The 72,089-nt window shown below is 39.5% G+C and overlaps 3 protein-coding genes and 1 long non-coding RNA gene across 8 annotated transcripts in view; 2 read left to right on the top strand and 2 right to left on the bottom strand.

The window, feature by feature from the left end:
- Positions 1-4,350, top strand: part of eva1ba (eva-1 homolog Ba (C. elegans)) — a 14,470-nt gene extending 10,120 nt beyond the window's left edge. The window contains exons 2-5 of the mRNA XM_036005909.1: positions 1,448-1,496; positions 1,543-1,612; positions 3,046-3,140; positions 3,255-4,350. Of these exons, the coding sequence (XP_035861802.1) occupies positions 3,074-3,140; positions 3,255-3,679 (492 nt within the window). The 5' untranslated portion in view covers positions 1,448-1,496; positions 1,543-1,612; positions 3,046-3,073 and the 3' untranslated portion in view covers positions 3,680-4,350. The remainder of the gene's footprint in view (positions 1-1,447; positions 1,497-1,542; positions 1,613-3,045; positions 3,141-3,254) is intronic.
- A 7,936-nt stretch (positions 4,351-12,286) lies between these two features.
- On the bottom strand, positions 12,287-25,295 carry sh3d21 (SH3 domain containing 21). Of its 3 annotated transcripts, none has more exons than XM_031289796.2 (17): positions 25,071-25,295; positions 24,308-24,465; positions 24,129-24,186; positions 23,184-23,293; positions 22,577-22,667; positions 22,421-22,482; positions 22,302-22,341; positions 21,732-21,826; positions 21,249-21,350; positions 20,799-20,850; positions 18,070-18,120; positions 17,861-17,978; positions 16,444-16,609; positions 15,244-15,324; positions 14,860-15,056; positions 12,918-12,981; positions 12,287-12,770 (listed from the first exon to the last, which is right to left on the bottom strand). In XM_031289796.2, exons 1-17 carry the CDS (start codon positions 25,072-25,074, stop codon positions 12,738-12,740), a joined length of 1,482 nt encoding a protein of 493 aa, XP_031145656.2. In that variant the 5' UTR covers positions 25,075-25,295; the 3' UTR covers positions 12,287-12,737. The 3 variants fall into 3 exon arrangements, with proteins under 3 accessions (XP_031145656.2, XP_031145648.2, XP_031145660.2); XM_031289788.2 differs by having other exon boundaries at positions 16,444-16,612; positions 25,071-25,294; XM_031289800.2 differs by lacking the exons at positions 12,287-12,770; positions 12,918-12,981 and adding an exon at positions 14,270-14,333 and having other exon boundaries at positions 14,830-15,056; positions 16,444-16,612.
- A 7,083-nt stretch (positions 25,296-32,378) lies between these two features.
- Positions 32,379-52,393, bottom strand: thrap3a (thyroid hormone receptor associated protein 3a). 3 transcript variants are annotated; one of them, XM_031289813.2, is made up of 11 exons: positions 52,131-52,393; positions 44,972-45,116; positions 40,107-40,991; positions 38,955-39,635; positions 37,857-38,029; positions 37,405-37,516; positions 37,010-37,094; positions 35,445-35,626; positions 35,140-35,320; positions 34,836-34,985; positions 32,379-32,967 (listed from the first exon to the last, which is right to left on the bottom strand). In XM_031289813.2, the coding sequence occupies exons 2-11, from the start codon at positions 45,091-45,093 to the stop codon at positions 32,728-32,730; spliced, it is 2,811 nt and encodes a 936-aa protein (XP_031145673.2). In that variant the 5' UTR covers positions 45,094-45,116; positions 52,131-52,393; the 3' UTR covers positions 32,379-32,727. The 3 variants fall into 3 exon arrangements, with proteins under 3 accessions (XP_031145673.2, XP_035861801.1, XP_035861800.1); XM_036005907.1 differs by lacking the exon at positions 52,131-52,393 and adding an exon at positions 45,206-45,444 and having other exon boundaries at positions 32,728-32,967; XM_036005908.1 differs by lacking the exons at positions 44,972-45,116; positions 52,131-52,393 and adding an exon at positions 43,374-43,620.
- LOC116043257 lies at positions 49,944-50,918 on the top strand. The gene is made up of 2 exons (XR_004103432.2): positions 49,944-50,020; positions 50,639-50,918. It is a non-coding gene; the product is annotated as an uncharacterized LOC116043257 (long non-coding RNA).
- Positions 52,394-72,089: the final 19,696 nt, after the last annotated feature.

Genomic DNA, 72,089 nt, shown 5'->3' with positions numbered 1-72,089 from the left:
TGATACATCAAATTGCAAATGCATGTTATTGTTATTAGGGTCTCATTTTCAAGGCTGTAGGGTAGGGCAACATCTGCAATAGAACAGCAAAGTGGGTCACTTGGAGAAAAATGACTGAAAGTTGAGTCATGGGAGGGCTGGGGAGGAGAAGATCTGTTAATAATTTCCTTCTTGAGGTAAAACAAAAACACAACAAAACAACAGGGCAGGGTAATTAGTGTTTAGATAGGCTTTAAACAGGTCTCCAGTTGTCATTAACCACCAGTAACAGATGCCTGAGTGCTGATGAAGCTCAGGTTTGCTGCATTCCAGTGTGAGAAGAGGCCAGTTACTGTACTGTAGGTGTCCAATCATTAGCTTGAACTTTGGCTTGAGGTACGGCTGTAGTCACTCGAGCCGTTCACTTTATTACCCTTGAGACAAAAACAAAATATATCATTGAAAGCCCATGCTCTCTAGCTCTGCTTAGATAATGATGAATAGATTCCATTAGTAGGGAGGAATTAGGCTCTGCGGGAGCAAGGAGATGAACATGTTCATAATTGAAAAGAAAGGAAGGAAGGAAGGAAGCTCGACAGGAAGACAGCGCGTAGGTCCATACCTATTCGCACTGCAGAAACAAGAGGCCCATCGTCTTGCTCCCGTGGAGACCGAGGGGGTGGCCTGGAAAGCACGTTGCCATAGTGACCGCTCTGTCACTCAGCCCTAAGCGCTGTCTCGGTCAGGCGCTCTGTAGTGTACATAGGATCTGCCAAGAGTCAGCAAGATCAAAATCTGCCCTGGAAAGCACAGGGGCTCTGTTAAACCAACTACGGCTGGCACATGAGCTTTTTCCTAAACAGGGCTACACGTTAGAAAACTTCACAGCGCAGCATTTTTCGCAGCCCTTGTTCCCCACCTGGCATGTAAAGCACTAACCCCAAGCTCATTATAGGCCTTTTACTGAGTAAAGGAAAGTGATTCTGGGACTCATGTTGAAGTCTTACTGAATTTTGAATTCTCTTCACTTTTTGTGTGAAAAGAACATATACATGTAAACTACAATGGCATTGCAGCTATTGTGCATATTTTTTACAATTTTCAAAAAGGGATAAAACTGTTTTTGCATTATAGTAAAATAATAAGCATTATAATCTTCCTAAATGTAGGATTTGTGGCAGATCTGTTGTATTGGATTGCATTAAACTGTATAGTATACCTTATAAAGTGGCCAGGGTTAGGTGTACATTCCTGTGTTTTTTACTCTGTGGCTTAAGACATCAGAGTTGAACCAGTGAAAACTGAAAATGCCTGCCTCTAGGCTCTTGCTGGACCGTGTATCCTGCAATAGGCCTGTCGTTGTTTGCATTGCAGACGCCTCACTGATTTTGGATCTAATGTGCCTTGACGTGTGTGTGTGTATGTGTGTGTGTGTGTGTGTGTGTGTGTGTGTTTGCTCTTTTCTCAGGATGGCCAAATGAACAGTTTAGACTGAGGACCAAAGATCACAGGCCCTGATCCTACGTCAAAGGGGAAAAAGCGAGAGAAGCGTGATCATTTCGCATCCATTCTCCAACTTCTCATTAAAACTATGAGCTGGGACTGAGGACGTGCTTCATAGTTTCATTTTGTGGTAAGTTTTATATGTGTACTCCACTTTTTTGTTTACTTCTGCTTTTACAGAAGAGAATGTTTGCTGTTTTAAAGTTCATTAGTAAACCACATTACATATGGTTTACATGTGTGTGGTTTTATGCTTGAATTTTACTAAAAGCTACATCGTCAAATGAGCACAAATGCTGCATAAATCAATGAGGTATTCACATCATGATACAAATCAGGCACTGGTGCTATCAGTGGGTGCAATTTGGAGGTAAATGCAAACAAAAACATGTGGATTGTGCAATTTGAGGACATCCATATGATTCGTGTGTAGGCTTAGTGACATGTGGTTCGACTTAGAGAAAAGTGTGCACACGTAAGCGTGGGATGGCTTCAGAGTTCATCGTCATTTCACATGAACAGGGATTTTTTTTTTCCACAGCTAGCCACAACACAAAGCACATACTAAAGGGTAATGGAGCTAATATTTAGCTGGAAGGATTAAAGGCACCTCCTTTTATTTTGAATTGGTCTCTCTCCTCTGTTGCCATCAACACTCTTATGTGTCTCATGGTGCAACACCATGATGTCATCGTGGAAAATGTTCACAAAACGGCAAAGCAGAGGAAAAAAGCCAGAGTCAGCAGGAAAGGGCTGCAGGGTGGAGAAGGAGAGGAGCTGAGGAAGGTTGACAGAGGAAATACAGAAAGATCCAGCAGCACAACATAACCCTGGTTCGATATTCCATGCATTTTTTACAGATGAGAAACAGGCTTGTTTCTCCTGAAGAAAAAAAATATACTGAGGAGGTAGCACGAAGGTAACACAGAAGATATACATAATTACTGAAAACAAAAAAGGAGTTTTTGTATCTGGTGCACTGCTCCACAGGTTTTACTTTGACTTGTGAGTGTTAGGAGCCACGGCGGCACACAGGAACGGTTAAAAACACAATGGAGCTCCTAAGACTGACAGGATGTCAGGAGGACGGATAGCTTAAATATCAGGGACACAAAGTCCAAACAATACACGTTTTTTTTCTTTCTCTGAGCCTCACAAATTGATCTGAGAGTCCCATCGGGCAGGAAGGAGTCCTTTGTGGCTACTTGGAAAATTGACTCTTGACCTCCTTTAAAGAGAGCTGTCATAGATCAGAGAGAATGGAAGAGGCAGAGTGCCATGTGCCAAATGTGTTATGATGATCCCAGATGAAGCCTGTACTTTAGGACTACACAGAGGAGCTTTTGTTTGACACTTGGAGGCCTCATCCCACCCACTCGAAGGCATATAAAGAAGTACCGTGGTCAGTGGGTTTGATATTCAGGCGCTGCACAGAATGTGACACTGGAGGAAGGGTGCTTGGAAAACATTTCAAAGACTTTTAGCACCTGGAAGAGTATTAATATGGTGTCTAGTTGCATTATACGCCAAAGTCAGATGTGTCATATGTTTGTTGTTTTTCAGGTGTGAGGAAATCAAAGCCAAGCTCACCATGGATGTGAAGAAAAAAGAAATGGACCTCCTGAGCAACAGCATAGCTGCATATGCACACATCAAAGGTACGTTACACCGCAGCACAATACCTACATCTCCATGTTAGTGATCTCTATCCAAAAAAAAAAAATCAAGTAACATTTTACTCTATCAGACAACCATTTATTTCCTTTCCTTAGCTAACCCAGAGAGCTTCGGCCTTTACTTTGTGCTTGGAGTGTGTTTCGGCCTGGTGCTGACGCTCTGCCTCCTGGTCATCCGCATCTCCTGCAAGCCGCGGACCAACGTCGCCCCCTCCACGCCGGAGAAGAAACACTTAAAGGACATCAGCGAGGAGGACGAGGAGAGTGAGGACGATGACGATGAAGATGGGGATGATGTAGAGGCACCTATCCCTTTGCCCAGCACAGAAATCCCTGTTGGTAATCATACCAGCCAATCAGATGGGACACTGAGTGTGAACGTATTTACTTCAGCTGAGGAGCTGGAACGGGCACAGCGACTGGAGGAGAGGGAGCGCATCATACGTGAGATCTGGAGGAATGGCCAGCCTGATATCCTGGGGTCGGGAACAGGGACTATTGGAAGAGTGCATTACTACTAAGATACACGAGGCTTCAGGGGAAACACTCTGAGCTCTGTGAAGGACAGACAAGGCCGGATGTCCCTGAAGCCTATGAGACTTGTGTTAGATACAAAGCAACATGATGGAAACAGGACAGCAGTGATGTGACACATTGATATGCAAAAATACTCAGCTCTGACACAGCTGAACTATGTGATATTGCACTTCCCATGTAGCAATGCTATGCGACTACATGCAATTTAAACAAAGAGGTGTTTCAAAGACTGATTAATCCATATGGAAAAGATGCAGTATGAATGTGGGAGCTGATGGACACTTGAAGTAATCAAGTCTATTGGTGCTTAATGACAAAAATGCACACAACTTGGTTAATGTATGTAGTACGTGGAAAATGAAAGCATATAAGGACAATGTATGTACTGTATTTTGTAATGAAGATTCATTGTGTGCGGTGAGGACAATTATCCTTTAGACTGGTAAATTTGTGGGGAAAAGAAAACAATCTCAGCAGTACTGTTAAAGGAAATTACATTGTTTGAACAAGCACATATCAATCAATTTGGGGGGTCAGATTACAGAGTATAACATAAAAACAATTCAAATTGGAGTCTTTAATTTCTCCATGCCTGTGTTTTCAGGGATAATTCCACCAAAGGAAATGACAGAATTAAAGTATTATGCTGAAATCATTTGCTGTTGTTTCTCTGTAAGCCAAATACAGAGCTCATTTTCTGTGTACCTTTGGGCCATGGATTTATAAGATAAGAGAGAGAGAGAGAGAGAGAGAGAGAGAGAGAGAGAGAGAGAGAGAGAGAGAGAGAGAGAGAGAGAGAGAGAATTTGCTAACAAGATTGATGGAAAGATCATTTTTTTGTAATTTGTTATTTCTGCTTAATGTCTCTGGTATGTGCCTTAAAAGGTCAGAAATACAGGACAATTATGGGAACGAGGCTCTTATGGAGTCAACATTAGGTTTGAAAGAGTAGATGTTCTGATAACAGAGAGAATGGGATAAGTTAGAATGAAATTGATTTCCTTTCCTCTTTAAATGGAGGCTAGTCTGATTGCTGGTTCAGGTAGACCAGATGAGCTTCTTTTTAACCAAGGGCTATTTTCACAAAATAGGGGACCCCATTATGTAGCCTGTGTCTTGTTTGGAATAATTTGGTAGCCTATTTTAAGCCTAATTTTTTTTTTTTTTTTACACTGTAGTGTAGTGTAGACTGTAGTCTTATGTAAAAGAACACAACAAAACGTATTAGAAATATAAGAGACATGTATAAAACATAATTGCAAGAGCTAGATAGAATGTAGCTAGGCTAACCTATGAACTATTATTTAAAAATTAAAATATTGTTTGTTGAACTTTGAAGTCTTTTGAAAAATGAATGAATCTGAAATCTTCACGGCCCCCTAGCAGAGTGCCACACAGACTCGGTACCGGCGGCTGTAACGTAGCCTACAGTATATATCAAGCACACCCTTGTGCACCGTGGGTCCATTTAACCTGTCACCTGGCTCACTCGTTTGCTGCTACTACATGCTGCTCCGGTAGTATTTCCTAGACAAACTTGTCGTCCAACCATGTATGCTACTTAAAGACGGTTTTGGGGATTAAAAAAAAATCATAAATGCGTCGCTCGTCCCCAGCTGTCCACACACACAACTTGAAGCCTAAGTTTTGCTTCACTTGCATCTCCTCACCGTCACCGAGGTAAGTGCTAGCTGCTAATTCTAACATATTGTAAAGGATGTCAGCAGAGCGAAGCAATGTTGCTTGACAATGTTTTTAGCCACGCTAGCGGCGAGGCAGTTGATCAATCTTTGATCCAGATTGTAATATCTCAACAACTAACGTTATTTCATGGATTGCTATAACATTTTGTGCAGCCATTCATCAAGTCAAGTCAAGTCAGCTTTATTGTCAATTTCTTCACATATACTAGACATGGTCTCCAAATGGTTAATCCTACAGACTTGGGACCACCAAGAGGTTGACATTTTTGTTTTTGAGTAACGAATTGCGATGACATTTGGTGCAGATTTTCAAGGATCCTAGGTAATACATACTTTCTCCTCGACTTTCTTGACTCCTTGACTTTTCATCTATTCTAGCGCCACCAGCAGGTCAAATTCTTCACTTAGCCAGTAAAAAATCTCAACATCTAGCCTACTGGATATGTCGGTACACGATCCGTTCTGCCTGCACGATCCGTTCTGCACATGCGCAAGATAATACTGTTTTACGTATCCATACGACCTGCACGATCTGTTCCACGCTAGCCTATGGCTAGCCTCCACCGGGAAGCTAACGTTAGTTTAGCTAACAGCTAATTCGGCTAACCGCTAGCTGACAGCTAGATTCAGTCTAAAATAACGTTAACTCAAACGTAATGGGAAAAGCAGGCTACAGCTAAATTAAGACTTCACAGTAATAACAATAAAGACAAGTATTGAGTGATTGTATTTTAAATGAGCACAAGTAAAGTAGAACTGACGTAACAGCTGTTATATATGTTAGGTGTTTGTTATATATGTCAACGTTTATTTTCAAGTTTTATTTTGAGGGTCTTTTAAAGTTATTACATGCTGTCTCAGCTAGCAGTTAGCCGAATTAGCTGTTAGCTAAACTAACGTTAGCTTGGCTGTCGACCGGAAGCGTGGAACAGATCGTGCAGTGTCGTAAATCCTCGTACAACCGCGCATGCGCGAACATTTTGCGCATGTGCAGAACGGATCGTGCAGGCAGAACGGATCGTATACCGACAGGATACATTGGCACAGACATTCCTGGTTTCCAGAGGATGCATCCCAAGGACTGAGTGATCCCCTGACTTTTCCTCTAGTGCCACCAGACATTTTTGGTTTTTATTTTAAGTTTTATTTATTTATTTTTTATTTAGTGCCATCATAGATTGACATTTTTGGCTCTAAGTGAAATGTCTGCACATTTATTGGATGAAACATTCATGTTCTCCACAGCATGCATTGCAGTAACTTTAGTGTTTCCCTGATTTTTCCAATTCTTTGATTTACAACCAAATACCTGAAAAACTAATGACATTCCCATCAGCCTCAGCTGTGTTTTGAGTCCAGTGCTACATAGCCAATGTTAGCATACATGCTAAACTAATATAGTATAGTAAATATTGCAAAACATGAGGACATTAGCATTTAGCTCAAAGAACTTAGTAAAAAATTGCTAGCGTTGGTAGGTTTAATAATTGTCTCTTTTGAACCTGCTGTCATTTTTGCATGTCTTGGAGTCTGCTGGCTGATTACTTCTTCTCTTATGCTGTTGCTATTTGTCTGCTGGCTGAATTTGCTCGTATGCTGTTAGTATGCTGGCTGCTAATGCCTTCTCTTATGCTGCTGAAATCTGTTCTCATGCTTTTGATATGTGCTGACTGCCAATTTTTGCTCTTATGCGGTTGATAACTATGTGCAGTGTGTTTGCATTGGTAGTAATTGTGAATGACTAAATTTCTTTCGTGTTGTGGCAAAGTGTTATATGATTTTTTTATAGCGAGCTTAATTGGTTTTGCGGCATGTTTCCTTCTATGTTGTTGTAATTGTTTTGCAGAGTGGCCTCTGGTTTGTATACTGGCTTCTGGTATGTAAACATGACTGCCCATGTACTTAATTATTTCACTGTAATATTGGCTTCATGAGAAACACTTGGCTTTTGTCACACACAACACAGTAATTTTCACATTTTCTTCATATTTGGCTTAGGTAAAGAAGTGTTTCAGTTTTCAGTTTGCTAGATTGTATATTCCCTGACTGGAGGTGTTTTGTTAGGAATGGCCACACAGGAACCAGGTGCTCACTAGATAGTGTATTCCCTTCATTGTCTGTGGTGTCTTACAGGGGAATAGAGCTCAACAGTGACTGCCCACTTTTTAAACACCTCTGGTTTCCGGAACTGTTTTTCCCTGTTCAATTTCTCCATTGACGTTTTTTAAATGCTTATATAAAGAGTTTTAAGACTGGAACCAAGCCAACCAGCTCCGAGATGAATCGTGACCATAAAACATTTGATTCGGCGCAAAATAACATTTTGAAAACAGGCAGAAATGGCAAAGGTACAAGACTGTGTACATAAAATATCCTAGATAAACATCAATGGTAGGGGTTTGGGGGGGGGTGGGATATATATCCATCCATCCATCTTCGTCCGCTTATCCGGTCTCGGGTCGCGGGGGTAGCAGCTCCAGCAGTGGGTGGGATATATAGCCTATATAAAAGATATTTTCTGTGGTAATACTGTATCGATACACAGACGCCAAGTATCGATCTATTATTATGTATGTGTTGGTTTGTCTGCTTGACAATCCCATTTTGAGCAATAAAATTGAAGTGAGATGAACAAACAGAAAAATATATCTTTTTAGATAAAACAGATGTTGACAAACTTGGGAAAAATTTGAAGTTGGAAAAAAGGTAATAAATTGCAATATATTGCTAGCCTGGGTAAACCCTGATGAACTTCCTGCAAATTTGAGATTTGCTCTGCAAGTCAGTCTGGCGAAGAGCCCATTCAAACCCATTTCCAATGTCCCCGAAATCCAGGCACCAATCACAACCGCTGAAGCAGGCTTTCCGACGGCGAGCAGTGAGTAGCTTTTTGTTTACATTCAACATGATGGCTACCGAAGAGCAGCGTCACCCGGATCGTTGGTCTGATTGGTTGGACTATCCAATGCGCCCAGAGGCATTTGAGCGGCGTCCGTTGGTGACGCCCCTTTGGAAATGTACTGTCAATGAACCTTTCCCAGACCCACTCTCAGTTACAGCTGAGAAGGGTCTGGTGTCAACCAGGCTAATATATTGCAGAATATTGTTTAAAATGGCAATAATATCGTATTGTGGACCTCTTGTGATTCCCACCCCTATTCAATGGTAGAAGCTCGATCTAGCCGTTCGTGGGTGTGGTAAACATTTTCATGGTAACAGCGAGTTCCAACAATCAGAGACGTCGCTATCATGTTAGGATCGTGGGTAGTGTAGTATTTCTTCATATGGATTAGCTTCTACAGGAGCAGAAACTTTCGTTTTACAACCTCAGAGCTCGTGGTTAGTCTCCCTTGGATGGTTTAGACATTATGGCTGATAATCAAAATCCTTATGGTGAAAATGAATGGGGTTTTTACTTCAGGAAGTACAGTATCAAAATCAGCTGTAGGATAACTTTATGGGGTCTACTTAACACATCCCTCTAGCCCTCGGACCTGGTGAAATATTAACCTAAAGCTGTCACATCATATAGATACAACTATAAAGATACAATGTGCCTGTTCCCAGCATTAGCACAAAACTTTGTGATGGTTAGCTTGTTACCTGTGACAATATATGCTAAATGTAACGTTTCACTTTCTTAGCGTGTGAGTGACCGACCTATTTGGGTGCGTTTTGAGATGCCTGATGAAGTTCGACGTTGATCCGGCATCATTATCTTGGTGCCACACACCTTGCATGTAGCTGTTGGCTTACTGCCACTGTTTACCAAGTCATTGAAAGCAAAACTAATGACAAAAGGCACAACTCCGGGAGGACTTGGTGTCGCCATCGTCAATGTATTTTTATGTGTGAGTGCGCGCACATAAGGCATAATGCATGCGTTACGTTGCACATTATGGCAAAGGGCAGGGGACATGCAGCTCGTCATACGTTGCCCCAACGTATGCGCCAATAAAAGAAAATAGAAATACATGAATACATTTAGATTTAAAAAGCAATAATTGCATGAAAACATGTTGTCGACGAGTCTCGAAGCTTGAGTCTGAAGTCTTTTGGGTCGAGTCCGAGTCAAGTCTGAAGTCAGCTGTTTGTGCGACTTAAGTGTGACTCGAGTCCGAGTCTCAGACTCGAGTCCCCATCTCTGTGGCCCACACATAGTAGAATCCATATGATAACTGGTTTCAGGCTCTGTATCTAATGTGGTTTTGGGGGGGAGTGTATTCACTTCGAAAACTCTGCTGACTTTGGGGACGAGGTCAAAGCTCAGGTGGCCAAAATCAACTCTGTATTCACATAATAAATGTGTTTCATGTGAGTTGGCTGATGGAATTAATTTTGTTTGGCTGCCAATGAAGACATACAGAACATTGATGAATTGCCTGCACTGGGCTGGGCGAGTGATCACAAGTTAATCTTTAGAGGTTGGGTGATTCACAAGTTGTGAATATAGGAATTCTTGGCATGTCAATAAAGCATACAAAAGGGAAAATATACAAAATACTCGTCAGTGTATGGCGCGTGTCCACATTCTTTCTGCTGGCCATCCTGGAGCCAGAAACTTTAGTCTTACGCCCTTTTGCTGTGAGGCTTGTGTAGAGTTGCTCGGAGGACGTTCTTGGTTTAAGATGAAGGCAGGACAAGAACTTCCACTAGAGTTTTCCTTAAAGTACAGACTGTGCTGGAGGAGCAGACCGGCTTCAAGTTTGCCTTGGGGCCCGCCATGTTTTTAGATGGAGCCCACACTGGAATCTTCTCTGTTGAGGTCTTGGAAAAGCCTCTCATGTGGTCACAAGTTTTCAGAAATCAGTGGCACTGATGGTGTGGACTCTTTTGAAGTATCTGTGTGTAATTATATTTGTATAAACCTCTTGTGAATGGCGTGTACCTCAAAGTCTAATCCAACCTAAAATGTGTTTTACTAGACCCACGATTCAATATTTTAAATAGTATCGTTTTCATTTTACAGGATGTAATCAAGACGCACATGTAATGAGAAGCAAAATATCTTCGCCTTATGCTAATTATAGTATATAATAATTATATTAAATGAAACAATGCATCAGTAAAATGAAGTGAACATCAACATGAGGGGAATCCAGTTTTGGAAAGCCGTAAATCTGAGCCACAACACAGCGTGGGAAAGATTTTTGCAAAGACAAATGGACCGTCTTTTGTGGTTCTCTGGCTGATTCTAGAAACCAGCATCTAACATATGGCTACATTCATGCTATTTAACCACCGCTTTAATTAATCACATTTTATTATAATGGCCAAATTTTTTACTTTTTTGAGTTTAATTACTTTTTATTGTAATTGCAAATACAATATGATTATGATTCTGCTCAGTAAAAGGCTCCATTTGAAAAAAGCATTTTAATATGCAACAGATTCATTGCCATTTCCCATGGGATCATGCATAGGATTTGTTTCTGCATCCGTCCAGCTCCTTTCTTTAACAAAGGCCAACTGTTTTGTGTCAGCGCAGCTTCTCTTTCTCTATTTCTAATTTTAACTTGGAAGTTTTTTCCTTCGTATTTGACCTCTGAGCTCCAAAATGCTTCAGTTCTCAACACTGAGTTTTCAGTACTCCCAGCAGTTCCATCTCACAGTGCACTGAGTCAAATATCCGTACAAGCAGTGTATTATAATTTATAGCAGTGCCTGTAGTGTACACTGCACCCATCATCACTGACATTATTGCATATTTTAGAGGCCCCTCAGTGAAAAAAGTAATATCTTCACTTATGTTTGTAGGGCTTTACATAAAGGTCATTAATTTGTCATATCTTGAAAAAATTCAGCAATATCAACTAACCCTTTGTTTGTTTAGTTTCATTTATTTCACCCCTTGTCCACGAGGGAATGTGCCCTTAATGACCAGTATTCAACACAGTTTGTAAAAATAGTATGTATGTTCCCATGGCAGTTTCAGAAGCACCCGGTCCCTGATGAGCTCCAGATGTCGTCCAGATGTGCTCTACAGTGGGCAACACTAGCAGGCTTAGACAGGAGCACACCACCATCACCACCATTTGGAGCCAAAACCAAATCTATACGCCTTACTCTGAAGATGCCGTGGTCCAAATACGGTCAAGTTAAATAGCTCTCCCTATGGTGGGCGCAAAGAATTTCTCATTAATTCTCTTCCCACGTTTTCTCCATCCATCACGATGAGTCAGTATGTTCAGAGTTTTCAGAGTGAGTCAGTTTTTCTCGGAGTGACACAGGATGCCTTTTCCACTTAACTGCAAAAAAATGCAGCTGACCACAAACTCTGTTTAACTCCTGAAGCGTTTTTAAACAGCATTTTTTAAGATGTTTTTTTTCATGAAAGATTCATTAACATAAAAGATCCATTAATATCAGCCGTCAGCTTAACTTTTAACACTATTACTATATACAAATTTTAATTAAATGTTTTCTCTTTTCTAATGTGAGGTCACTATGGCTTGGTCACTTCCACCAATCCAGCATTCACTGAAAAGTTTAACACTTGTCTTTATGCTGACTAGTCATACAGTGCCCCCCAGTGGACTAATGCAGCATTACATTCTGGTCAAGATAAATATATAAATGATATGCTGAAACAATATGACCCTGTGAGACTTCTAAGATCTCTGGGGAGTGGATGGTGATGGAGAATTGGCTTTTAGTAATTTTGCAGCACAGCGCTGGAACCAACTGCCAGATTGAAAACCGTATTGTTCTCCAGTGCTTTTAACTGAACGCTCTGAAAATAATAATTATATAAAATATATATATAAAAATGTGTGTGTGTGTGTGTGTGTGTGTATATGTGTATATGTGTGTATATATATATATATATATATATATATATATATTTATAATATACTTCAGATATTGGCATTCAAGTAACAATACCCCTTCGGATGACTTGGAATTATATTTTTTTGCAAAAATATCACAATATCATCACAATATTTCCTCCTATGTACAGCTGCATATATTACATATTCTGCTGAGGCATTAATTGTATAAATGTTAAAAGTACAGTAAAACCTATGATCAAAGAAATAAAGTTGAAACAGGACAATGTAAAACATTAACTTTGATTTCCAGCATTCAAATATGTAAAACTTTTAACAGTACATCATTTCAAAGTCTTTTGAAGGATTAAGTTTCTCTGCTCCAGTGCAAGATTATCTTAATCCTATGTCAGCTATAATTTTACGTGTGTGTCTGCAGTGGGAGAGCTTGCTTGTCTTCTCCATCCCCATTTCATCTCAAAAAAATGTTCATCTTGTTTAAATTTGCAGTATGAAAGCCTGCATGGCACAGTGTCAGACGGTCAGCCCAGTCACAGTCTGTGTTGAGATTAATGCTTCATCCTCAAACTGCGGACTTCCTCCTGTATGGAAAAGACATTTTTTTTAAACAATTAATTATACCACAGTCATGATATTGGGAACCACAGCTTCTGTAATATTTTTTTCAGGCAATATGCGGCAAGCATAAAGTACGAATGCATGCAAAACTGAAGGCATGCCTCACTGACCTGCAGTGCCACTCGTTTGTTTCTCTCGTCCCTCAGTTCTTCTTTCACTTCCTGCATGTCTCGGCTGATCAAAAGAGACAGAAACAGAAAAGTTGAGTTTAAATAGGGTCAGATGTACTGTACACTACCAGTCAAGTCAAATTAGTTAGTGAAATAATACAAATTTGAATGTTACTGTTTTAGTGGAGATGTATTTGATCAAACAGAAATGGCCTTGATCCTGTTCACTCTTATTAAGCACCATTAGTGAGAAATACGTCTTTGTAAATGCATCTTTAAAGTGGCTATAATCAAAACGTTTATAATAATAATGTATCAAATGACGATGTGACAATGTAACAATGTGAAAGAAAATGTTCGTAGTGATGACCCTGAAGAGAATTATCAATCTGCAGCTCCTCCTGGCTTTATGGAGCTTTTATAGCGAGTTTCTGCCAAGCAAGTCTGGTGCTGAAAAATGAAGCAAATGTGGAAGTGGCAAAAACTGCAGTTCATCGAGAGGCCACCTAAGGCTGGCTCCAGACAGGACGTCTGGAGGATTGTCTTATGGGTCACGTAGTGTCTCAAAGCTTTATGAAGGCACCAAAACAGAGTAAGGTGGCTAATAAGGTGTTAGTTTCTCTTGATTAGAGTAACTGATTAGACTACAGATAGAAGATTACATGATGCCCAAAAACTCTATAGACAAATAAGAATGATTACAGAGTAGGTTGTGACACTTATTTTAAAAATGTACAACAAAACTAACAGCAGAGTGAAGGAGATTTCAATCAAGCCCAGTTTGTACATATTTACAAATGAAGTCCAATCAGGCAAGATGAGTGAAAGCAACTGTGTGCGTGTGTAGGGGCTTTAAGAGGATGTATATTTTTTTTAAGCAAACCGAACGATGTGCTTTTTCAAAATACATGACCCTATAGTTTCACCCTTGAAGCTACTCTGCTTGTAAACACATGTTGATGGCTCCAAATAGCTTACATAGTTCAGTTGCCAGGAAGTCGTCTACAACTGCACACAGCGTGGCTCATGTGTAGCAACTAGGCCAATGTCATGTTTCATATTAAAGCAAATCAAAGCGATGCACAAGATTTAACACTGTTAAATCCATTTTTTCCCCCCCAGATGGAACACTTATGTTTAGAACACAATACATGTTTGTATTTCTCACTTAGGTTTTGATTAGTCACTTCCTGTGTGTGTGTGTGTGTGTGTGTGTGTGTGTGTGTGTGTGTGCTAGTGTCCACAAACAATACCAGAAATTAATTTGGGATAGAAGGGACTGTCTACAACTTCTCAATAAGGGATGATGACGACGTCCCTCTATGTGAACTGTTATATTTTTACATTTTTAAAAATACGGTAGCTTTAATTGTAACACCTCTCAAATAAACTGAATCAGTTCATCAGGTCTTAAACCAGTCCCTCCAGAAAAACGTGATTATGCGATCGCATTATTCAATGCATAATCAGCCAAAGTCCGCATATTTATGCGGGGGCCGCATTTTTTCAAATACGCCGCACTTTCGCCGCATAAATTGACGATTTCCGCGCAAAATATGCGGGGCTTGCATGATTTCATAATCCCCGTATTTTCGTTACAAAAAAGTCACATATATCTTAGCAGAAAGTTAAAAAATGTTGTGTTTACTTCACACAAGAGCAGCCATTTTCCCCTGTTGCCATGGGAACGTTATGAAGTGATGTAATTACGCGACCTGAACATCATTGAAAAGCTGCAAAACCCGCGATGAAACCGCAGTTTTTGCAAGTTCCCGCAATTTCATTGCATAAAATTGCATAAATATCCCGCATATTCCATCGCATTTTTTAAGAAAACGTGCCGCATAATCAAGGATTTTTGCCCGCAACAATCACAGAAAAACTGCGCATTTTCCTGGAAGGACTGTTAAACATACCCACATCACAAATGAGTAGTACTCACTCATGTCGGGCCTGTAATAGATCCAGAGCCATCTTCAGCTCTTTGATCTCAGCCTGCAGGCTTTCTACAGTTGGTTGTTCTTTTTGGGTCACAGTTCTGTCATCCACAACTACTTTGGGTGGTGCTGGTCGAACCGGAGGCGGCGTCTTGGGTTGATTATCAGGCTTTGCAGGCGATTGTAGGAGACGTTCTGTACCCTGCAATGAATTTAGGTGGCTTTGCATGACATTGTACAGACCAGTGAACCTCATTGCTAGAATATTGCTTCATCAATATAAAAAGAGTGCACAATATCTAATATATGAGTTAAACCCAGACTAGTGAGGTTTATCATCAATACCACGTGTGTGCTGTATTGTAGAGAAAGCAGTCAATGTCACAAACCTTTTGCAGGCCAGATACTTTTTCTGTCTGGAACTTCTTTGGTGATAGTTCTGGTTCTTTCTTGTCAGTGGCACCCTGGGCCTGCAAAGCAGCATTAGCCATCCCTTAATAGCAATCATTGCTAATAGTAATTCCTCATAACCTGCCTTAGGGTTTCTCATTCTCCAACTATACCAACTTAACACCTATGTCTGTCTTTTGAGCAGCCAAGTACAAACCTTAAAAGGATACTTCAGGGAATGAATTCCTTCATTTCCCAGAAGGACTTTTGAAAACCCTGTAGAGATCAGGCCCAAACTTGTTGCTGTCAGTGTAAAATGGTCGACTCATGAAAACTTGGGACAAGTCTATCCCTAGGGCCTTTTCTCTTGCTCAAGTACATCTGAATTATTGAAAATGCAAGTGCAGAAACGGTTATCTCTTCCTTTCTTTAAACCATTGTAAGATAGTGCTGAAAGTTAATTGCAAAATGAGTGAGTCTAGGAAACGAGTAGAGCCTAGAAAAGCCTTTTACCAACATTTAAACACTCATGGCGTAGTTTGAAAAACATTTTTGTCATTGAACTGCATCTGCTGGATATAACTTGTCATGAATCACTACATTTGGACTGCAGAAAAGCATTACACCAACAAAATGGGCCTAGAAATGCAAAGTACCACTAAATGTAATCACTTCTGCTGCACCTGTATCCAACGAATCTAAATCTGAAACCCCAAGAATATAAATGTATTGATTTTGCTATACTAGAGGCAAAAAGGACTATAGCTCACATCTGAAAGTAAATTGAGGCACCTACAATTGGTGCTTAGATTAAGAATATGGTGAAACGTATGTCAATGGAGAGATTAATGTGTATATATACTAAAAAACAACTTGGGGGGGTGTATGAGAAAAAATGTATAAAAAAAAATATCCTTGTTAATAATTGTATTATTGTATTACTGAAAAAACAATAAAAACATAAACATTGTATTCAGTTCGATTTCAAGAAAGACAGTACTTTTACCTAACAAGTGTGCACAAGATAAAGTAGAGAGTTGCCTTAATATGAAGTTGCAAAGGTCCACAGAAAGCACTCTGTGGTTTAGCAGGTTGTCAGCGATTCCGGCCTCAGTTACTATAAGCGTTCATTATGTAACTCTTCACGTTTAGGGCAAAAGTTTTCAAAAGAAAGTGATAAATCACCAAGGTGGACGTACTTGTGCTGCTGTAACCAGGCCTGATGGTGGTCTCCTGTGAGGGGGTTTGGCTCTGTTTGCTGTAGGATGGCACAGCTTTTCAGTCTGCACGTCTATTCCATCAAACTGGTCGGTCTCTTTGTCCTCCGGTTGTTTTGGGGAAACAGGAGCAACATCACCATTTGTTCTACTGAAAATAAGAGTACAATTGAATAAGATTTCAATTTAGATCTTTTGATAGAAGTAAATAAAAAATGTGGAACGTAAGGGAGGAATAAAATCAGAATCTCTCAAAAAATCTCTCTTGGTGAAAGAAAATTGTGGTGCACATTTTTAAAACAAGAAAAAAAAACACTTTAGAATGTGGTTTCCAGTTTCCTACACTTTGATGGGTACTCTCTGTATGTTATTTTGTCCTGGCTGGCACATGTTTCACTTTTACAGCTCATATGGCAGTCATGATGGCAGATTCCCAGAGTCACAACTCAACTTAAGTAACCTTTTATGCATTGGTTAGATCTGATATGAAGTTTATAAATAATCAGCCTTGCCCTTGAGGTAAAGGCCTGGAAGATTGAGCTTTTAGAAAATGAAGAATGATTCTTAAAGAAGCTGGAAAGGTGTCCCTTCCAAACACATTTGCTTGGAAACAATTTTCAGAAAAAGCTTGTTCTCCATTAGCAGCCCCCTCAAAACAGGGCTGTTTTTGTTTTCTCAGTTTTTGTGTGCGTGTGTATTTTGCTCAGGAAACAGGAAATGGGCTGCTCTCGTCTGTTTAGGCCCGATCTGACTCATCCCAGAGTTTCCACTGAGCCGCTAAAGGTCGGGCATCCTGGCATTCTTCTATAAGGACACCATGGCAACTGGTGGCGGCAACCAAAACCTTTCACATCTAAAGGCTCCGCTCCCAGGGCCAGACCAACAAGAAGAAAGTGTTCCTGACATTTCCTAAAGGCCTTTTGCTTAAGAAAGGTTGCAAATAAATCAGTATTCATGTCTCTGAGTTAGAAGACATATTATTTAGAAAGTCTTTAGTAGTTTAGCAGTCATAAAACACAATGCCAGAGAGTCTTTGGCACAGGGCTGGGCAATATATCGATTTTATATCAACATCGATATATATAAGGCTAGATATCCCCTTAAATTTTGGATATCGTGATATGACACAAGTGTCTCCTGGTTTTAAAGGCTGCATTACAGTAAAGTGATGTAATTTTCTGAACTTACCAGACTTACTAGCTGTTTAATTATTTGCCTTTACCCACTTAGTCATTATATCCACAATATTGGTGATTGTTTATCACAAATCTCATTGTGTTAATATTTTGTGAAAGCACCAATAGTCAACCCTACAATATTGCCATCAATGCTTTTGTTAAAAAATATCATAATATTTGATTTTTACCATATCGCCCAGCTCTACTTTGGCATCACTTACTTGGGTAAAACCTTGGTGGGTTTGTCTTTGACTGGAGGCGGGCTGGGCTTGCTGATGGATGGCAGCTTGACCTTGGTTGGAGGATTGCTTCTCATGTCCTTAACCTCTGGTTTATCATCTGGAAAGCAAATTCATCACATTACTTCACAACAGTATTTCTCTATAAAAGGACAGAATAATGTTACAATTAAAGCCACTGCCATGTATACCTTTTGTCTTTGCTGGACCACCTTTCTCCATCGCTGAGGCCTCTGTCTTCACTAAAAAAGCAGTAGTGAATGAACCGTTACCACAGAGTTGCATTTGGTATGTAAATAGCACAGCTACAGATGAAATATGAAAATTCATTCATTTGATTTTTTTTTTCATGAAGCAAAATTCAGCCTAACTTTGAAACAAAAGCTAGCATGTTGTGGTTGGTACCAATGGATTCCTTGTGTCATCTAGTCTCTTATGATATGATAAATATCTTTACACTAGTTTTAAAACTTAGCCCACGCAGTCTCTGAAAGACAGTACATTGGTGGACTGTCAGATTGTTATGAGGTAAACAGAGGGGACAAAAGAAACCACTGAGAGGGCTAAGCCCCCTTAAGACTTCTCGTGTCGCCAGGCCCTTGAAGCAGCGACATTCTACATTGGGTTTTGGTCAGACAAATATTGTCACTTTGAGTCCATCGGCTAGCTGTGTCTAGCAATATGATTATAGAGCAGGTTGTTACAGCTACCTGATTTTCATTGACATTACTCAGAACTGTAACCACTAGTAAAAAGCCAGTGGCTTATTTTATTTGTTAGGATTTTAATTTGTTTACTCCAGAAAGCATTACGGTTTAATGTGGTGCAGAAAAAATGCTACTGGTCAATTCAGTTGAAGTGTAATCTAGTTTATGAGCAGTTGCATGTGAAGGCAAAGCTGTGCACATCAGTGCAGCAGACCAGGTCACAGCTCTATCCAATAGCACTGCAGTAACAGCTCCCAAGGTTCTCAACAAGTTCATCAGGGACATCACTCTGCCTCATCTCATAGAAAAAAATACAGCCCCTGAGAGGACTTTGCCTTGGAGACTGCGAGGATAGATGCTTAAATTATGATGGGTCAGTGAACTGATGGTAATGTGAGAGATTCCCTATTTGCCATGCAAGTCAAGTGCTTATTTCAGACGGAAGATGTTAAGGAGCCGTTACAGCTCTGCTAAATAAATACAAGCACAAATCTAAGACGTAAAACTGTTCTAATGCATAGTCATAAAGAAAGCATAATACTTTGCGTAACACTGAGACTCAGAGATGAACAACAGACAGAATGACAACACAGGAAGCCTACCTTGAGTGTTCAAAGCATTTTGCAACATTCCCTCTCACGCAAACCATCCACACAGCAGTAGTAGCAGTAGTGCTGCTTCTTGTGCTGGTTGTGAAAATCTCTGTGACAGAGCTCTCCTCAGCCCCCCACCCCCTTGTTTCCTCCAAGACTCCTGAACTGTATCACATGACCAGTCTAACCATCCCCCATCTTGCTATAGTCTGAGACTTCCTGTCAAATTCTTGTGAGAAAAAAATGCTGTAATTAGCGTAATGTGGTGGCAGTACAAATCATGAGACTGCTGCACTGATATCCAGTTTGTTCAGGTGACATCTTTGAATAGCCAAGCACTTTGTATGGCTGTTTACACCTGCCAAATGTTTTGACGAGCATGCAATTTTGAATCTCCAACCAAATATAGAGTTCTAAAAGAGGTCTAAATTTGTAAAAGAGACATTTTTGATTTGCAAAATTTGCAACTTGCACCACAGATGGCACTCCTCAGCTGAAACCTGACAAGAAGCCACATCCTGCTCTGTGCGGCTCACAGATTTGACTTCTACATCTTCTTGTTTCAAAGTCTGTTAAGCTTCAGTCACTCTTTTTTAATAACTGAGAATACCAACAATATCAACAATGACAACAACAATTTAGAAACTTTAAAGTAATTTAAACTTTACCAAGGTAAATCTACCACCCAGAAATAACACTACAGACTTTATAACAGCATAAAAGCAGCAATCACACAGCTTCTTTTTTTTAGTCGGGAACATGTTGGCATAACTGTTGACTCACGACCATCTTCTCATTCAGTGAAGAAAAGTACTCAGATCTTTATTCTGTTACAAAAAATAAGTCTTGCATTCAAAATGTCACTTTAGTAAAAGTACATAGGTAATAGGTCAATCAAAGTCTACCAAAAGTAAAAGTACTAATGCCGAATGGCCCATTTCATAATCGTACATATTATATTATTGGATTATAACTACAGATGCATTGATGTAATGTTGCTGCTGGTAGAGGTGAGGCACACTGACTACTTAATATACTTCTTAGTAGCTTAATCTACAATTATAATTTATTTATTAGTTGATGTATGTACAAATAATTAATTTGAATCTGCAAAGTAACTAAAGCTGTTAGATAAAGGTAGTGGAATGAAAAGTACAGTATTGCCTGGGGAGTACAAAGTAGCATAACATGGAAATACTTAAGTGAAGTAAAAGGACCTCAAAATTGTACTGAAGTACAGTTCTTGTGAGATGTACTCGGTAACTTTCCATCACTGAGTAGATGAGCATAAATGAAAATGGAAGATACAGAAGAATGATTCAGCAATGTTGTGACCCATACTGAAAGGGCTTCACGCTGCTTCAGTGGCACAATAACATTTTGGCTGCTTTTATACCACATGCTGGAAATTACACAACCAATACTGCTGCCAATTCCTCCATCTGGTAAAACATCAGCCCATCACAGTCCAAACTGTCAGCACATTAAACACCACTTTAGCCAGGAGTCATGAGTCACAAGAGTAACTCTAAAACATGAAGCCCAGATCCCCACTTGAATGTCAAACAGTGTTTGGTCCTGTGCTGCTGTGTTTGATCAACATACATACTAGTCTCCTACCTGAGGGTTTCTTGTCGATGTTGCGTGCAGGCGGTTGGCTTGTGCTCCTAGACTAGAGGACGAGAAACGGAAAACTCAACAGGTTGGCAAGTACGTTCCCATGTGAATTAAAGTCATTTTTATTTTACACACTCTTTCCACTAAGGGAATTTTCAGTGAGTAATTCCAAAACAGAGGACGGTAAAGACAGTCCTGACTCACTGCACACTGGCTGCAGACTTGCTAAAGTAACACAAATACAGGACCAGCCAGCTGCATATAAAGTGGCATTATGTACATTGCATTTTGAGCCATTTTAAAACATTAAAAGTATAGTAGATAAGAATTACTATAAAGCGTGTCCATGGTTTCATGGTAGCACAATGCCGTTGTCAAATCTTGAATATCTTGAACATGGGGAAGGTCCATTCCAACAAGGATATTCTTGAGATTGTGTTTTAGTCCACTCACTTGCAGGCTGTCCATTGGTGGTATCGCCATGACAAAGTTATCAGGAAAGAAGCCACAGCGTCCGTTTAGCTCTCCCTCCCACCAGCCTTCATCTTCTGTTTCCTTTAGATAGAGATTAATGAGTCACATTAAAAGCTCAAACATAGCAGTGTCCCTTGGGATGCCAAATTGCTGCACAAGGGGTTACCAAACGGTCAAGCAAGACATAGCTGCGTTATCAATTTATCATAGAATTTTATCTCAGATGTTTATTTTTTGGTGATACCATTGGGCAACTGCCAGATTTGTGTCACTAAAACATGCGTCACCTTGTACTTTTCTTTAAAGTGACACAACTCGTTTGACTGGACGAACAATATGATACTGTTCACCTGCAACTACTTTGTAAGAAAAGCAATTGTACCCGAAGGAGTCTGTTATGAGACATCATGGGAAAACACGTTTGAAACAATGCCAGAGAATGACAATAAATTGTGCTCCAACCTTGCTCAGTATCACAACAACTTCTCCTTTTTTCAGATCCAACTCATCCTCCGTTTTGGCCTTGTAGTCAAACATGACTTTGCAACACTCCACCACTAAGGAGACGTAGTATCAGAGATAACATGGTTACTAACCTTGCAGTATCTGAGCATTATAGTACATGTGTGACATGAATAGGAGGTTTTAATAATGGTGACTAATCTTATCAGCCTTGTATGCAACCTTCACATCAATAACTCAAAGAATAGCCGGAAAGAGGTTGTGATAAACTACAGATAAAAGTTTTACACCTTGATCCCTGAGAGATATTCCACTCTGACGTAACCCTCTATAAAGTGATTAATCAAGGCACGTTGACCACACGACTGTTAAGTATTTATACGTGACCCCACCCAGAAACCTTTCAGGTTAAACAAGTGTCTGGGTATAAATAGACGCTGTCAAGTTGCTTTTGAAATGCTGTTCAAAAATAGAAATGCCACCTAAAATTAGGGTATCCCCTTAGTGTTTAGTCAATGATTGTGCAAAAAGTTAAAAATAAATTCTTTAAAGCACTCTGTAATGACTTACCATTTTTTGCTTTGTTCCTCACACTTGCTCTTTGAGATATCTTTATGAGGACAAAAAATATGTTAAGTCAAAGGTAAACAAGTCATGCATTTCAAAAATGTTATTTCTGCGCTACATACTTCCTTGTTGAACACCGCGTCTGTCAGCTTAGGTCTTGACTTGACCTCATTGTGCTTGTTGTCTGTAAAAAGAATATCACAAATAATCAGTTCAGCTGTTGTTGTTTTTTAGATTACTTACTAAAAAAAAAAAAAAAAAGTTTTGGCTTTACAAACCTTTAGGGGAAACAAAGATTTCTTTGACAAAATTTGACGGAAATGCTCCCACTTTGCCATTTTTCACACCCATCCACCATCCATCTTCAATCTGTTGTAGAGATTATATTGAGGAGAGACAGAGTACAACAAGAAAGTGAGAAGACAAAATGGAATGGCTGCACTTACACTTTGGTAAAACCCTTAACAACAGGTATACATTCCAGATATTACTCAGTAATGTTTCAGATCTGATTACTTGATGGCATGAAACGTCCATGTGAACTCTAAGAACTAGTCAGATCAGTTCACTTACATTTCTGTAAAGCTGTAATTTGTATGTACTGGGAAACAGGCTTCATCAGCCTGGCGGCCAAATATAAAAAGATTGTATAATGTGAAGACCCAAACAATCAATATGAAAAACACTCAGCAATTGGCTGAGCAAACATTCAACCAACGCCCAGATTTACATACAATGCTAAGGTTTTGGCTACTGAGCAGCTTCAGCAACCAGCAGGAACATGCCTTGCTTACTGCAACTTAACAGTAGGCTAACACAGCTTGTTTATAGATAACCACTGTAGGGTTATTTGAGTTCAAATGTGAGGGTTTGGTGAAACTTTACCTCTCTGATGATTTCTATCGTCTCCCCAACAACCAGCTTCAGTTCGTCTTCATTCAGGGGGCTGTAGGCAAATGCTACCTCACATTTCCTCATCTGTTTCATCTTCTTTGCTGAAAGACAAAGAATCTATTGGTTAAGCTGATGGAGAAACTAGAGCTCAATAATGGTATGTTTAGCTTGGAGGCCGAGTAGTCAAGTCTCAACAGGACATTGCTAAGACTGCAAAGCACTTTGACGCTTGTAACATGTCTAATCCTTTAAGGACAGTTTGTTATTTGCTCCATTGCCATACAGTATAATTAAGATTTGTGTGGCGAGGATGTGGTAAACGTATGTTTACAGTCGGCTTGCTTGCTGCACTGTCTTGCTGAACGCATGCACCACATTGAACACAATAATAAAAACTTGTGATTTTAGATCATATGATGTTAAAATAGCCAACATGATATGAATAGCACTGTCAAATATTTTCATGTTTTATTTTGAGCCGACTCGAGCTGCAAGCTGAGATAAGGGGTTTATCTTGCAATATGTTCAAGGATAATTCTTCTTGATTGGCATAATGTGCTTAATACTGCAGTGTCAGAAGGCTGTTATCTTGGATCTTTTACACATACAAGTTTAAACAGATTGAATTATTTGCAAATGAAGACTTTCATTCCAAATGGAGATATGGACGATGTTAAGTAATTGATACCATTTCCCAACAAATGAAATTAATGAAAAGTCAACTCCATTGTGGGTATATATATGTTAAATTTAGGAGCTGATCACATAAAATATAGTAAGATAAAATTTAGCAAGTAAAATAATCCCAGAATGCATATATAGTCTTTAAAATTGAAACCCTTCACATGCTGTTTGGACAGTGCAAATAGATACTTTCTGCTTTGTAAGCTGATGACAGTGAAGAAAATGAAGAATGCTGAGAATTTAGCCTTTTACTTTGTCTAATGCTTCGTGGCTCCCTCTGGCTGTCACCCATCAAATAGACTGGCACCTCCTGTTTAAAAAATAAATAAATAAATAAATAAAATAAAAAAAAAGCATATTTTAAGACGTGGATAAGCAAACACACAATCCAGTATCAGCAAAATGCTGTGGGCTGTATAGCATTAACAGACCTTGACAAAGGTAGCAGGGAAGATGCCTCTCCTTCCTCCCAGCTCTCCCTCCAGCCATCCCTCCTCACTGGCCTTGGTAACGTTTTTGACCACATCCCCCATCCTCACTGTGATCTCGTCTCCCATGGTGCCCTCGAAGTCGACCAGCACCAGCACCTCTACAGTGGCACCGTAAATGGGGCAGAAAATTAGAGGCTTTGCACAAAAGGCTGGTGTGCTTGCTTCACAAGTGATGTGTCCTGACATTTTAAAACCAAGACAAACCTCTAAAGTAGTCGAGGCCAGACAAGCTTTGAGCGAATGTAGATTATGGCAGATAAACCATACAGTGTTTTCTGTCACTAATCATTCCTTACAAGTGGAAAAACATGTTTGTAATGTCAGTCTTTACCTGCAGCATTAAGATAATTTAATAATCAACCAATAAGAGAAAAGTCACCCTGCGTTGGTAGGTTTTCTAAATCTCTGGGTTCATAAAAAATAGGATTTATTTTACAGTAAACACAAATACATAGATCCAATCAATGCAAAGTAATGCAATGGTATCATAGTATCACAGCTTTAGTTTTATTTGCATGGCAAATTAAAATACTTAACATTTTTGGGCAGACACAAACAACTCAATCTTTTCATTACTTTGTGCATACTCTTTGTTTTTGTTTTTTTACCATTAAATCTCTAGAATCCCAGCAAACAGACAGCTGAGAGGATTGAAACAAAAAAAGCCACCAGTATATAAGAAAAAGCGATAACACTGACTCACCCATGGTTTCTTTCTGTCTTTCTCCCTCAGATTTAAATATGTAATTTCCTCACAAAGCAGCAAACGCACTTGAGTAGAAGGAGAACCGAAAGAGTGTGGTTGTTTTGTCGGAGAGATATGGCAGCCAAGGCCCTTCTTCCTACTTGTCAAACATTAACATTGAGCAACTTCTCCTAAGGCTTGTCATGGCAAGTCAACAGCAAGAAGTAGGATGGCTCATACAGTTCAGAGAGAGGGGGGAGAGCGAGAGAGAGGAGGAGGAGAGAGGGCGGGAATGGGGAAAAAGAACAGGTAAGACAGGTTTATAGTGCAAGAACAAAGCTCATAAGTCAGGCTGAGACTAGACCGTGAAAAATGAAGGCCATTACAAAAATGTTAGAAGACAAAAGTCTAGATTCAGAAGCAGCACAATCACACTTGAATCTGCTTCACTCTTTCACACATCTTCATACTGTATGGTGTGTAATAGCTACATATTTGAAAGAAATTCAAATACCTTATGTATTGTATGTGTGTTGTGAGGACTTGGTTGGACTTGAGTGTGTGTCTGTAATGTTGTTTTTCTATGCCCCTTGAGGCAAAGTGACTGGCCAGTTACAGAAAGTGGAATCAGGGTTACGCAAGAATGAATTTCACAAACCAAAATAACATGTAGACAAGAAAAGTAACATAATTTTTTATTGGAGGATAAAGATGTACCTTTGCAGAAAATGTTAGGTCACTAGGCTAAGTCATTATTGAAGTACTACCTCATCTTCCCAGTCTAGTCTTCAACATTGTGTGGAATAGGATATTGTATTTTTTTGTCCTGTAAAAGTTTTCTCCTGGACAACATTGAGTGGATATTAAAAAGTACAAATAATGTGTACAAACTACCCCATTTCCAAATAATCAAGAATTAACAGCAACTTGTAAAATAGTTTAAAAAAACATTGTACATTAAATAAAAAAATAAATATTATTATATATAATAAAAACACAATTAAAATTCCATTATCAAATTTGACACGGTCTACTCGAGCAATGGAGGACATGCACAGGTTCTGAGATGATCAGTCTGATGATTGTTTAGTCTATATCCACGACATTCCACTTCCGGGATTCCTCTCGATCTGCTGGAAATTCTGCCAGATGTTGCTCTTTTCAGATGTCCGATACCTTCCAGACCCTCTCCGCAGCACTGCAGAGGAAGGTCTGGCAATGCAAGACTAATGATTGTTTAATCAAAGACTACCTGGAGACTCTGATGACTTTCATAGCTCTGAGTGAATCAGGTCACCTTGGCCTTCTGTTGATCAGAGTGGTTACCATATCAGGATGAATCACCACACCCAGTTTCACCGGTTTGGTCTGGGGTACAAGGCGAAACCGGTTTTGATTTTATGCTAACCGGTTGAACTGACATTTGTCACTATGACATCAGGGCTCTCAAGTGTCACGCATTGAGTGTCACGCACTCCCGCCACATATTGTATTTCTCATGCAGAAAAACTATTTATAATATATTTAATATGCCGCAGCGCCCAAAATTTCTCTGGCGCGCCGCTCTCACTAAGGAACCGGCAGGAATCAAGCGCGTCTCCCCTGGAGTTTTTAGTTGAGCCTGCCACTTATCAGCCAATCAAAAAAAGGGAAATGGGCTACACAATAGCCAATTAGAAAATAGCACTATTGTATCTGGGTAAGATTTAACGCAACAACCAATGAAAAAAAAAAAAGCATAGAGCAGCGTACAGACACTTCCCTAAATGTTCGCTAACGTTCATTCGGAGACCAGCTCTGTGTCTGTCAGAAGGTCTGCGATCTACCGTATCAGCAGAGCAATCACGTAATGCACAACAGACTATGGTGCAGGTAGATTATTTTCTGAAATATAGTGACTATTATAACTTTATTTTTCTCAAAATATCACGAGTCCTCCAAATCTCAGAGAACACGGATATATTTTGAATGTGCACAAAGTTTTGAACATGAGCTGAAATCTTGCTCAAACTTAACAATATTACAGTCCAGGGGTTTATTAATAAATTAAAATGAATTAATGTATCATTGAGGTGAATAATTGTCATATGCACATTTAAGGAGGTTACTTCCTCAACAAAAAATACAAAAGAGAAGGGAAGAGTAAATGATACCTAGGCTACATGTGTGGTGACTCTACAGGAGAATAAATAGATGAAAGCAATACAGAATGCCTGAGAACCTTATTGCAATATATTTCATTATGTTTTTATATTTGGATTATAATCTGTTTCCCTTTACTTAAAGATATTTCCAGCATAAATTGATTCAGAAAAAGGTAGAAATGGGTGCATAGAATGTCACTCTTGCCTGTCTTCAAAACTTGAGAGCCCTGTGACATCTTCTGGCAAATTAAAAAATAGCCGACATTCTGACATTAACAACCTGTGCCAACTTGTATTGCAAGCAGTGTTGGGCAGTAGCATTACTAGTTTAACTACTTCTCAATAGCGTCGCTGTTTTCTGAATCAAATAGTTTTTCAGTAGCGTAGCTCTTTTATTGATCAAGTAGTGCATTACTGTGGTAGCGTCCACACAAGCTACATTTCCCTGAGCATTTGTGAAGCTCAAGTGCATCAGAGCTCTCTGCTACAGTCTGAAAACTGCTGAGGATCACTGACGCCACCACCAAACATGGACGTGTACGTTGTGTACATGGATGGATAAAACAAATAGCTCCAATGTAGTAAACTACTTCAGCCATGTTGCTGTAGCTTAGTTTGCTACATTTATATGGGGACAGCCCATTTCTCCGACGCTCCATTGTTCCGACCTCTCAATAACCCGAAAAATTACAGCCCACTAGTCCGACCTCCCGCTGGTGGCGAAATTACGAATCCCACTATGGCCATGCCAAGACCCGCCCTACGAAGCAGCTCGATTGGTTGGGGTTAGGCATTTAACCTTGAGTGGTTAAGGTTAGGATAGCCGATTGGTCAGGGGATAGGACCTGTACAAATGGGGTTACGTTACCTTGCATAAGCATAGACACCTGGCCAATAAATGCTATTGAAGGGCGGGTCTTGGCGCGGCCATAGTGGGATTCGTAATGTTGGGCTAGTGGGCTGTAGGACCAAAGGGAATTTTTCGGGATATTGAGAAGTCGCAACAATGGAGCGTCGGAGAAATGACATAGCACCCATTTATATAGGGGCTAACGTTAGCTTCAGTGTAGTGAAGCTTCATTTATTGTAGAATAACGGCTAGCATAGCTCACTAAACTTGCCTAACACTAGTAATAAGCAATATGACAGCGTGCTGCGTGATTAACATAATGTTATGTTTGTTTTTAAACAAATAAACTAACGGAGCCACTATTGTGTGACAGCAATTCACTACAGAGCGGCGCTATGAAGGTGATCACATTTCAGTAGCGGTGGAAGGGGGGATTAAACGGTGCACCTTGTGTTTGTTGATGCAAAGTTGATGTGTTTTTTTTGGGGAGACGATATATGGCAGTTAGGCTCTTAAAGCACTAAAACTGTGCCGCCGATATGGAAACATTTCAGATTTCAAGCCAACGAAAGGAGTGAGATGTAAAGGCAGAGTGTAAACGCCAAAACCAAAGAGGTTGTTATAACCTCACTGCAGGGAAAAAAGTCATGGCTTACAGGTTGATTACCGCCACCACCATGTGGACTGGAGTCGCTACACTCTTATAGATCTTTTTCACGGCAGACATGTTGTCATGTCATAGTAGGAAAAGCACTGGTGTAGTCAAGACCATTAATTATGGCTGCATTCCACTTAGGAGAGGCCCTGGTATTGTGCATGCTGACTCACTGAAATAGCTTACTGGGACTCTTGATGGAATTGAGCTATCGTTAAGGTTATCAATTTCAGCTGTGCTTTTCCTACTATGACAAGTCAAAATGTCTGCTGTGAAAAAGGTCCATTATGGGCTCTCGTCAATCGCACTCGGGAGCGGCTGAGACAAGTGCGAAACGTAGTGGTAAAACTCTGTATGCCAGTCCGGTGTTTGGCTTGATTTTTTACACCGGCCCAAGCCTACTCTGAATTACAGCATGATAATAGAGGAACTGTACAGTGTGCTTGATGCAGAATACCCTCGACGAATCCTAGTGTACTCCACGCAGACATTTAGCACGTCTTATTGTTGTGGTTGCACACGCTAATGTCTGAATTATTTGTCCTGTAGTCTCGCATTGCCAGACCTTCCTCCACAGCACTGCGGAGGAGGGTCTGGCAAGTCCACACAGCATTCCGGGATGGGAGAAAAACATGCTCTGGTTTATTGGCATTTCTTTATGACAATCAAAATCGTCTTGGGCGGCGCTAAGCGCCGGACGGAGAAACGGCGCCTCTGCAAAATAGCCTCGGGAAGGAACTTGTTTATGTGGAACATGTGTACGTTCAAAGGTTGTTTTAGTCGTGCAACAGAAAACTCAGATTGGACAGATAGTCTAGCTAGCTGTCTGGATTTACCCTGCAGAGATCCGAGGAGCCGTTAACCATAGTCCTTATAAATCCACGGAGTTTAAAATTCCAACACAAAGAAAGCAGAAGGTGACTGACATCCGGCCGAAAAGAGCAACATCCGGCGGAATTTCCGTGGATATAGACTGTTTGTCCTTAAACACAAGATGGCACTGTCATCAAAAGACTTAACCATGTAGGCCTAGTTGTTGTTGTGCAGCTGTGATGCATGTACGTACAAAGTGAAACGATCGGTGAGCTGCCCCCAGGGTCCAAGTGTTTCTAGGAGAAAACCAGGCTGTTTACAACCACTAGTAAAGCACTGGTCTTTGGTCTCAATATGTTTATTCATTAAAGCAGCCATATTATGCTCATTTTCAGGTTCATAATTGTATTTTAATGTTGTACCAGAATAGGTTTACATGGTTTAATTTTCAAAAAACACCATGTTTTTGTTGTACTGCAGTGCTCTCTCTCACTGCTGCAGATCCTCTTTTCAGCTGGTCTCTGTTTTAGCTACAGAGTGAGACCTCTTTTCTTCTTCTTCTGTACTATCTTGATTGCACTGCACATGCCCAGTAGCTCAGATGTAGATCATGTCAGCTAGCTAGCTCCATAGACAGTAAAAGAAAGGCTGTTTCTACAACTTCGGTCAGTTACAAGGCAGGATTAGCTGGGAGACTTCTAAATGAGGGCGCACATGGAAGTAGTTCTTTTGTAGATTATGGTGAACTTGTGTGGTGTTGTAGCAGTGCTTTGCTATTGAGAACGAGGTAGCATGCTAGCGTTAGCATGCTAGCGTTAGCATTAGCATGCTAACGCTACGAGCTAATGGTTGCGGTTAGCCAGCTTGTTTCGGCTTGTGACATCACAAGCCGTGCCGATTTTGAACAGCTCACCCAGAGACTGAAGGCAGGACACATTCAGAAACTGTATCTCACTCTAAACAGCATGGATGGATTTTTTTCAAAGTTTGTATGTGTGTGGAAGCACCAGAGACACAACATAACACCCCAAATCCCAGAAAAAGTGATTTTTTCATAATATGGGCACTTTAAAGTGTATGTTCAGTTCCTTTCTGGTGTGACTGCTCAAACTGGTGGGAGGCTACATCCAGCTATGGACATGCGAGCAAGCCACAGTTTGCTTTATAATCCTGAATTGCACTTATACCTGTATGGAAATTACAATAAGAAAAAAATGTCAAGGCGAAAAGTAAAGTAATCAGCGTCTCTTTAATTTACAGTCTCTAAGAAAAAAACATTAACACCTATTTAAAAAAATGCAATCTTTCCAAAGCTGTTAACCTTTAAACTATTAAATGTGAATCTCAATCTGTAGCCTGCATTGTACAAATAAGATCAGTAGACCCACAGCAAGGCACAAAAATCGTGTAATTCAATTGTATGGGCAGTTAGCCAAACAGATGTGAGCCTAATCCTAGACTTAAAATCATTGGAGTAATGAACTGAAATAATATTATAGACATACTATAATATAGACATACTGTAATTATTGCTCTTCAAACCGCCCTGTATTTATGTTTCTTTACAAACTACAAACTAAACAAATGCTAAAATGCCTCTTTTATCACAATGTTGACACAGTTGAAGACAATTTACATAATTGATCAAATTGGCTGGAGAAAAGTTTGCAAACAGTAAATTAAAAACACATCAATCTATGGTAATCCCTTCACAGACAAAGTCAGAATCCTGCATAGCCAAGTACAAAACTACAATGAATGTCTTTGGAGAAAAAAACATAATCACTATCAATATTATACATTGATTAGTGGTATCCAAGACCAAGCAAAGAGCTACTGTAACGTTTAGTAATCTTTGCCAGCAAAATGTTTAATGAGCAACATGTTAAATGTGCAGGTGGTTATCGTTATAATAACAGCCTACTGTGCAGCCAGCTAATATTGTAGATCTGTTGGTTGTTGTAAAATGACAGACAGTATAGCATAACTTTTGACCCATACAGTTTGGTCCCATGTCAGATCGGGTCATTTGTAGAGTGCTGAATTGGCTAAACAGTGAAGTTTATTATGTCAACATGAACTACAGTGTACGTATTGCTGTCAAAATAATCCAGACAAGACACCGCTCAAAACCACAAACCTCATTTTCTAAAACCTTTTTAAAGTATTTATCTTGTAACCCACTCACAAAACATTTCTTCATTTGCACGGGTATAAGGCACAAGCTGAGTTGATGTACCATGTGATTTTCTCATGCTACTTAAAAATACAGATGTCATTAAAGGTACACTGTGTAGTGTTTTAAGTATTTTATTAGCTAAAATCAATGTCTTCATTCATAAATATGTCTTCAATGGTGTAAAATTACCTCTGCCAATGATCTGACTTATCCTCGTAAGCAAAGAATTTATCTGTATTTACATTGGACGGGCAAGTCCAAGGAGGCTTGCATGTCGTTTTTGAAAAACTATAATCGCTGAGAGGGACATAAAGCACTAGCCGACATGTCTAGCTAATCCACAACACGTTTTCGTTCAGAGCCAGCGACACGTGACTGAAACCAGCTGAGAAGGAGATCAGTGAGAGGTGCTTGTCACTGCCCCGGCAAATTTGAAAGCTTGCACTGCACTTTAGTTTATAATGGAGGATCATACTTATGCCGAGCCACAGGAGAAGGATCCCTCGTCGCCAAAAAAGCGAAAATTGGAAGCCATGTTGTCATAACTTCTTGGTATATAAAAGTTACCGTAGTATTTGAAAAAGCGAGGCGCTAGAGAGCACTATTCGTTTGAATGCAAAATACAATTTCACCGCTAGATGGGAGAAATTCCTACACAGTGTACCTTTGAGGAGTCTTTTTTTTTTTATTATTATTTTCTTTTTATATCATTCCTGCGAGAAAAGTGTAAATGTTACCATTACCAATGCTGCACATACAATATCCCTTAACCATATAACGCAAAAAAGCATGTAACATAAATCTGAATTCTTATGAGAAACAGCAATTCACCCTTAAACAGTGCTTCTACTAGTTATGAGTTCTATCCTGATGTGGAAAATCATTGTGTCAAGTCAGCGTGAGTATCCTACGCTGAAATTAAAGCATAAAAAAGTCTTGAAACATTTTAATCTGCATTTATGAATCCATTGTGGTGGAGGCCCATCCCAACAACACAGAAGAAAACTAAGATTTTCAGCACACTGCTTCACTGCTCAAGTATTCGTTCTGTCGATTTGTCTTTCTTTATGGTCCGGTTCTATCTCCTCTTCCTGTGCATTATCTTGCTCCCTGTTGATGTGGAACTTGTCATGGGCCCATTTGGGGCTATTGGTGTTGGGGCCCCCAGTGGCTTTGCGGATGATGAATCGTGCCCTTCCACGTGAGAAGCTTCCCCGTCCTCGCCCTCGGTTGTCCAACCACTTGCACTCCGCCTCCCGTTCTCTGTCATCGTGCTAAGAGAAAAAGGATGACAACAATTGTAAAAGTACAAACTTGAGCTAGGGCTGCACTATACATATCTTTTTTTTTTTTTTTTTTTTTAATCATCATAGCAATTTCAACTGGCGCAATAAACGCATCACAAACGACATTTAGAGATTTTTTGTGTTAGTTGAAAGAAAATATCAGTAGAAAACTGCACTTTAAAATGTAACTATCACATTTTACATCAATATTGGGTCCTTTTTTTTATAATTTTTTGGGCTTTTCCGCCTTTATTCGATAGGACAGCTAGGTGAGAAATGGGAGAGAGAGAGAGAGAGAGAGAGGGGGAAGACATGCAAGAAATGGTTACAGGTCGGATTCGAACCCTGGACGTCCGCGTCGAGGCATAAACCTCCAAGTATATGTGCGCCTGCTCTATCCACTGACCCAACCCGGCCACAATATTGGGTCCTTTTTAATGTTCAATTCAATGTTCAATTTGTTCAATAAAAGAATGTTGGGAATGATTTCCTTTAATTTGTTTTAAATTAGGGCTGTCAGCATTAACACGTTAATCGCGATGCGATTAAGGGCCGAGCATAACGCGTTCATTTTTTTTAATCGCATGCCGTCATTTATTAATTTATTTTACACTTCACTGGGCTTTGCGTCGTGCATAACAGGCTACTATTTTGACCCTTTGCAGCACTGTTACTTATCATCAAGCTGCCACTTCCTCGTAACACATCCTGCTGCTGCAGGCTGCAGGCATGATGGAGAAACACAGCAGCAACGAAATTCTGAATGGCACTTTTTATTTTCCAAAACTCCCGGACGGCTCGTAGACAAGTCGAAAGCCATATGCACATTGTGTAAAGCCAAATTAAAATATCACCGAAGCACGTCAAGCTTGAGCTACCACCTACGAGCTAAGCATAGTAGTACAGTTAACGTGATGCTACCCGCTAGCATGCTACCCACTCAGGCAAAGCACTATTTTGGAGAGTGCTACTTGCCGACCTGTGGATGAAACCAAATCCCCAAAAATTACTACAGCTCTTGCGAAACGGGTAGCAACTAACTGCAGACCTGTCAGCATCGTAGAAGACTCGGGTCTTAAAGACGTACTACGGTTGGCATGTTCTGACCTGTCTCATTGCCGTCGAGGGGGACAGCAGCCCCACACACAGCCTGTAAGACACAGAGAAAGCAGCCACAGTGGAACTGCTGCAAAGTGCTGCAAATGCTGTCTCATTAACTGGTGATCACTGGACGTCAGTGAGTAATCAAAATTATTTAGGAGTTACTAAACACTATATTGTATCTAGTAAGGATAGGGATTTTTAGTTTTTTTGTTAGGTACTTGGAGGAATTGTGCAATAATGACAGATTCACACATTTTTCTTTTGTTTACACAGTAAAGAAATAATTACAAATCTTAAAATCAAGTTCATAAATTAACTTTCTTTGCATTCATTGGATTCCCAATTAAGATACACTGGTAAGAATTGCTTTTGATTGTTAATATGTACTTAAAAACTGTTCTGAAATGCAAAATAATAGAATTTTAATCATGTGATAAAATATGCGATTAATCGCGATTAACTATAGAAATTTAGCAATTAATCGCGATTTAAAAAATTAATCGTTTGACAGCCCTATTTTAAATTCAACAAGCGATTTTTTTTGTATTTTAGCAGAATTCTGAAAGTAGCGGAAATGCAGAACTGATCTATATATTTATCGCAAGTAATTACCTTATCGCATATTCAACAACGTTATCGCATATTTTGCTCATATCGTGCATCCCTAACTTGAGCTAAATTTGACTAACGACACCATGTGGTTGATTCAAACAGAGATGGAAGGCATGAAATGGGAAAGAGATTGACCCTACCAAGTAATATTTCCTGCTCTTGGGAGTGTACTCTGGGTCCCAGTCTTCATTTTTTGGCTGTACAGCCACATTTGCCGTGGTGTTGGTACCATGTGAAGAATTTCCCTGATAATTGCCTCTGTTCCAGCTCCTTCCACGAATACGGACTTGCTGTAATTAGACAATAAGACAAGGAAAAATAATTGATTTACAGCAAACTGTTGAAGTCAAATGTACAGTGTTAACTTGACACAGTCATTGTTTCAAACTAGGCTCCTCCATCAATCCAACATGGTTAACCATGGTTAACATGCGTTAAACTTACAAATCCTCCACGTGGCTTTTCTCCTTCAACTGGTCCTAGTGACTCTGTTTGACCCAGTGTGGCCCTGTTAAAGCCTTTATCTTTGGGGTCAGACTTGCTGTGGGGCAAATCTTCTTTTTGGGACTTAGAGGACGAGGAAGATGAGGACGAACTTGAGCGAGAGCGCTTCTTCTTACTTTTCCTAAAAGGAGAAATTGCACATGCAAAATCCTTCATGGCTAACTGTTTATCATGCAGGGCAGATGAACTACAGTATTCAACATATTTGTAGATAATTTGAAACAATACAGGTCAGTTGCACGTACTTTGATGTCTCGCGGCATTTAGAGGACTTTTCCACAGATCTCTCTCTACTAGAATCTGGGGAATCTCCCACATCTTGTCCCCGATCCTGATTGTAACCACTGTCATGGATGGAATATTTTTTACGGCGCTCAATATCCAAACGAAGGTCCATCGGGTCACCTTTCAGTTTTTCCCCGCCGTCCTGAGCAAATCAAAAACAGAACACAACGTCGTGGACAGACTTTGGATTAGCATGTAGATGCTATCAGTCTGCTCACAGCCAAGCTGGTTTGTAAACTAAACAGTGAGGTTGATGGGTAGAGGGGGTAAAACCCAGGTAACAGCCATCTGGCATGAATAAAACCAAGCCATTCTGGAGTGAATTTGCCAGTACACTTAAAGGGCCAAACCAGTAGTTTTGCATGTTTTAGGATTACCTTAAAATCTGAACCATTATCCAAAGCATATGTTTTTAGATAGATTTTTTCTGCCTTCAAAGCACCTATTTAATATGATAAGAAAATCAACTTAAAAGTTTTTTGTATTTTGGGTTAACTTATTGCATGGTCAGCCGCCAGAAGGGCGTGTTTTGAAAACCTCCTTACTGGTTGTTCAAATGCTTGTGGGAAAGTCCAGCATCCAAGGCTTCAAGAATCTGTTGCACTACAGCAACAAACAGCAACAGCATATTTCATGTCATCCATGCTTGTTTGTCTTCCATGTGCAACATGACTTCCAGCAGCCAATTCCCACATTTTGAACATCAGAGCTTCAGAGACCTGGTGCTTTCAGGTATTCAAAGTGTTTTCAAAACGATCCCTGTATGTGCACAGTGATGTATTTGATGTATTCAAACACGTTTACAGTCACTGTAAGTTGATTATCATACTGTACTGACATGAACTGAAACCAATAGCTGCCTGGAAGGTGGGAAACCAATCTAAAAACTTTGATGTATGCTTTGGGAAATGGTTGCTGGGACCCACTATACACACTTTGTAGTTGTTGAGCTACTGTGTGTCTGGCAAAACAACTAATATGGTTCTAACAATGGTGAAGAATAGGAAGATAGGACTGTTCATGCTAATTTTACTCAATGTAATAATGTATTTCAATAGTATTTGCACCTCATGTTTGTAAATGCTTGACCATATGTGTCCATGCACATCTATAAAGACATATTTACTCAAAGTGAAAATAAAAGCACAGGTGCATAAAGTGCTTGCTGTTGGTTATTTCCGTTCCTTATTTTTTAAGAATACTTACGAAGACATTTGCTTAGAGTCCTTTGAACAGCTTTGGCACAGTGGCTTCCATTTGTTAGAACTTATATGATTCATTAGCCTTGGTCAGGCTTGCGGCCACAGTCTAAGCAATTCATTCATTCACCATGTGCGGAGGCGATATATAACAAACAACAAAGTCAAAGTGCCTTATTTTGCATTTGCGTTTCTTAGACTGTGCATCTCTCTTCAAGGAAAGCCACAGGCTTTCAGAGAGTGCAGTCTAAAGGCATCTGTCTTGCTCACTCGTTTGCTGTTGTTTGCTTTTCCAACATATTTGATACTGCAAAATGTTGAGTCACCTTGTAAGTGCCATCTTCTGAGCTTTTCATCGCCTCAAAAAGTTGAGAGTGTTTCTTAAAAGCTCTTGGTGAAACATCAATTCTCCTGTGAGAAAGAAACACATTTTAAGACAAGATGATTAAAGGCACATAGTACAGGAACCACGGTACAGGTGCTAAAACAGCAAACTGTGAGCAACAAAAACAAACTGCGAAGACGACACAAAACGGACAAAGGAAAATAAAAATTGGTGGGAAAATAAAACTGACCTCCACCGAGCATGAGAACAAATAAGCGAAGATAGTCTGTTGATTTTCAGGTAGGAAAGGTGAGAGAAATACCTGAAAGCTGTTAAAAGAGGAGGTGAAGCCACAGCACACTGAAGGTGAGAGGGTCACTCAATAGGCGACTCTACCTGTGTATTTCTGGGCTTTTTCTGGTTTTCATCATTTCCTTCTCTGCAGCTCGTCTTTGGTACATGGTGAATCGCTCGTTTAGAGTCATTTCAGAGGATGGAAAGTGCTGAGCTGCGCAGGGAAACAGTAGAAACAGCTGTCAAAGTAGTTAGAGCTTTAAGTGTCTTGTCACTTTTCCATCCAAATGGGATGCTGCATTGAGTTAAATATCCCCATGTGCATATGAAGTAAAACATCAGTAAGCGCTTGAAGGCCTTGTTTTACAGTCCCCTCAGAAACATGTCTGCAGAGAAATTGCAATTGTGATGACGTTGCTTTACACTGATTTGAAAGGTTACAGTGTTGAGGAACTTTAATGGGGAGATCTTAGTAAACATGTAGTTTGATTTGTCTGTTCCTGGAAAAAAATGAAAAATAAACTATTTCTCCAGCAAGAGAGGTGAGGACTCACCTTTAATGTGGTGAACGATGGTGACAATGTGTTGAGCAAACAGCTCAGAGGGACTCCTCTGTAACGGAGCAGCCTGAACATGTTGAAAGATGGAGCGAAATTCCTGATCCTTTTTTGAGGACTGCACAAGATCCTGAGACAACTGTCGCTCCTCAGCTAAAATATCAGAAGAGCTGAAAATGACAAATAAAAATCTGAAAAAAAGGCTTAAAACAGAAAACATGTTCAATCACATTAAACAAAATATAAACGGGGAAACCATTGCAGGAAATGTTTTTTTTTTTTAAATAAAAATGTGAATAAAAGGCTTAAAACAGAAAACATGTTCTCTATCACATAAAACAAAATTAAAATGAGGAAAGTGCAGAAAGTGCTTTTTTTAATATATAATTTTCTTAAGAAATCAATATATCATCAGTTTACTATTAGCTACTATTGCAAAGTCTCCAGCTGGATGTACAGATGTGACTAAAGGCCCTGACACATCAACCCGATTATCGGCCATCGCACAGTCTCGCGAGGTCAGTGACTCGAGTCTGTTCGATGTGTTCCGTGCCGTCGTCAGCTGGAGGAGCCGTTGGCCTTCATTTGGGCCGATTTGACATGTTGAATCGGAAGGCGGGCAGTGAAGCGCTAACCCGGAAATGACGAGCGGGATGAGCCTGACTAACGCCTCTCAAAATCATCTGACGAAAATCTTTTAAACTGACCTTTGTCGATCTGAAATGAAGACAGATTCAGCAACTACATGGCCTATTTCTCGCTTAAAATGTTTTCAGAAACACGTTTCGGTGAACTATCTTCGTAAAATATGAGATCGTATTCCGAACGAGCCGCCATTATCAAATCCGGGAGCAGCCTGACCCACGTGACGCGTTCGTCCAATTACCTGCCGGTTTTCATTTTTTGGGCAACAATACAGATTAGCGCCGCCTGTTGTTTATGGAGACGTATTGCGTCGCTTCGGTGTGTTCCGAGGCACTTTTTTTTACTCTGGTTTTCTGCTGACAGACTGCCGTCGGGTTGTTGTGTCAGAGCCTTAATGGCTCACTAAAGAAAGACTCAGCATGGGACAAGAACCCATTATATGATGCTCACCTCATCAGGCTATCTCCAAGGAAATCCATTCTGACATTTAATTTTGCTTCCTGTTTTCTGGAGGTCATGAAAGGTGAGTCCTCTCCCCTGAGCTCTTTGTCAGAGTTCCTCCATGGTGGGGGTGTAGGAGATGGGATGGAGGGAGATTTTGCCATCTTCCTGGCTTTACCACCCACGTCTGGGGACAGGTCCTCAAATTTTCCTGCCAACTCCCTCTTGGCGAGGGCAGCAGAAATCGCCGCCGCTTTATCCCGCTTTCGACTGAAATATATGTCCTCTGCCATGGCGTCAACGTCACTGTTAGCTACCTGTGAATGGGCCACATTCTGCCATTTGCCAAAGCATTCATCAAACAGTTCCCGGGCTGAGTGAGATACCTTGATCTTTAGCTTAGAGGACTCGTCCCCATTGCGCCAGTCTTTGTGAAGTGACTTTGAATGAGGCCTGATTATCAACTCCTCCTCTTCCTCCCCGTCCGCAGACAGAAAAGGAGAAGCTTTCAAAAAGCTGTTCAGAGACACCTCACCATCATTGTCCTCTTTGTGCTTTCTTGACGCCGAGTCAGGGATGTTTGCGGATGCTTTGCCATTCGCTTTCCCTTGTTCCATATCCACATCATTTGCTTCTGTGTTCTTGCCATTTCCCCAAGCTTTAGATTTCTTATTTTGCTCCTCCAAAAACCTAAACAATGACAAAGAGATAAAGAGCTGCATCTAACTGGGCATGCAACGTGTGAGACAACTGCAAATATGAAACCAATTGATTGTCTGACCGGATGTCATATTAGAGCCTTTACAAACACGATTTTCTAAAACTACAGAAAAAAAATGTGTGATAAGTATTTTAGCTATGAAAATAAAGACATAAGCTTTATTCTAGAAGGAATTTCCATGAAAAACAATGCTGTTTGACAAGGCAAATATTTTGAATCCGCCTGAATAACATTTTTTATAAGTCTGTTATGACAACCACACTTGACAACCCAAGATTGCAAAGCCAAGGAAATGCCAGGATAAAATGACTGTGTGGTCTAAAAAAAGGCATGTGAACACATTTAAGCAATACATGATAACATTGTATCTGTATATCTATAAAGCTTGCATAGTTTAATAAAAAATATTTGAGAAAATAAGAGAAAAAAATCAGTCTTACTGTCTGAAGGCAATGGAGATTGCTGTTTTATCTCCATCCAGGTATTCCTCATTGGAGAAGAAGTCAAAGCTGGAAAGCATTGGATTTAGACCTTCATGTGAGGGCTTTTTTGTTTTGGATGAACTAGACACCATCTTCCAGGAGGGGGCGCCATTGCTGATGTCATTTGTGACTTTAGGGGAAGGACTAGACTGGTTCGTAGTTTGGCTGTTGTGGCCAACACTAACAGCAGCACTTGCCAAAGGACTCGTTCTCTTTGGACTGCTGCTGCAGTCTGTTAGGCCCTGCCAGTTCCCCTCAGTTTTCCCACTTCCTGCGCCTTCTTTAGCATCTCCTGCCAACACTCCGACAAGCTCCACTGGCTCCGTATCTCCCCCTCCTCCCTTTTGGATCTCCTTGGAGGCCGAGAGCTCCTCTTTCACATCTTTGGAGTTTTGGTTCGTCAGCAACAAGGCTGGCCTGCATTTGGGAGAGGAGGAGTGTGAGGAAGAGGAAGAATGCTGCGAGTGTCTGGATAATGGCGACGAGGATCGGTCAGAGTGGTGAGAGTGACCACGAGTGGGGCTTCCTGAGCGCTGCTGGAAGTTGTGGGAGCGTCCTCGTGAATGGTTTTGCTGCTGCTGTTGTTGAGGGTACTGCTTGTAATTCTTCCAGTTGGGGCGGAAGTAGTTGTTGTTGTTGTTATTGTTATAGCCACCACCCCCACCACCACGCTGGTAGCGTCCACGTTGAAAGTAGCCCCGCCCTCGGCCCCTGAAGTTGTACGGCCTCCGGAAGCCGCGGTGGTAGCCCCGGAACTCGCGAGTGTTCTGGTATCCCCTCGGATATTTCTTCTCCCGGTTATGAGATGGAGAATGAGATCTTGACCGTGTCCGAGACCTAGAGCTGTGAGCGAAAGCAAGGAAAAGACATTGTTATTATTTCATTTTCAAATGAATTTCCAAAGAATAATATATATATAACGATTAATTTTTTTTAATCGCTGAATTTCTATAGTTAATCGTGATTAATTGCATGTTTTATCACATTATTAAAATTCTATTTTGCATTTCAGAACTGTTTTTAAGTACATATTAACAATGGAAAGCAATTCTTACCAGTGTATCTTGATTGGGAATCAAATGAATGCAAAGGAAGTGACTTTATGAACTTGATTTTAAGATTTGTATTTGTTTATTATTTATTTACTGTAAACAAAAGAAAAATGTGTGAATCTAGTCACACATTTGAATCTAGAGTCAATATAGTGTGCAGTAACTCCTAAATCATTTTGATTACTCACTGACATCCAGTGATCACCTTGCATCACTTTGCAGCAGTTCCAGTTTGGCTGCTTTCTCCGTGTCGTACAGGCTGTGTATGCGTGAAACTACTGTCCCCCTCGACGGCAATGTATAAGACAGGTCAGAACATGCCAACCATAGTACGTCTTTAAGACCTGAGTCTTCTACAATGCTGACAGGTCTGCAGTTAGTTGCCATCCATTTTGCAAGAGCGGTAGTAATTTTTTGGGATTTGGTTTCATCCGCAGGTCGGCAAGTAGCACTCGCCAAAATAGTGCACTGTACTACTATGCTTAGCTCCGTAGGTGGTAGCTCAAGCTTGACGTGCTTCGGTGATATTTTAATTCAGCTTTACACAATGTGCATATGGCTTTCGACTTGTCTACGAGCCGTCCGGGAGTTTTGGAAAATAAAAAGTGCCATTCAGAATTTCGTTGCTGCTGTCTTTCTCCATCATGCCTGCAGCCTGCAGCAGCAGGATGTGTTGTTACGAGGAAGTATGGCAAAGTGCGACAAAGGGTCAAAATAGTAGCCTGTTAGGCACGACGCGAAGCTGAGTGAAGTGAAAATAAATTTAAAAAAAAAAATTAACGCGATATGCTTGGCCCTTAATCGCATCGCGATTAACACGTTAATGCTGACAGCCCTAATATATATATATATATATATATATATATATATATATATATATATATTTTGTAGGACAGCTGAAGACATGAAAGGGGAGAGAGAGGGGGAATCGCATGCAGCAAAGGGCTGCAGGTCTGAGTCGAACCCGCGGGCGCTGCGTCAAGGAGTAAACCTCTATATATGGGCGCACACTGTACCAGGTGAGCTACCCAGGCGCCCGTTACAGCAATATTTTCCGTCCGTTTGGACGACTCTTTACCTTCTGATCCTTGCACATTATGTTCATTTTGCACTTCAATTCTTAATAAAATGAGAAAATACTCAGTACTTTTCATTTGTCAAGTATTTAATTCCCATAGGAGTATACAAAAATAAGCTTTCCCATGTGGTTATTTCATATAGACCATTTATGTATTCATTACTTATTGTGATATATATCGTTTATCAGGATATGAAATGACCTATATCAGGATAGAAGATCTTTGCCATATCGCCCAACCCTATCATATAGGCCATTGACATTACACAAATGTAGTCTGGTCAGTATTTCAAATCTTTGATGTTGGCTTTTCTTAGAATAAAGGGATATGCAGTAAACCCACAGTGATGACCACTTAAAGCCAAATGCTGTAAGTTGACAAACAATAAAAACACTCCTTAGATTACCACTTTTCTTGAATAGACAACAAGTCAGGCTAACCATTGGCCTAACATATGGAGAAGATATACGTATCAAACTACCATAAAACACATTTTTATATATATATATATATATATATATATATATATATATATATATATATGACATGTAGTGGCATCCATTTGTCATTTGGAATTAACAAAACATATGTTAGTATGTAGGAGACCACAGGCTGCAGGGTCAGACTAGGCCACATGGTGGCTCTGCTGCACTTCTGATGTTTTCTAGCCTGGACCTTAAACACAGTTTAAAATCAAAACCACGACACAGCATGTTCCCTTCTTTAAAACAGTGCTTTTATCAGTCCAACATGCTCTTTTTAAGCCTGACGCATGTCAACACAACATCCACAGTTAGACATCAAACTAGTTCTGTATGTAAGTACTTCCTTTACAGCTACATCTTCAGCAACTTTTCTACAACTGTTAATAAATAAAAAAGTAACTGCTCAGCCAGTTTCCCTATTATAATCAAATATAATATAATATAAAAGACCTGCTGAAATATGTAGGTATATTAAAAAATGTACAAATGCATACAACGCTATAATATATTGCAGAACAATACTCTAAATGGACAGAGCAAAGCAGTACCACACTACATGCAAAAAATGCTAAAGCCATATACAAAGGCTAAAAAAAGCACAAAACTCACCAAGTGTGTTTTTGCATTGGAATACAGAGTGAGTAAAGAAAGCAGCACACTGAGCAGCACTGCACACTCACAGTGCGAGCTACAGATACTACATCTCCTCTGGCCAACTCTGGTGGAGCAGAGAGTCACATGGACTATGTGAGGAAAAAAAAACTTCTACTCCAATCCTTTGACTCTACGCTTGCCAGCTGTACTGGCTGTTCAACCAGTTTAGTGAGACTTTTAGTATTCTGACTCTTTCCCAACATACTGCTGGTATTAATGTAATTTTTCAGCAAGATACACTATAGATTCACTTACTAAACATGAGATAATTCACTAAGGAAAGTCTAAATGTTTTGCTGAGACACAGTCTGCTTCTGTGGCCCATTTAACTACTGAATTGATTCAATGCAAAAGATGCCGTGAGAGGCGAGTCCAGAAAAAAAGATTTGTCTGTGTTCATCAGACCTGGCAACATGTTGGAGGTGTTTTTGAAGAAGAAAAAGAAGTGTGGAAATAAAATGTGAGTGTTTATATACAACTTATGCAAACGTGTTCTTTCAGGCTTGCTATAGTTTCAGTGTGACCCCAAAGCCATTTGCACATGTGCAAGGTGGGCTCAGGAAGGGTAAACCATTAGATTCCTTCCATGTCTCTTCTTTATGCTAATTTTAATACTGCGACACTGCCAGGAAATGAGCTTCCCTGCCATTTTATTGCCTTGCCACGGTCATTCTTCCAGAAAAAGCAAAGGCATTAGAGTGAAGCCTTACTTATTCTTCCAAAGGCACATCATAGCCAGCAGATAACCCCACAACCAGGGCATTTTTATTTAAGCAAACCAAGCAACAACACATGGTGCCCTCTTGATTATTATATGCCACTGAGGTCAACTAATATGGAAATGTCCACATGCAATGCAACCTGCAATAATATTCACTCTAAATAAAGTAAATTCACAAACCGGCAGCTGAACTCTTTCTCAAACATCAATTTCCTCTTGAAAACAGAAGCCGACTCCAGAGTTTCATTAACATGCTGCACCAGCTTTGTAGAGTTCATGAGAACCAATGCCCAGTACAAGACAATATCTTGCATAATGGAAATCAACAAATATGCGGCTAACAGGAAACGCTGATTATAACAGAACACCGAGCTGCTTGTTGACATTCCCACTGTCACAACTAAACTAACTAACCCTGCACATATATTTTTTTACATGCCAAACGTACCAGCACATTGCATACTCAGCTCATTGAGACAAGATTTACTAGATCGATTTTAAGTGGAAAAGGAGCTTAGCAGATGACCAATAGTGAAGTCTGTGCATAACGAGGCAGCCCTTTACTTGCTGCACCTGCTGCTAGTTTTTTTTTTTTCCTTCATCACAGTTATTCATACTTTAAGCATTAGAGTCAAGGCATTCTTCATTTATATGTGCTGTATAATACCTTTTTCAAGAATCAAGTTATTAAACCTTGTTTTAATAAGTCTGGTCTGGCAACACAGAGGCATCTTCAACAATTGAGCAAAATACAGTTGATCTTGACCACAGAAACACAATAAAGCCAATAGGTTATTCAGAGAGGACGATTGTTCATAAAATGGTACTCTACCGGTAGTGGCGCTTCCTGGACCGGGATCTGGAGCGACTTCTGGAGCGAGAGGTGGAGCGGGATTTTGACCGGGACCTTGAGCGGCTCCGAGACCTCGAGGCTGATTTTGTGGATCTGGACATCACTGCAGCCAGCCCACCTCAAACTGTCACACAAAATAGTTGTAAAAAAACAAAGTTAGGATTTTAAATAATGTAAGACGGCAAACTATAAATACATTGGTTATATAATCACCTTTTCAAGACACTGGATGCATAGAATGGATATTAATCATCTGCGTGAACAACTGAATGAGCTATTATCACGTAAAAAAAAATACATCTTAGGAGAGCCAAGAGTCAACAATTCCCGAAATACAATATCCGACAGAAATGAGTCATCTGAGATCCACTTCAAAAACAGTCTTATCGCAAAAGCTGAGTGAAGCAACAGAACAGCTGTGAAAAAGGAAGGCAATAGGCTAGGGCATCCAAACAGAACCAGTTTTATTTAGTCACTGGTCATTTGCATAGAGGGCAGTCTTACATAAGTTATCTGACTACTCAACTGTTGAGCCCACTATAAAATGCTAATACAAAGATAGTAATCGGTACGATATACCCGACTGTACTTTTCCTCCACTGCAGAAGACATTACAGTAAACCAGCCAAAATGATGTTAAAACTGGTGACAGAAATGTTTCTCTTGTCACAGTCTTTACATTAAAAGACAACTCAGAATCTCAAATAGGGTGAAAAAAGGAAAGCCAGCATGTTCAGCTTCAGTTTATCAATGCATTTCTTTGAATGATCAGCCCATACACATATAGGATCAGTCTACTCCAAGCCTCGCCACTTATCCATACATTCAATATCTTAAATACACTATATAGTTTCGGTTTAGTTCAAACTTGTGAACTCCACCAATGATGGTTGAGAATGTGACCAGAGAAAGATGTGACCAGATGTGGTTTTTAAATAGACCACATTATGCTATATGCTGGGCCTCCACTCAGCGAATGGAGCAAAGCTACAAAACGTACTTTCACACCACGCGTGTAAGAGTCTTTACAGAAAGTTTCAGACTGGTCTAATCTAGTCTTTGCTTGGTTGTTATATGCCTTGTGATTCACTGGTTACTGTTATCTCACATCTGACTAGTCCAAAGTAAATTATTACAACAATTTAAATAGGAAAATAGTTTACTTCCTCTGTAGCTACTTCACCATGTAACATTTGCATGTGGTTCTGCTACCAGAGAGATGCTCACTTTGGATTGCTTGCTCACTGCACTCAGACCTTAGTATACTTTTCACTTCTCGACTCCTCTCTATAGTAGCAGCGTCTCGTTCTGTCCAAGGAGGTCCACAAGGCATTATTTATGACATATGATCCTCAGAGTACAGTAAATGCTGGGGATCAAATAATTGATCTTTCATCATGAGAGTCATCTTCAGGGGCTTTGGAAGAAGGAAATTGCCGACTACACATGACAGGGGTTTCAAAATCAGCGCACGCTTTCACATAATGGTCCCAGTGTGCATCCTCGCTACTATTTTGGAGAGTATTGAAATGGGTCCATCTTCCCCCGCCTCCTCCTCGTGCTCTATGAACCTCCCACTCTCCTTATTTCTGGCAGCTTGTTGTTTTTGGCTTTCAGAGAATAATTTCCTGAAGGTTCAGCCTCAACAGACCGTCAATTTAGCTTACTCTGCAAATTTCAAGAATGGCATTCAGATGTGCCCGTTTCCAACACGTGGTAGGTAAACGGTAGAATAAATACATTGTAACAACCTTCTTTATTTCGCTCTATATAGCAGAGGAAGTTGGCCTTGAGGGTGGAAAACCTAATTGTAATATATTATTCTACATTTTTGTAATAGCTGTAATGAAACCAACAAATCTGTGCTTCAGACATTTTCATAGGGATGAAAATAGTTTTGTTTTGAACGATTGTCAGAAGAAACTGTATACAAAACAGCTATACAAAGGTTCCCCAGTCAAAGTAGCATTGTGTTATGACTGCATACATGTATACAGTATATTTGTGTAAGAGAGGGCAAGCAAAGTGCTGTCCTTGCATTTTGTATTCAGTATATAAACTAGCTGGTAGAATTGAACAGTGGGATCGGTTTCAATAGGTTTTCTCTGAACGCTCTGTTGATAACCAGCTGCAGCTGTCCCGGCTCCACACTGTGTGGTCGGCAGCCTAATCACTGAGATTTCAGCCTGTCTAAAAGGCTCTGGGAAGCTCGGTCTTTAATCACTCACTACTAGGTTTGCACACACAAACTCAATTACTGCCACACATGCACACACAGTACATGTGTCTAACTATACTTGTGAGGACTTTAAGGACTTGGAGGACTTTTACGTCTGCTTTCTCACCTTTTACTACATCCTGACACTGAACTAACCACTTCATCAACTGCCTAACTCTATCCATGTGGTTGTCAATCACTGAAATGATGTTACTATTAATACCATCACAATTGTCAACTCTGTCCCAAATCCTACACTTGATGACGCAGTCACAAACGGGAGCACCAAGAAAAACAACATCCTTCCTGGTTTAAAGTCTAACTCCAGTCTTCCTTGGGGGTTTTCAGAGTTTTATTACTGGGCCTCCTTGTAATGGGTTATCTAATGCTTGTATCATCAGGTGTAATATATATCTTGTTGACTGGTCTCTTAATCGACAATCTTGGTGACCTTATTTTACCAGTAACAACAACATATTAACAGGAACAGCATGCAGAACCAGAAAAGCAGGTCTTCAACATTGCAATATAGAAAACACATTACAGAGCATGGTAAATAGATGTGTTTTAAATAGTAAAACAGAATCAAACCGAAAATAGTTCTCACATGGATAGAAGTTCAAGAACGCGCACACACACACACACTCGCATGATTAAGAGCCTCTGTTGGAGTATGGAGCAACAGCTGTGTAATCCTCATCAGCTGTTTTTTGCTATAACATTAAATAGTATCTCTGATCAACAATGGTCCAGCAACACGATACACAGCTCAAAGCGTACAAGGAGAAAAACTCCACTCAATCAACTGCCCTATCATTAAGACATGGATGCCACAGTGGCAGCTGGAATCACATTTGCTATCTATATGTGCCCCTGAGACACCCCGCTCGCTATTTCAGAAAAGCCACAGCAACTGTCATTGGCACAATCTTTGGTTATTGAAATGTGGCGGTCCATCTTAGTGTTCCCTCAAGACACTTCACATGCCGAGGCAGTTAATGGATAGCAAAGCCACTGGCAGAGCTGTTCAGGACAAGATAAACCTTTCAGCTTCCTTCGTCGTCTGAATAGTCTGATTCATTCAGTTATGTTTGACTATTAGCTGACTTTTGTTTGTCTTTAGGGAGCTACTGAACTGCTAGAGAGACAAATAGATGACCTCATGCAGAGTTCCTGCAACATTATTCTTCGCTAATCGCCTACAATGACAGATAATCATTCAGCTTGGCATTAAACTTGGCCACAGGTTTAATGATAACATGATCCCAGTTGCAGCTAACTGTATACTAGCAGGCAGTTCAATATTCCTCAATGTTTGGAAGGATCTGTGCTGCTTTTCATCATTTAATTCAATTTTTAAAAGTTGTTCTTCATAATCAACTGTTTATAAACAGTTTGTAGAAATCTGCCACTGTTAGGCTAGTTTTGCCTGGAAAATGGCATACATCACTGTCATCCTCACATCAACATACTTCTCAGCTGTCTGTCATCACTACGTTTGTGGAACTCTGCTGCATACAAGAGGGAACTCATCAGCTAAAGGTCCTCTCTATTTTGGTCAGTTGGTAACAGCCGGGGCAATGATGAGATATAGATCTTTTATCTAAAATGTGTACAGTGGTTTGTGTTTTCCTCTTTTTAAAGTCTCTGCATGGAGCTTGAGACACAGTTGGTGTTTATGTTGTTAAATATGATGTTATATAATGAGAATGCTTTCATTTCTGATGTAGGGACACCACCAAAACATGCAGACATTAAAGTGTTCAGTTTCTTCTCTAAAGAAATTACACCACTATTGTACATGTCAATGTGGGCAACAATTCTAAGCCACATAGTAAGGTAAAATGGTCAGTATATCCTCACAAAGAAGGTGGCACACACAAAAGTGAAAACAAAACTAAATGTTCTGTAATGCTACTTCAATACGTGCCAGCATACTTTAATGTGGACACACCTTTTCATTGTGTCTGTACCTTTTGTGCAGCTAGTGTTTGCTTAAAAGGATCAACCTTAACCAGGATCTGGTAGGCCAACAGGAAATAGCAAAATATATTTTTTTAACTTCTTTTTTTTTTGCATCATTGCACACCAAAAATAGTTTAATGTTGACCTCAAAACCCATAGAGATAAGCATTTACAGGAAACTTGAGTGTAAGAGACTATTCTTAATGCTAAATATGACTTGTTGGGCTTGGTTCAAGATCGTAGCTGTTTACAGTACACTGAAACAAATGATTTTTTTTGGCCCTGTAATTATTATCTGATTGCTCATATAAATTCAACAAGAAATTGTTATTTTGGTGCCTTTATTTTAAAATGTCACCAAATTATGTAATGTGTTACTTGGTGATTGTTTGTAAGTTTGTATCTTCATTTTCATATATAAATTTGATCATTCATGCCAAAAGATATGAACTAAACTATTGTATTGACCTGATACAACAAAGTAAAATGTACTAGGGTAATAGGAGTGAGCATGGCAACCTCGCGGGCACTCAGCGTGTGACGTCAGAGGACCGTTAGCGTTGTTCACCTTCAGAGACACACTGAGACATGTTGGAACCATAGACCTTAAATATTAATGGACAGAGCATTTGATTCAGGGAAGTGATACAAATGCGGAAGTGCCTTAAACCTGTATTCTATCTGACTTCCAACAGGGGGCGACACATGCGGTTGCAAAAGAAGCTGTTTCTATAGTTAGTTTCTATCATAGACTAACAGTCTATGGTTGGAACACAGTGAGCTTTGACCGAAGGACAGTGTGGTCACTCATTTGAGAGACAATTTGTGGATATGGAGCGATATAGGTAGGTTATATGCTTAATTAACTTTGTATGTTGCTGTTGGCTTGGTTGCCTTATTCACTGTTCAAATACTGAATACTGAACAGTAGCATTAGCTATCAGTTTCACCTGCTAGCTAGTTATCGGACTGCAAACGTGCCTGCTTTTCACACGTAACACTTGCTGCTACTTTTTAATTTGACAAAACTTGTAAGAGTTCATACATGCTATATACTGCTAGCCAAAATGCCACACTTATTTAGCAGCTAATATAAGTAATTTTTTAAGAATTTAACAGCGAATTATTTGATTTCTGTTTCACTCTTTTCACCAAGATCCTGCAGAGAGTAACGTTAGGCCTCCATAAGGGTTCCTGGCATTATCTTCAGTGGCTTATTCAAACATGGACATTTGTAGACATTTGCTGTTTTAAATATAAATATGACTTAAGTATAAAATATGACTTGTGGATATTGCGGGGGTGCAGACGGGGCAAATCGCGCCCACTCCCATACTTAATGCAGGCGCCTCACATGATGCCATAGTTCTCAGTTGTTACTTGTTGTTACCTGTTTGTTTGTTTTTTTAATCCTGCCCGTGGTGGTAAACAATTTGCTTCTTTTCTTTCTTTATTTTAACAAGATGCCAGCAAAGAGGACTATGCTCAACGTGTTCTCCAGTGGAAATGCAACACTCCTGCCCACATGTCAATCATTGAGGGAAAAGAGGTTCAGGATGACTTTAAAACATTCACAAAGGCTTTCAGTACATCCAGCTCAAGAAAGAGCCATTGCACAACACATTGTGAACTGTAACATTTGTTGTTGGATTTCCCTGTTGAAGATTTTCAATTTGAAAGACCTTTTGGAAGAAAGTAATGTGTCTAATTGAACTTACATTTTGTGCAAGGCTGTTGTACTTTAAAGTTACACTTCTGAGCCTTTTATTGGACATTTTATCTCTGTAAATGTTCACCTTTTAGTAAATGTACTGAGAATTGTTTTGGCAGCTTTTAATAGAAATGTTTCTCTACTAATGTTTGACTGTATATGTTTTGACTACAGTAAGCAACTAGCTGTTGAACCGCTGTTGGAACACAAATTAAATATAATATAAATATTACTTAAATATTCTTCAAAATAAAGTAAAGAAAAACGTATTAAATAATCCTGAAAAACAATCATTTGTATATGGGTTTGTGAGTTAATGTTAAGGTAGACTATAAGTGAAATTTACTAAGAAATAATGAGTAGCCTACATCTTGTTTCTTAAGAAAGAGAATTGCCAGTAATATTTACTTTAGCATTTTTGATAATAAAAAAAAAACTCTTATTGGGAAGTAAACTTACAAAAATTACAAAGAATTTCTGTGTGGAAATTATTTTCAGTGTAGGTGGAGGGACAACTGGGTGAAACCATGGGTGAAACCTGCAATCACAACAGTCATTCCCAGTCATTGGGCTAACCACTAAAAACAACTGGTGAAGTTAAACAACTCTTATAAGAGTTACTGAGTTCCACCTTAAGTCCTCCGGTGCTCTGAGAGGGTGCACTTTGGAAATTACTGAACCATTAAACAACGTTCACGAAATAAATGTTGACTACTACCACTGCTGAGCTTCCAGCAAATTATTCAACCCTCACTTGACAGATATGTTCACTATACTCGTTCAAATGACATCAGTGAGAGAGGCACCTTACTCTAAAAAAAAGCATGTCAAAGCCAGTAAGTGGGGTCATGTCCTGGATGGGATAGACAGTGCATCCTCCTGGACTTTCCTCTTCTCATGTGCACCATAATGCATAATGACGCATCAATCAAGCGAGACGGAAAATAATAAATCTATCAGTATAACGTAGGTTAGCCTACTTGACATCACATCAGGAGAACATTCCGAGCGATGGCTGACCTCTGAGGGTCAAATGTTGTTTCCAGTCGCTATTTGTGCCAAGAAATGTCATAATTGCCATGTCATGATGCAGCTTTGGCGGCAAATAAAATGCCTTACAGTGACTTTTATGTCATAGATGATCCCTGTGCTGCGCAACGACTGTAAGTCTTGTTTTCTATACATTTATTTGCACTTTCGACTATATTATTGTCCAATAAATGGAGAAAAAAGAATGTACTCACCGGTCGGCGTTGTCGTTCAGTGTTGTCGCGTTACATTCAGGCAGCACGGTGTAATATTGCAGAAACGAGTAAAAGGCACTTTCTCCCTGGTCTTCTGTGTGGCTGTGCTGTTGTGCTCAGCGTATGTCAAGTGTGTGTGTGTGTGTGTGTGTGTGTGTGTGTGTGTCGGCTGGACTCAGCGGTGTTCAGAGAAGGGGGTGTGATGGCTTCGTGCAGCTCAGGTTCATATTTCCTTCCGCGTTCACCGCTGTCTGTCAAACACATCGCAGTGAATGGGAGTGGAGTTCACTAAGCCGTGTAAAACACAATAAGCTAATAGGTCCGCCGCCCTTTTTAATGTCATCATTCTGTTATAGAAGCCTAATAATCCCCGATGAAAACTCACTGTAGTAACGTGTTTCTAAAGGGAACATTATAGCTACTGTGTCTGTCCTGGGCTACATGTTGGTGTACATTTATTATAGTGAAAATATTATTTCCCCATTTATGTATTAGGATGTAATTTCCTTGCTCCTCTCTGTTCACCACCAGCATCTTAGTAGACAGCACATTTACTGTAAACTCCAGTTTTTATATTTGTATTTTTATTTACCACTTTCTTAGGTAGTAGCCTACAATTTGAATGTAATCTAATACTATAGCCCTGCCATAACATCTTTCTTTACAAAGTTTATAATTTTCCTGACATTGGCAGGAATTTGGAAATTTGATTATGTTTATGCCTATCATTGAGGTCATAAAGGGGGGTTTTACTAGACTGCATAATATTGAGAGGTGTTTCAGTTGTGTCCTTCTCATTTACATACACAAAGGAGGCAGAATATTAGAAATGCCTTTCAATATGATGCAGTCCAATACCATCACTAACTATAGCCTCAATGGTAACACACGATTTAATAAACACCTCCATTAGAGTGTCAACAAAAACTGAACATAGGCATTAAAAAAGTAGATCTTTTTTATATCAGAACAGTTGTATTTGATGGCACAGGTGTACCTTATAAAGTGGCCACTGAGTTTATAATTCAGCAGGAAATGTATGTTTCACTCCACTACATGTATCTGATAGTCATAGTTACTAGACACTTGCAGATAAATGATGATCTTTCAACTGCATCTCATAGTTGGCTCACTCAACTTTGCTGATAAAGATTTTGTATGCAAAACACAGATGAGATCCATTTTACTTCATACTTGTACTAAAAAAATGTTGTCATTCTTGCAAATGCATTTTATAGAAACCACTGAGGCCAAAAAACAGCGGGCTGGGATTTCCCTCCACATATGTGAAATATCTACATTTTTTCACAGTCACATGAACTAATATGCACGTGTGCGAGCCGGCTATCAAAACAAAGAATGGATTACGGATCAGATTACCACACACACAGAGGGAGTGTGTGGCTTCATTCTCTGCTCAGGACGCCATTACTCAACTATATCTTTACATAGCAAATATTTGTTTGCTGCTATATCAATGTTCTGAATGTCAAATACAGCCCCTGTAAATGATGTGGTATGTTCTAAATGGGAAATATTAGCTTAGCAAATATAGTAGTACCAAATATTGGCGTGTGATTGTTATGGAATCAGTTGAGCTGTGAGTAAACCTATTTTGAATATGCACATCACACAGTTTCATCGAAACAGACAACACTACTGGCAATGAAAGCTAATAAAAACCAAACGTCTAATAGATTGCAGTTGTATTAATGACTAAGCCAGTGGAAACACTAGATCCATTCAACTCTCTGAATACTTATGAGTTACAGATCATCTGTGTGCTGTTTGCAGCTACATCTACATTTCTTTCTTAATCTCTTTATTGTATCATGCTTTAGGCTGATCTGAAGAATTGGAGCTCATAGCTGCTGGATAAATTGCTTTGGGAAGGGTTTACTTTGTTGACCACTGTTGTGACTCATTAGGGCAGACACTTCTCTTAGCAGCACATTTGCGAAATGTCCTACTAGTTTTGTATGTTATCTTCAGGATAAATCTTCCATGTTTTTTCAGTTATATGTTAACACACTTCTGACCATGCTATTGTACATAAAATGTTATGTTATCTTAATGGCTCACTACTTTAAAGGGAAAGTTTAAGTCTAATACTCCATAATAATAATAATAATCCACTCTTTAGTTCATCTCTAACATAATGCCTTTAGTATGATTTTTTTGGTATGAATTCTCAAAATCTTTTTATGAATCATTTGTAATGTAATATATAATTTTAAGTGTTTCTTCATACTGGTGGCATCAGTCCTTGAAAAGCTTTTGTCCCACTAACATATTTTCCCTGTTATGGGTTTCAGTGGAGGGTTTTAGTGGCGCATGATCTGTTTCAGACGCTTTTCCATCCTGCCAAGAATAGTTTTTTAGGAAGAATTGGCATGAAAGTGTTCAAATTTGTGATACTTATTATTGGTTTGAAATGCTGATAAGGTTACTGAGACATTACTGCTTTTTTCATCTTTTCATTGAAACCTGCTTTGTAGAGCAAGGACTCTTGGAGGACTGTTTGCAGTTTGTAAAAGGATTTACTATAAATCATCTGGGTTATTCTATGAAATGTGTCTTTACTAATATTCCACTCATTTAACTTACATGCTATCAGTGTTTTGGGGAGAAGCTTAATGAGTTTTTGTAAAAGTCAGGAATGGTGTCAGTTGGGAGTCACGCAAAGCATGGCTCTAGGAACTCTTATCTTCTGGTTTTCTTGGCTTGTTTTCAGTATATGCATTCATACCAGGTCAGGGGATAGAGTTAAAGTGTCTGCTGTATATTTTCCTTTCCCTTGAATGTGCTACATAAAAAAACTATGATTATGTCTACAGTACAGTAGCCAACAAAAATGTCTACCGCAGATACAATCATCTGTCTCATTCCAACTGGGAACAAAATTGGTGTCAATCATCCTGATAACAAAGATACAAAATAATGACATGTTGCCTGCATCAAACCTAACTTGGATAATATAAAATATATATAATATAATTTTATCATCCATCTACCTAGACATAGTCAACTCACCATACTCTACAAAAACAACATACTTTGGGATTTCTGGACTTAAAGTGAAGACATCCTCTTGGATTTGGACCTTTTGATTTCTTAATAATAACCATGAATCTTAATGTAGACCTGACAGCATTTACAGGGTGATAATATTCTTAAAAGCTACAATAAAGTCTTCTGTGCTGGATTTACAGAGGCTTACTTTAAGACTTATGTGGAATTACAATTGTCTGTACAACTGCTGGTCTGCATGGGGGCGGATGCATCTATCTAAAGTGTCCAGAGTGCACTTTTAAAATAAGAAATACTTTTTTTCCTCTCACACCGCCTCTATTGTATGGTTGGGGAAGGAAATGGAAATCTGTTTTTGTCAGTTACTGTAAATTGGCCAACCAATTCGGTAGCACAAACATACTGTTCAGTTACATGTAGATGTCGAGGAAAATATCTCTTCATCATACATTTCCCTGTCTGTCCAGGCATAATGTATGAAAGGAAACTACAGCAGTGTATATTTGCATTGGAAATACATTCACCCATGAATGGCTGTTTGCACTGCACACATCCTGGAAGTGCTTGTTAAGTGCTCATTTGATTAATTCAAAATGTGACAGTTCACGAAATTCACACAGTAGAATAAGTCAGCTAATATAGACAAAGTGGAGATCACCAGTATCAGTGTGGCTGGAAGATGCAAAGGAGATTAGGCAGGAAGTGGTGGGTTTGTAGTTTTGTAAGGTCAAAATGTGAGAGTTAAGAATCTCTCACAGAACTCAGTACTTTACTCCCCAAGAAATAAGTTCCAACAAAAGACTAACTGTGCTTAGTTTGAAAAGGCCATGAAAGCCAATACAGAAAATGAGACATAGAAGCTTACATTGTCTGGGATTATTTATTCAAAACAATCCCTTAGCCTCATCTAGTGCCATCATCATGTCAACATTTGAATTTGTCCAATATTAATGAACAAGCAAGTACCTGCAAAACTAATGACATTCACATTATCCTCAGCTGTAGTTGGTGTTAATTACCAAATGTTTGCATGCATACACATACATGTTGGCACGTTGGCATTAACATTTAGTTGAAACCTGTGTCAGTAATACAGCCTCACAGAGCTGCTAGCCTGGCTTTAGACAGAGAAAACTGATGTAATACACTAAATTTTTTTTCTTCTGGCAATTCCTTTGTGAGGAAGTCTTTCAGAATTCTCGGACTAATAATCCAATGACTCCCAGAACATGTATTGTGTGCTACAGTGTGCTCAGTATTTTAGTGATTGTGATGTCAACCATTTCCAAGTTGGATTTGGATATTTCCTCCTAATATAAAAAGCCAGAACCTTTTTTCCAGTACACATATTCTTTCTAATTGCATTACAATTGTATTGCCTCAAGCAGAATACAAAAACCATTGCCAGTTTTAACCTTGACATTGTCTTTGCTGAAAGTCAGTCCTTGGATGGCCCTTGTTGTAGCACCTACAGTTTGCCCTGTGGCCCCTTCCCATCCGTCTCTCTCGCCTGTTAGCTCTGCATCATATCACCACTGTCCAGACACCAGGCAAGTTATTTTGGGCAATCCCTCTGACACCACTTTCTCCCTCTGTGCCGGGATAAAAGAGTTCATACTCCCCCCTACTTTATATCCTTCCCACCTGTTGGAGATGTCCGTCACCTTGCTGACAAGCTTGAACACACAGAGCTTCAACATTTCTTCTAATTACTGCACCTAAAATCCCCCAGGGGTGATGGACTGTGTAGGACCTTGAGCCACATGTTACTACTGCCTTTTATAGAGACTCCACATTAGAAATGACTTGATTTCTCAGGATGTTTAGCTGTATTTATTTTAAACTTCAAAACATATTAACTGAAATAACCCTTCCAATATTCATATCCCATTGTGCCGTCAATTATTTTGAACATAAATCAGTTGATTTCACAGGACGTTTAGCTGTTTGTTGAGCTAGATGTTGGAGCTTATTTAAATATAGTAACCAAAGTAGTTCTTCAAATATTCTATTGTATATGGATATCTTTGGCAGAAACAAAACAGCTGGTTGTTAGGCCATTCCTTGCCAGACCCTTTACATAATATACTCCCATCTGGTTGTGGTTACCTCTTGTAAAGTGCCAAACTCTTCTTAATAATACTGTTGTTGGCTGAATTATTGTGTAATTTATGCACTATGGTGACAATTTCAGCAATTAATTGTTTCAAAATAGAGCTTATATTGTTCTAAAGACTCTTTCACAATAGCCATATTCAAATAACCAAATCCTTTCCACTCCATGCTGTTAAACCATCACTGAAAGCACAAGGCTAGTTTCAGTATGACTCAACAGAATGAGTCTGTGTCGAGTCCAGCTTTAGTTCTAAGTTCTGTGTCGACTCCCTTTGTACGATCCACATCCCTGGTACTGATATTTAATTGCTGGTTGTTTTTTACAGCTTTTCCACAGACCACTCAGATCCAAAGGTTAACTTAAAAAAATAAAAGTTAGAAATGCCTGCTTTGAATTTAATGATTTATTTATTTACTTATTTTCTGGCAATCAAAAGCTCAGATTAGACAGTGGTGGGGGTAGTATTCAGATCTGTTGCATTAGTAAAAGTGCCAAATAAAACAATAAATGCTTCATTACAAGTAAAAGTCCTGCATTCAAATTCATACTTGAATAAGAGTACAGAAGTATTATCAGCAAAATGTAATTAAAGTGACAAAAGTAGAAATACTCATTATTCAAATAAATGGCCCCTGTGATTGATATATTGTTATATATTACATCATAAGATCTGTTACTAATGAATCAAAAGACCCATTTTAAGCTCGCAGTGGCTCGAGGTGGAGCTAATTCTAACTATATGCTGTTGCGGTTAGATGGTTTGATCTATATCAGTGCATTGTTATATGTTTTCTTATGTAAAATCTTAATCTAAAATGTAACTAGTAACTATACAGCTGTAACATTAATGTTGTGGAGTAAAATGTCTATTTGCCTTTGAAAAATAGTGGCGCAGAAGTACAAAGAAACATATAACGGAAATACTATATACTATATATATAATACATGTACTGTACTCATGCAGCAGTTACATTGCACCACAAAGCAGATATTCCATTGGCAATCTGTTGAATTTAATAATATGATGCAACTTTAAACAATATTAATCCAAAAAAAAATTCCACAGTTGTAAATCCTTCAACAATAGTATCGCTGTCAAAGACACCTAGTGTTTACGATCATTGTATTTTGGGCTTTAATCTCCATTTCATTTCGGTACCTCCATTCACATCCAGCTTTCTCACCCTATAAATGATCATATTTGGCCGGAAAGTGAAATGACACTCGTTATCCGACCCCCATCTGCGCTGCCCTTTTAACGTCACCATAGGCGTCTGGTTATCTGATACCTCTCCAGCACAACATGGATGTCCCTCTAGTCCTCTTTGTTGTCAACGCAGCTGACCCAACTGGGTCCGACAAGATGAACACGTAATCGAGACAGCTGCCTGTGCCTCCAGAGGGTTCCATGACCCCTGTCCAGAACCTATTATCACCTTCTAGCTGTTGCAGGGCTTGAATCCCACCCTAACCCATCAGAGACCGTGTCAGCAAATAAGAAAGAAAGGTGGGAACCCAAGATGGAGCTGCTCGCTCAGTGGGTTTAATAGAAGCTCTGATTATGAGCAAGCGCTCAATGTGATTATAGACAAATAATGGGAGCCAAAAAGTCATAAAAGTGGCACACAGCTTTACAAGTGTGCAGTTGTTTGAAAGTGTATCAAAAACATTGTATCTGTCCCTGATATTTGGTGTCTCTAACACATCTAAGGTGACATGGTCTATATCCACGATGTTCCGCTTCCGGGATTGCTCCGTTGCCACCGGAAATTCCGCCGGATTTCACTCTTTTTGGCTGGATGTCCATTACCTTCCGCTTTCTTTGTGTTGCAATTTTAAACTCTGGTGGATTCATGAGGACTATGGTTAACTGCTCCTCAGATCTCTGCAGCGTAGCAAATCCAGACAGCTAGCTAGACTATCTGTCCAATCTGAGTTTTCTGTTGCACGACTAAAAAACAACCTTTGAACGTACACGTTCACGTTTTTTAGACGTCAGACTTTTTCCATCCCTCCTGTAAACTTTTAAACCTTTTTTCAGTTTCACATATTGTCCTTTTATATCTTTTATTTCTTATATTGTTTATTATTATTGAGCTCTAAAGTGAAGCATTGACAAGATACAGTAACATTTAACGTTATTAATCTAGATGAAAAACCATCTGTTGTTAGAAATTCTGTTTCTATTTTATATTACAGGATCAACCTACTAGATCTTAAAAAAAAAAAAAACCACAGCATGAAAACATGTTTTGGGAACAAAGAGTCCAGCGTGTTTCAAAGATACCTTTTAGCATTAAAAGCACATGTCAGGCACAGAACTCCAGCTACTCTCACTGGGATTTATTATGCACATTTCTTTTTTCTTCTTCAGACTAAAGTACATATTGTATGTAACTCAAGCATCATGACTGGTATTGTAATGAATTATTAGACATATGTAATTACTATATCAACCAGAAATGAGCTGAAAGAAGTTGGGAGTTGCTCCACTTTTCCAGTCGTGAGTCACTCATAGGTTTCTCCCAGCTACCCATCATAGTATTGAAAACCACAATCTAAGACAACTTCTGCATGCATGTCTAAATGTCAGTTCCAGTAACTTAAAAATACAGCATGGAGCTCAGTAATTTCTTTTCTCTTTGTTTCAAGAGATAGTTGCTTTGGTTTCTGGAACCGAAACCCTTCTGGCCTTGGATCAGATCCTACCAGAATATTGTCTCCTGTGTCTTCACTGTCTTCCCTACACTCCCACTGTCTCAATACAGAGTAAAAAACACCAAAAGGCGAATGGACTGCCCATACCACTTTCTCTAGTGATCAGATTCCCCAGCAGTGCTTCTTCTTTCAACTAAATGTGGTTCTTAAGCCCCTTCTTAGAGTCCATGCCAACAGCCTAGATCTAAATAGGCTAACCCATATGATGCAGCACAGCAGTCTCATAAAAGAGGAACTCTCCCTGTGTATGTTGCTCACACACGCAGCCCGGCAGCTGGGTCAGTTGGAGTTACATTTAAGAACAGTCTTAGGGTTTCCATGTATGAGGTTTTGATGAATCAGTAACTGCGGGACTGAGAAAAAGGTTGTGCTTAAAGTGTAAGCCAAATACATGACCAGTATGATCTGCCAAGCAGTCTTAGAGCAAGTGGAGTTATGCTGGGGCACATTTTCTCTCTAATCCAATTAGATATATGATGGCTACAACTCAGGAGGAAGGGACAGCAGGTGGTAAGGCCGTACAAACATCTAATGGTGGCTTTTAAATGACAAGAAAGTGAACTAAGTCAGGGACTAAGGCCACACAACACCTCTTGTAACATCTCCCCCAAATACTTCGCAAACTGAGCAATTGGATATTCTATCAGCCTACTGAGGGTTAGGTTAGTGCAGTGAGCCTGGCTGTCTGGGATTGAGGTGCTTATTATGCTCTAGATGTAGTAGGTGACTATGGCAACATGTTGGCAAGTCTGAGAACATTTTGCCACAGAGATACTATAAAACAGATGTTGTGGTGGTATTCAGCCCTTGTAGCAGCTGACACAGGAAATTCCCATCTGCGCTGTGCTGACAAAAGACATTCAGCAGTGCATCACACTTTGTAAACTGTTCAAGCTGATCTTAATTAAACACTGATACAAGTGATCAGATTAAAATAGGAAGTGTCCTCTACCAGGTGGTAAACGGTTTCTGCATCAGTCTTATCGTTCAGTTACTTATTTTACCTCTGGCAAGATAAAAAGGCAAAGATTTGTGAATTATAACAACTTGAACTATAACTGCAGAGTTCTTCAGCTGGCAGTATCAGTGTACAGTGTGTGTGTGTGTGTGTGTGTGTGTGTGTGTGTGTGTGTGTGTATATGTGCATGCAACCTTCTACACGACATGCATTTGTTTGTTTGTATGAAATGCACATGGGGGTTCATGGTGCATGAGGAAAAACATTTTAGCTTCCATCACAGCTGCCCCTTCTCAAACCCAAAGGAGGCGTCCCCAAAGGCAGCAAGATGCCCGGAGGATGGTCTTTATAAAAGAGAGCAGCTGAGGCTGCCACTCTCCACCGAGCCATCCAAGGCTCAGCTCAGTCCCTTGGAGGGCAGTTTGGGATCTGCTACATCAATAAAAAACACTACAAGCTCCCTTCTCACCAGCTGCAGTCAACAGGGCTGCGTAAGGTGAGAGGACACTGGCCTGCTTTCACACTCATGCACACACCCACTTTTTTGATTACAAAGATGCTAACACAGGTGCTAACACTCGTGCTGCGTACATTCTATCTGTGGTCTTCCATGAATAAATGTAGTGCCTGTGAAAATCCACCCAACCTTTGGTGCCCCATCTTTCTAAGCTGTCACTCAGTGTCACAGGCTGTCATCGGTTTCACTTACAGTTAGCGTTCCAATGGCTCGCTGGTAACCTGAGAACATAATCAGGAGACAGGCAGCAGAGAAAGAGGCTACAGGTTCCATCATAAAACGTGCATATAGAGTCCTGACAACTGAGAGGCTCCACAGGTTCTTTCATTTACCTTATTTTCACCCTCTGGTGGCCTGAGAGTTATACAACATGTTTAATTTACTTCTGCTGCAAAAACACGCATATAATAAAACCATGGATGGCAATGAAAAGTTAGGGAAGGGGTTATGCAATCATAGCGTTTAAATAAAGTGCAAATAAGTATGTTAATTCAGAATGGTTCATTTTCACTTAAGGGCATTTCTAGCGCTAGGAATATTGTTTTTACAACTATGAAATACATATGGGGTAGTTGACTTCATATAAATTATATTTATTTGTTGATCTTTTCCTGCTGGCATTTATGGGCCTGCATTTTTTTTTTTTCAAAGGTCATCTCCTTAGCTGTAACTTAATCATAGCAATAAATGGATGGCATATATTATGTCCTAAAGGGCGTATCGCCAAACCCCTGAGATCAACTTAGTAACATAGTGAGTTTGACACCACAGTTCAAATTCATAGAGCTGTATCACAGCTTGCTTAAACTACTGCCCTCCACCTGTCCAGAGGAAAACGCACCGAACAGCCCACATGGACTTAACTGACATTATCACTTATAGAGCTGCAAACATAGTTCAAAATGTGAGAATTGTATTATATTCTCAAGGACTGCTTCATTTGATTGCATAATCAATGGAATTTATGGTTCAAAGAGGTGGAGCAAAAGTCATTACCGTCCCCAGTACCTTGTTTTGTTCAATTTATGAAGTAATGCATCTACTATGCTTGTTAGTTAGCTGATCACATAATTCAAAGCTGACGTACCTTTCCCCCTCTGTTCTGTTTTAGTGTAACACTCCCTCTTGGAATGAATTCAATTGAGTGTTTGGTTCATTAAGTGAAGGCAGATGCCTACTGCAGGGTTTCATATCAATGCGCATTACTACCAGTGGACGTTAAACAAGAAAAAAACAGCACAACCGAAGTGAAAACTCTTAGAAATAAAAACGATAAATTCCACGTAATCAGCATTTAACTGATTCCAAAAAAGGCATTCAGGAAATGGAGGGCAACAGAGGAATGCTTTTGAAAGACCACAGTGAGTCACTTTTGGTAAAAAGAAAAACACCCTGTCAATACCACTTGTGAAGAGACAGAAAAATGTCTGAAAAGTATGGAATAAATCTCCTTTACTGGCACATGCTAAACAAGTTGTAACTTTTGTATATAAGTTAACATTTCATTCAGTTAAATATTTGGCATGACAACACCAGAGAGACTCTCACCCACTGGCCATTGCCCTGAGCTGCTATTGTTGAACTACGTGGATCTATTTAGCTTGCGGCAGAAATGGTCATAATACTTGTGGCTAGAACACGATGACTTTTTGAAAGCTTCGGCTGACAAGGCATGCTGTGTTTTGCCTCCACTGTCTGGAAACAACATGCCTCTCAGTGGCCCGGCGGCTATAAGAGTGGTAAACTGTACAGCCTTTAAAGCCTTCAGTTGCTGACGAGAGCTACATTTTTCCCACTCAACATGAGTGGATGAAATAAGGTCAGACTGAAAGCCTCAACTCATATATGACTATGTCAGCTTCAGTTAAGACAGGTCTTGCTTCAAGAAGTCTTTACATTACTGAGCTAGCAGGTACTTTGTTAATCCGTCAACAGCTACGTAGGAGAATGTGCGCTTATAGGGGATGTGCAACCAAATTATTAGACTTTTTCTGCTCTCATTAATAGGCTTTGGTGTTGCTGTTCCATTTACTTTGGCTATGTGGATGTTTTATGTGGCCTCTCAGTAAGGGCAAACTTTGATCTGAAGACAGAAGTGAGGTTTGTTTCAGCAGTGTATACCACAGCAGCTATTTCAAAATCGAAATAAAGTGGAATGAATAGGAAGGTATGTGCCAACTTAGCCTGTAACTAGCATATTGTAAAGATGTCTGTGCCACAGAGTCAACTTAAGTTTGTCCCCTTCTATTGCTACTGTATGAAGGAGATTTTACATACATATGTTACGTCTGTTCATGTGAGGACAAGTTTGCTCTGCACACGTCCTTTTCAGTCATATCCTCCATTGAATATACAGAGTCATATCCACTGTCCAACAACAACCTATGACTGGTTTCCAGCTAATCAACTCTACTGGTGCAGTAAAGCTCATTTCTTAATGACAAGTCAACAGTAGCTGGTGAAGAAGTGGAACATTTTACTTATTCACATGTCTCGCCAGATGATTGCAGACAGTTTAAAAATTAAAACCAGTAACCAGCTGGTCACAAGCCCACTTCTCAAACTCAAACAAATGGGAGGCTGAGTGATTTGCGAGGATATGCCAGAGTACGACCTGCAAGTGCAACCACGGAGACGTTAGATCCAGCTGACTGAATTTGTTGACTGTTACCCTCGGGCTACTTTTACGTACAACATTAAAACAGACAGAACATCCATCTGTGTCCCTATAAAGCTACATAATGTTGTACAAATGGCCCTCAATGATTTACTGGCAGAATAATGTAATTTTCACTAAGTCATCTCAAATAATAACTACCGTTTTGAGTGGATTGTAATACTGGATATTGTAGTATTAAAGTAACTATTATACGAGTGCCTCCATGACTTACAGCATAGCAACTAACTGTAGATGGAGAGACTGACACATGTAAACAAAACCCAAAGATCTACAAAGAATCCATTCATTCAGCTAGGAAAACAAAATCTGGTAAGAATAATGCTCTTGGAAGAGATACTTCAGCTCCTATTAAGAATGGGAAAACTCCTGTGTTGATAATAAATAGGCTTTTTTTGTCAATGGGCTGATATTCAAGTTGATATTTGGCTGTATAGTACTGTATATTTATTTGTTTCCGAGAGTAAAGTTGCACTGTAACGCCTCTCAGCCTCATATGACCTTTTGTCGGCTGCTGATGACAGAAATTACTAACAAGGCACTAAGTGTGGTTTGTCAGGATAGAAGGAAAGCAGTAACTTTAATTAAAGTCACATGGCTGAGTGTTATGGTGGAAGATCTGGTAGTGTGGCTGAATGGCTATGTTCTTCTAGATGATTTAAGATTATGATGAGGCCCATGCACATACTCTCTAAGGAACAGTATTTGTTGGTTGTAGAGCTTCAAAGGCGCAAAACCAGATAGTAATTGTGGTTATGTTGTACATTATCAAAAAACATGTAGTTCATACATTACAATAATAGTTGTGGGCACAGTTACAAGAAAGAGATGAAATCATTTACTTGTTCACAAACAGCATCTGAGGGGAGTTTCTCAGTATCAGACGTGTTACCAAAATAAGATCACCAGACTTGTAATTGTTTTTCAGTGTGTTTAACACCAGGGGAGAAGCACCACAGTGCTCAGGACTAACATTTAATGAGTGAGGTCTGTGGGGAAATCACCATATCTGCAAATGTGTCGCACTGTCTCAAACACACACACACACACACCACATACACTAACACAAACTACAGGTAAATGTGGCAGGACTAAGAAGTGCTTTTGGAAGCTTTTGCATCGTAGAGACATAGATGTTTCAAAAAGTGCTTATTGTTCCCCAAAATTATCATGAGATATGTTGTGTTTGCTTGTTTTAAGGCATTTATGGCCACTTTAAGCCTCACTTATTCAGGGAAAATGTTGTTTTCATCAATATGTGTATATGTAGATCAAGTTTGGATGGCGTCTTCTGAACAGTCTTTTTGTCATTGTCATTATAAAGCTTTCAACCCCTATATGACCTTAATTACCTAGACATACTGTTGTTGGTGGCTTTCTAATAAATAAGTGTGATGGAGATCCATGCTTTTGTTGGGCTGGTGTGATGTCACTTAAATAGTTGAATATCCAGACAGTTAACAAAATCCCAGTGGATCAAAATATATGATGTTTTCAGAAGTGTATTTTTAAAAGATTACTGTGTGCTTTAGAGTTCTGGGCCAAAATTCTTTTCACATGATGAAATGGAAACATCATCCAAAATGTCAAGAACCATTCTTTAAATATCTATGACTGCTTGAAATTAATAGAATAAAACAGCATTGAAAAGCAGCATAAATGAACACGTTAGTAGAGTAACAGAAGCTCAGTTTGTTTCCAGTCTTTACATGTTCACACCCCTAGTGGTCATGCCAATCAAATAAGTCCTTTAACTTAATAAACTGCATTTTTGAGAGCAGGCAGGGCATCTGACAGATGTACAGAAGAACCAAAAATATTCAGTTTTGTGATCAATTCTTTTCCTGGCGGTGCTCCCATCCACTGTCATGTGCCAGAATCCCATCTGGGTTTGATTCCCTCTCACACTGTGTTACTTAACTGAAAATAATTGTTTCCCAGATAACTATAGCCTTCACTTAAAGTTAATACAAATGACCAAAAAAAGAATTTGTAATTTGCGTCAAATATAGGGTAATTACTAAATTCCTATTTAATATTGCTGAATGTTTTTAAACTAATTAACACCTAATTTGGCAGCTAATGATGGAACATTAAATAATCCTTCTTGCAGTCAAGTTGTTAAGTATGTTTCCTCCCAACTCACAAAGATTTTTTAGGCCAATTTGGATGTTTAAATGTGTCTCACTGCAGGGTTTGCTTGGTTTCAGAAATATGTCAACTTACAGGGCATGGAAAATTGCTACATAGGGAAAAAAAACATATATTAGAAATGTGTGTGGTGGCTGTATTACACAGTTCGTTGTTTGCTACCTGAGAGAGAAGGAAGAAGAGATTCAGCTGTTTAATTACTGTTTTTTAATTTCAGTTTGGACAAAGACCTTGTGTAGATCCTAAGGGTCAGTTTGTTCCACATGAGTTGGCTAACTGAAATAATGCTAATTTGAGGTATTTCCTGAATTTATGGTGCAATCAAACAGACTTCATTCAATTCAACCATTATATTGAAAAGTAACTTTTGACCTAAATGGAAAATCTTTTAAGGGAAGATGTAAAAGAGAAGTTAGGAGGAGAGAGACTCACTGCTAAAAAGAATCAGATTTAACTTGGACAGGGCTGCAAAATCAAAGTAAATACTGAATGCATAAGGCATTGTAAACGATCACGCTGACAAGTTGCCTTGGTACTGAGCAGTAAGGCTGTTAGATTATGGAAAAAGATTCATAATCACGATTATTCTGTTCAATATTGAAATCACAATTATTTAACACTATTACTCATTGTCTTTTGAAAAGATGTTGCAATTATTGAACATAAAAAACATTCAAACGAATCAATAGTAAAAACACATTGAACCGTAAAATGTCTCTTTATACTTTTACTGTTTGAACTTTTTTTTCATGCAGAATACAAGACGAAATTAAAGCTGCAAGCAGCGTTGGACGGTCCCTCGCGCTTCTGTGCGCGTCGGGGTTACTGGCGGTCGACGCTCCTTGCGACCGTGCATTTGCGCGGCACTCAGACACTGCAAATCGTCACCAATGAAAAGGGAACTCTCTACTGAGTTCAGTGATACCTCACACAAGACTCTACGTCATACAGTTCATTAGCTGTGACAGGGGGCGTGGTCAAAGCATAGGGGTCAGGGCAAACCTTTACCAATAAAAAAGGAAGTCTCTGCTGAGTTCATTGATACCTCACATAAGACTCTACCTTAAACGGGTCACCAGTTATGAAAGAGGCATGGCTTAAGCATAGAGGGGCGGGCCAAACCATCACCAATGAATAAGGAACTCTCTGCTGAGTTCAATGATACCTCACACAAGGGTCTACCTTAAACGGTTGAAATGTTATGAAAGGGGGCGTGGCTTAAGCATAGGGGGTGGGCCAACCCATCACCAATGAAGAAGCAACTCTGCTGACTTCAATGACACCTCACACAAGACTCTACCTTAAATGGTTTAAATGTTATGAAAGGGGGCGTGGGCTGTGTAAGTGGGCGTGGTTAAAGTATAGGGGACAGCTCAGTATCACATGTAGACCACACATAAGTTTCATGTAAATCGGATGATGTTTGTCATATAAGGCTGATTTCCTGTTGCCAGCGGGGGGCGCTATGACCAAAAGTCAATATTGGCCGCTAGATGTCCTCAGGCCTGGACTCTTTTTGATTGTGGGAAATTTCAAGCAGCTATGACAACGTACACTGTAGTTACAGCCACTTTCTTGTTCATCGCTAAACACTCAAAATGGCTGCCACGCCACGCCCACACCGTTTGATGAAAAGTTTTTCTTTTAATAACTTTTCATCTTTAAGGTGTTGAGATGGTACAGACCAAATTTGAAGTCCGTAGGATGAAATCTCTAGGAGGAGTTTGTTAAAGTATAGCAACTTGACTTTTAGGTCTACTTCCTGTTGCCACTAGGGGGCGCTATGACTTTGAGTCAATTTTGCCGGTAAATGTCCTCAGAGTTAGAGTCTTATGAATCATGAACAGTTTCGAGCCAATTGGACAATATACACTCGAGTTACACACACTTCCTGTTTCGATGGCGAAACGCACAAAATGACCGCCCCGCTACGGCCGTGCCCTATGACGAAAAGTTTTTCTTATAATAACTTTTCATCTTTAACGTCTTAAGATGGCACAGACCAAATTTGAAGTTGATCGGATGAAATCTGTAGGAGGAGTTTGTTAAAGTACAACGTCGAAATGGCCAAAATCGCACTAATTTCAAAGTTTAAATTCAAAAATGGCATACTTGGGTTTAGGGTATGGCTCTAATGAGCTTTTTTGTACGTCTTGACATGCTACATATGTGTACCAAGTTTCGTGAGTCTACATTAAACGCAGTGCAGGAGCTCAATTTTTTTAACTTTGTAGGGGGCACTAGCGAGCCATTTTTGAGTGCCTATTCCCGAAACCCTTAAAATACGTAAATTTTCACCAGACTTGATGCGACCGGCAATTTTGGTGAGTTTTTGAATATGTTAAGCCCCTCAAAAAGGCAATTAATTTGCCTGGAAACTAGAATAATAATAATTCCTTCAGTTTCAATAGGGCCTTCGCCGCTGTCGGCGCTCGGGCCCTAATAAGAGTTCACTTGCAAAACATAATGTGCAAAATAATAATTTTTCTCAATTACTCTGCTTTTGTGATCATTTAAAGCCAAAGTCATAATCGCGATTAAAATTTTGATTAATTGCACAGCCCTACTAAGCAGCAAAACATCTACAAATATTTGAGTATAATTTAATAAAATAGATTTTTTTAAATTGCATTGTCATACTATGTAAATCCAAGGAGAAATCCCAAACAAATTCCAGCAAACCCTTTCTAACCCATTCTGTACCATCACTCACAATAACCTCAAACTAACCATTTTGTTTATGGAGTTTGTTGCGAGTAGTATCATAGTGTGAACATTACCTTATGGGCTTAATTCAGGGAAAATGTCTTGAACAGACAGCTGCCTACCAACTTTTACTTGAATTCCCAAGAAATCACATTTTCCTACTTTCTCTCAAAAGCATATGGCATTATTGAATGAAAGCTAATGTTCTGCCTCACATGTTTACTGAGAATTTCTTAACTTTTCCAGAACTTGAAAGTAGACAATTAGAGATGTTTTTTTTAAACAAAAGAGGACATACCGATGTTCTTCCATGAGCATGTTTGAGCAATTAAATAAATTTGGTGCTGAAAAGACTAAGTTTCGGTATTAGACCAGTATGTTGGCATGCTTGTTTTCTGAGCCTTTGTTGCTTATTGTTTTGGTTATCTGAAGATCAGAAATTTCCCACGGCCTTGCAAGTCTAACAAATTATGACAATTTGTTGGAAAATAGCACACACATACACACAAAACATCAAAAAGATTATTATTTTTTTTTAAATGCAATAATTCATTCAGTCACCTTTAACTGGTCTTATTTTGGCAATCCTGTAGCCTGTTATGACAGTTTTGGCTCATCATGCTGTTTTGATTAAGGGCTGCAGATTATGTGTGACCGATTCTTTTTCCCATTTGGATCTCTGTGTGGTCCTCGCTGAATGCAGTTTTTGTCCTTGTTGCTTCTGACTATTTGTTACACTTGAACTATACAATACATCTCATTATGCTGATGATATTCTGTTGTATTTGTTTAATTGTGGTAAGCCCATTCCTCATTATTGACCTTCCAAAGTTTTTGGGATATTCTTTGGCTTCATGGATACTCCAACCATTTCTTCATAATAACAATAATGTGAAAAGAGTACAGTTTTTGCAGTGAGAGCAGAGAGCAGCCTTAAACATATTCTCAATGATAAAACATTAAAAGCATTTAAGCAATGATTTTTATGACAAAAAGGTTAAAAAGGATAAGGATAAAAAGTTCAACTACTGAAATAGAGACACTGAATACTTGGCGCCCTGCCATGGATTTTGTCAAGAACTTTATTTAGGTTGTACTCATTAACTTAAAGCTATAGTGTGTAGTTTCTGCCGCCCCCATGAGGAATTCTAAGTAATGACAACAAAACTGTCAATGCGTCCACATGATACAAGCCTTCCGTGACCGCTAAGAGCCAGCACACCTGTTTTCTCTCATGGAGACGTTTGGACGTTTAATCAGGAAAATGTGCTTGTTAGGCTTCCCCGGTGGTTGATTTCTTTGTCCCCGAAGTGTATGTTTGAGTTCAAGCTAATTTTCTCAGAGAGTCCGGAATTTTACCTGACAGTCCATAGTCAGAAAGAAATTTGAAAAACAGGAATGACAGAAGAGAGGCGGCGTAAAGAGGGTCAAAGTGGAATCATACTGTGAATTTGTTCTTCCGCTCTTACTCCGGAATCATCTGCTGTTTGAGGAAGGTGGAAAAAATGCTTTATTTTCTGTTTATATAATTTTTTCTGACATTTCTGTGATGGCAAAAAAAGAGTGATCTCATTTTATACCCATTTAAACTGGTGCCAGGGGAAAATGGTTTGGTTTGAATAGACCCACTGTTCTGCTCTGTTCTGTTCTGCTAGATGTCTCTACAGTGCTCAGGGATGTTGGATCCAGACCTACTTTTGTGGCTTTTGGTTCCACTCCAAGGTTCGGTTAAGCTATATTTCCCCCTTTTCCCCTTCTCCGTCTGATCTGTGCTGCAGACACATGCACAGTCTGTATGTACACTCACTTTTACGCATAATGCAAAAAGCAGCCACGTCTGTCACACATGTTCCATCACTCTCTCCTTCATGTTGACACACTCAACATCTTCAAGCTCACAAACACATTTTACACAACAGGGACATTCACAGTTTCCTCTCTGCTCAGAGGAATGACTGTTTAGGGGCAGAGGGAGAGAGAGAACAAGCTGTCTGTCAGCATTACATCTGAGGCTGTGGGGCTCAGAAAGTTTTGGGCTTTCAGGAATAGCAATGGCGACATACTACACCTTTGTAATCTTGCAAAGCATTCTGAAATTGTCCCTCTCATAAACAACCTAAAGCTTTAAATGATGAAATCATATCTAGTTTATTGAAAGGGCACAGACTTAAATGGTCTCACCCCTGCACCTATTAAATACTTTATTCTAGGACCTCAAAGCAACACATAAGTTCATTCAACTGTTGCTCAACTTTTCATAGGCACCATAAGCAATAGTTCTATAGCAAAAGTCATGCAGTCTTATATTATGCAACAGTGTGTGTGTGATTTCACATTTGGCCAAGAGGAGCCAAAACATGCAATGGTCATCTGCTTTGTGCAACTTGGCCATACTATTAATCTCTCTGAAAAATATACAGATCAACATGATTCTGGTCTTCCTCCAGTTCTGAATCTTGGTACGTTTTTCTCTCAATCCCAATAAAACCCAAGATGTTGCACAAGTTGGACATCTTCTCTGCGTCCCCGTACAAGCATTATGACTAGTCTTTGGGAAATGGCTTTTTATGATCTTTGAAGATGCTTGGCTTTGCATAATAAGCCTGGCACTGGACCCATCAAACTGTTCTCATCAAGGTTTTTTAACCCTGCCACAACTCCCACAGCCTGTTGAGATTGTCTTTTTTTTTTTTTTTCTTTTTTTTTTTACAGAATGTTGATTTAGTGCCTTTTTCACACCAGATGAAGAACACATGTAGAGGACTTTTGGTTCTGGTGTTCCTCTTTCCATGGCTTTTTTTAATGGGAAAAGGGGAAAAAACTAACAATTGTCTTTTTTGCAAAAAGGTGCAATAACTTCATCATTCATTTTGAAGCGGGAATAAATAAACATCAATAAAGTTATTTGGACTGCTTCCTAAGACACGCAACAGGGTGCCAAATAAAAAGCCTACGTCATGTACTTGAAGAAGTGCTTCTGACTTTGATGTATGACGCCATGCGAGTGTGTTGGTAATAGTTAGCAGCTCTAAATAAAAATAATCTCTATATCTGCACATTTTTATCTCTTCTCCAAACCCAATGTA

The sequence above is a fragment of the Sander lucioperca genome, chromosome 10 (assembly GCF_008315115.2).
Source record: "Sander lucioperca isolate FBNREF2018 chromosome 10, SLUC_FBN_1.2, whole genome shotgun sequence".
NCBI lineage: Eukaryota > Metazoa > Chordata > Actinopteri > Perciformes > Percidae > Sander > Sander lucioperca.
The sequence above is the reverse complement of the archived record's forward strand: the minus strand, read 5'-3'. Positions and strand labels throughout refer to the sequence as shown.

Bases quoted from the DNA above. Each gene is read 5' to 3' on its own strand.
- sh3d21 (XM_031289788.2), bottom strand. The intron at 22,668-23,183 runs GTAAAGTTTCAC...TCTCTACAACAG, and splicing joins CGATAGAAATCATCAGAGAG to ATTGAAGATGGATGGTGGAT. The intron at 15,325-16,443 runs GTACGTCCACCT...GCTGCTTTGCAG, and splicing joins GCCTGGTTACAGCAGCACAA to GCCCAGGGTGCCACTGACAA.
- thrap3a (XM_031289813.2), bottom strand. From the start codon at position 45,093: ATGTCCAGATCCACAAAATCAGCCTCGAGGTCTCGGAGCCGCTCAAGG. The intron at 35,321-35,444 runs GTACGTGCAACT...TTCTCCTTTTAG, and splicing joins AAATGCCGCGAGACATCAAA to GAAAAGTAAGAAGAAGCGCT. The intron at 34,986-35,139 runs GTAAGTTTAACG...GTCTAATTACAG, and splicing joins AAAAGCCACGTGGAGGATTT to CAAGTCCGTATTCGTGGAAG.